The sequence below is a fragment of the Xenopus laevis genome, chromosome 4L (assembly GCF_017654675.1).
Source record: "Xenopus laevis strain J_2021 chromosome 4L, Xenopus_laevis_v10.1, whole genome shotgun sequence".
NCBI lineage: Eukaryota > Metazoa > Chordata > Amphibia > Anura > Pipidae > Xenopus > Xenopus laevis.
Window position 1 is genome coordinate 99,834,187 of NC_054377.1, and position 72,089 is coordinate 99,906,275.

Consider the following 72,089-nt stretch of genomic DNA (forward strand, 5'->3'; position numbering starts at 1 on the left):
TAATATGAATAGGAGAGGCCTAAATATAAAGATGAGTAATAAAAGTAGCAATAACAGTAATTGTGTAGCCTTACAGAGCATTTTGTTTTTAGATGGAGTCAGTTACCCACATTTGAAAGCTGGAAAGAGGCAGTTAAATAAGGCAAATCATTCAAAAACTATAAAAAAAAAAAAAAAAAAAATGAAGACCTAATGAAAAGTTGCTTAGAATAAGCCATTCTATAACATATTGAAAGTTAACTCAAAGGTGAACCACCACTTTAAGGGCAGAAAATTCCTTGCCATTGTGGGTGCTAATAATCACCCTGAGTAAAACACTCAAACCGCATAATTGTCTGAAATTAACATTGTATATATTTTCATGCGATTACATGATATGAGTGTTTTACCTGTGGCTAGTGATGGGCAATTTATTCACCAAGCACGAATTCCCACGATTCGCCCGCTGGCAAATTTTTTCGCCATTTCGCGGGAAATTTGCAGATTTTTTGGCCAAGCAAAACACCCCAAATTCAATGTAAAGCAATGTAAAGCTTTAGACTTCTAAATATATGAAACCTGAAATCCTAAAATGAATCTGAAATCTGAACTAATACTCAAAGAAAAAAAGACTACTGTTTTTAAAGCTTGTGTGAAAAAAAAGAAATTGTATTATATGTGTGTCTGTTATGTTCACGACGGAGTTTTCAAGAGAGAAACAACTTATGTGTAACAGTAACTTACAGATTTTGTTCATTAACCAGAACAGTTTGTTCCACTGGCAGACTGGCCACATAGCTCTTGCTCTCTACTGCAAAGTTTTAGCCCCAACTCAGGTTAGTTAGTCCATTCAGCTGTTTACAACTGCCTTGTTTTTCCCACACAACTCACTCAGACATCATTTTCCCAAAAAGCTCCCCTCTCCTTTCTGATCTGGCTCTATTGTATGTTGTATTCATCACACAATAAACCAGGAATGTAAAATCTATGGTACTGTGAATGGTTCATACCTGGTTTATGTACAGTCATTTGAAAATGTTTGGGAACTCCTCTTGATTCTTTGGAGTTTTTTTTATCATTGGCTGAGCTTTCAAAGTAGCAACTTCCTATTAATATATAACATGCCTTATGGAAACAGTAGTATTTCAGCAGTGACAAAGTTTATTGGATTAACAGAAAATATGCAATATGCATCATAACATAATTAGACAGGGTCATAAACTTGGGCACCCCAACAGAAATATTACATCAATACTTAGTTGAGCCTCCTTTTGCAAATGTAACAGCCTCCTATAGCCTTTAATGAGTGTCTGGATTCTGAATGGTGGTATTTTTGACCATTCGTCCATACAAAATCTCTCCAGTTCAGTTAAATTTGATGGTTGCCAAGCATGGAGGGACTGTGACGGTCATTCCAGAATATTTTACTTCTCTCTCTGCATAAATGCCTTTGTTGATTTCGAAAGTGTGTTTAGGGTCATTGTCTTGTGGGAGTATTCAACCCCTGCGTAACTTCAACTTTGTGAGATTATCCTGAAGAATTTGTTGATATTGGTTTAAATTCATCCGACCAGGCACCAGTCCCTGAACTAGCCACACAGCCCCACAGCATGATGGAACCTCCGCCAAATTTAACAGTAGGTAGCAGGTGTTTCTTGGAAGGGGATTTTCATTTTCTGCCATGCAGAAATAACTCAATTTATGTCTCATCAGTCCAAAGCACTTTGTTCCAAAATGACTGTGGCTTGTCTAAATGAGCTTTTGCATACAACAAGCGACTGTTTGTGGCGTGAGTGCAGAAAGGGCTTCTTTCTCATCACCCTGCCATACAGATGTTCTTTGTGCAAATCGAATGAATTATAGAACGATGTACAGATCCACAAACTGCAGCAAAACGTTCTTGCAGGTCTTTGGAGGTGATCTTTGGGTTGTCTGTAACCATTCTCACAATCCTCCACTTATGACTCTCCTATATTTTTCTTGGCCTGCCAGACCTGGGTTTTACAGCAACTGTGCCTGTGGCTTTCTATTTCCTGATTACATTCCTTACAGTTAAAACTGACAATTTAAACCTCTGAGATAGCTTTTTGTAGCCTTCCCCAAAACCATGATACTGAACAATCTTTGTTTTCAGATCTTTTGAGAGTTGCTTTGAGGATCCCATGCTGTCACTCTTCAGAGGAGAGTCAAACAGAAGCACAACTTGCAATTGGCCACCTTAAATACCTTTTCTCATGACTGGACACACCTGTCTATGAAGTTCAAGGCCAAACAAGCTAATACAACCAATTTGGTGTTGACAGTAATCAGTATTAAGCAGTTACATTCAAATTAGCAAAATTACAGGGGTACCCAAATTATTGCACAACCAGTTTTTCACATTTGATTTAAGTTCATTCAACTGAATCCTGCTTCACTAAAAATCTTTTTTCATAAAACCCCCCAGTACGTTGCTGGGAAATAAAATACATACCACTGTTGTATTTTTTTGTTGAAAGGGGAGTAAGTTATTATGCAGGCTGAGAGGGGTTCCCAAACTTTTTCATATGACTGTAGCTGAAAAATAGAGATAGTTAGACAGTGAAGTACTGTAGCTCTTTGTCTTTGCTGTTGTAGCCATTACTGAGTGCTGATCAGCTCATGATGAAGGCATCACAAGAAGGACGCAGTGAAAGATTTAGGGCCTATTTAAGATTGATCATGCTGTTTGGCACAAGTAATCCGGCGTGAGTTTCCTAACTCACACTGGGTTTTGAGCAATTTCCATAATTTATAGGCTTTCAGAGTGAAGAAAAACTTTGGCAGTTTTTAGATTTGTTTTCGGCACAAAACCCAGCGTGATGTTCCAACATGTTGTGCAAAGTCTCCCTGAAGAGCAGAAGCTGTTCCAGCAGGACCATGTGGAACAACTTTATATTAATAAACATTTTTTGCAATGATATGTTGGACAGGCACACTTGTCCATACAGTGTAAATGCTCCCTAGCCCAACACATTAGAGCCATTGCTGTTTGGCCACATATTGTTTCAAACACTTTGCGCAGAATAGCATTCAGCTACTTTTGTAAGCCTTTCCAGTTTTCGTAGACAAAAACATTTTTGATTTAACAAAATCACATCAAACATCCCACATGGCAACATTTAGCATAAAGCCATATGTGTGACAGCTACTCACTGGCGCTACCAAGCATGTCGGTATGTCGGTTTCTAAATACCTTCACAAACAAAGAATAGGGCTCAGTTGGGAAATCTAGATTAAAATCAGGTAAATATTCTTTATTTTTAATATTCAGTATAATAATTAGGTAATAAAATATATAATAATACTAATTCATTTTATAGGTATTCATGAAATTGGGTTTCCATGGATCGAAATTTTTATTAAGTGCCTTTGTTTCAATACCTCTTTGTTTGAAATAAAGTTTATCTTCAATTGAATTTATATGTGTGTGTACATGTAAGTAAAGCAATGAATTATGAAAAAAAAAAAACGGATTAAAAGTACCTTATGTCATTGGTATTAGGTGGGAGGAGGTTATTTAAAGGGATACTGTCATGGGAAAAATTTTTTCAAAATGAATCAATTAATAGTGCTGCTCCAGCAGAATTCTGCACTGAAATCCATTTCTCAAAAGAGCAAACAGATTTTTTTTATATTCAATTTTGAAATCTGACATGGGGCTAGACATATTGTTTATTTCCCAGCTGCCCCAAGTCATGTGACTTGTGCTCTGATAAACTTCAATCACTCTTTACTGCTGTACTGCAAGTTAAGGTGGCCATACACGGGCCGATAAAAGCTGCCGACAGACCAAGTCGGCAGCTTATTGGCCCGTGTATGGGGGCCCCCCGACAGGCTTCCCCGATCGAGATCTGACTGAAAGTCGGCCAGATCTCGATCGGATGGGATTAAAAATCCCGTCGGATCGCGGCCGCATCTATTCGTTGATGCGGTCCCGCGATCCGACCACCCGTTTGCGAACGCTAGGATCCGATCGTTGGGCCCTAGGGCCCACGATCGGATCAGCCTGATATTGCCCACCTCAAGGTGGGCATATCGGAGGGAGAACCGCTCGTTTGGCGACATCGCCAAACGAGTGGATCTCTCCATGTATGGGGACCTTTAGAGTGATATCACCCCCCTCCCTTTTTCCCCCAGCAGCCAAACAAAAGAACAATGGGAAGGTAACCAGATAACAGCTCCCTAACACAAGATAACAGCTGCCTGGTAGATCTAAGACCAGCAATCAATAGTAAAAACCCATGTCCCACTGAGACACATTCAGTTACATTGAGAAGGAAAAACGGCAGCCTGCCAGAAAGCATTTCTCTCCTAAAGTGCAGGCACAGGTCTCATGACCAGGGGCAGCTGGGAAATTGACAATATGTCTAGCCCCATGTCAGATTTTAAAATTGAATATAAAAAAATTTGCTCTTTTGAGAAATGGATTTCAGTGCAGAATTAACTGATGCGTTTTGAGAAAACCATGTTTTCCGATGACAGGATCCCTTTAAAGGAGTGTGCACATATGTACTAGTACCCGAGTGGGGACCGAAACGTCGGTGTACAAACATGTCTGTTTAATACAAATTTCACTTTTTTTTGAAGTCCCTTGGTTTCTGGTCTTTTTTTCCATATATTAAAACAAATGACCTTGCACCTGGGCCTGCACATGCTCAGTGGAAACAATCATACTTATGAACAGCAGGGGAGCCCCCGTCTTATTTACCAGCCATGCAGAACTCAAGCAGTTTTGTTAATGGCGATCCCTAAACAGCCCAGACCACACTGAGCATGTGCAGGCTCAGGCAAAGAAGTTACAAGATGACAGCCCCCTGTGGCCAACTTTGAAAGCATAAATCATTTGTTTGATTAGCCTTGTGGTGCAGTAAGTTCATGTTTATATTTAGTACACAAAATACAGCATTTCTAGCCTTATTCTATTTTAGTTTCCCTGCTCAGCAGTTAGGGACCATCTGACAATTCCTATCCACAGCAGTAAATGAAGGGAGAATTTCACTGCATACAGTCAGGTTTTTTATAAAAACGGTACTTTTACAGAAAGTAAAAATGGGATTTTATTTTTTTGCCTTTCCTTGTCCTTTAATTCTACTAAATACAATAACATTGAACCTTCAACTGTTGGCCTTCAGTCAGTGACCCTAAAAACCAGATTTGAAGTTACAAGTTGGAAAGAGAAAGCCGGGTACTAGTAACAGTCATAACTCAAATCCCATACAAATTAAATAATGAAGAGCAAGCAAAGGATCTCTTGGCACAGACCCATGTAGAACATGCACTGTATCTTAATATAAAGAAGAGCTTCCCCTTTAATCTGAAATCTGCCTAATGAGGAGAATAAGAGCAATGTAAGGAGAGACATTAGGCCAAATACTGCGTCTCTGTTTCATTTACATGTCGTATAAAATCACAGACGATTGTCCATTTATTACATTCGCTATAACCTCGCATATATCACATCTAATACGAAATTTATCAATTCGCTTCCGTGTGTTGAACGCGTGGCGACCAGTCTTTCAGTATGTTTGCTAGAGATATCGTTTAATATAAAATAGGATTAAGTACGAAAATATTCGACTCCGCCGGGACTCGAACCCGGAACCTTTGAATGTCTCCCTCCGCTAGAAGTCCAATGCGCTATCCATTGCGCCACGGAGCCCACACCTGTTGGATCTCAACTACAAAACTGACATGACTAATCCACATAGAAAGGTACGCAACTCCTGTTATATAAACACTTGCATGCTGTATATTTAGGCAGAGCAGCGGAGAAACTAAGTAGAAATCTAAGCAGCAAAATTCACGATACTCGTCTCATCGCGTAAAATCAGTTGCGCAACTCACTCACGCATGCGTCATAACATCAGAAATCCAGTCTTCCGCCATTCCAAATCGAACAGCGCAGGTGCAGCTCCTGCTAGTTCCACGCAGTCCTTTGTTACGTCAGACGTTCACCCCACTCACGCATACACCGTACTGGTCGCTGCTGCAGAAAATTTAGTGGCGCGCGCACGCTCGTGAAGTTATTACGTGAGTTGCCTGTTAACTGCCGCCTGGTGGTATCGTGTTGTGCAAGAGCTGAATATGTCTGACAATGAATGAACTAAATATGAATAACATAGATATGGCAGGATGCTTGCAGCTATGCGCTACATAGGCATTCACCATATACAGCTGACAAATGGCCACATGGGCTTTATGGCATATATTAGTGTGATAAACGCACATGGCCAAAAGGAGTTCTGCACTTTTAAAGGGGTGGTTCACCTTTGAGATAACTTTTAGTATGTTGTTGCAGTTGGTTTTCATTTTTTATTATTATGGTTTTTGAATTAAGCTTTTTTATTCAGCAGCTCTCCAGTTTGCACTTTCAGCAATCTGGTTGCTAGGGTCCGAATTACCCTAGCAACCGTGAACAGATTTGAATAAGAGACTGGAATATGAACAGGAGAGGGCTAAATCAAAGATGAGTAATAAAAAGTAGCAATAACAACAACACATTTGTAGCCTAAATAAAGGCCAATTGAAAAGTTGCTCAAAATGAGCCATTCTGTAAGATACTAAAAGTTAACTTAAAATTTGAACCACCCTTTAAGAGTAAAGTTTAAAGGAAAATTATACCCCCCCCCAAACAATGTAGGTCTCTATAAAAAGATATTGCATAAACAGCTCATATGTAAAACCCTGCTTCATGTAAATAAACTATTTTCATAATAATATACTTATATAGTAGTATGTGCCATTGGGTAATCATAAATAGAAAATTGCCATTTTAAAAAATAAGGGCCGCCCCCCTGGGATCGTACGATTCACTGTGCGCACAAACATACCAACAAACCATACATGTTAGGTCACATGAGCCAATTAACAGACAGAGATGTGTCTTTTGCTTCAACACTTCTTCCTGTTACAGTTAGGGGCAGATTTATCAAAGGTCGAAGTGAATTTTCAAAATAAAAAATTTCGAAGTAATTTTTGGGTACTTTGACCATCGAATAGGCCAAATTCGACTTTGATTCTAATTGAAAAACCTTCGAAAATTCGACCACTCAAAAATCGAAGTAACTTCGACTTAGACACTTTGCCACCTAAAACCTGCCGAATTGCTGTTTAGCCTATGGGGGACCTCCTAGAACCTATCTGAGGCTGTTGGGCAAGTTTTTAGAAGTCAAAGTTTTTTTTGTGTTTTTTTTTAAAAATCCTTCTAATCGTTTGATCATACAATTTTACTTCGATACGATTTTACTTAGATCGTAATCTAATTAACTACCGTGCAAGGATCAAACTTGGAGTAACTTCAGTTTCCTTGTTTGCTCTGGTTAGCTCAAGAAAAGAAAAACAACCTTTTCCTGATTAAAACAATAGGCAAAAAGTGTGTTCTCCAGCCCTATTTATTGAACTCCAGTTGAACAAGGGGGTTTTCGAAGAAACACTAACACCAAAAAATGAAAGTTTCCTAAAGTATTGAAAAATAATGTACTTTTTTGCTGCACTGGTAAAACTGGTGTGTTTGTTTCAGAAAAACAACTATAGTTTATATAAACAAGCTGCTGAGTAGCCATGGGGGCAGCCATTCAAAGCTGAAAAATTAGAAAAGGCACAGGTTACACAGCAGATAAGCCTTTGTAGTATACAATGGGATTCTTTGGAATCTATCTGTTACCTACTATGTGTTCTGTGCTTGAATGGCTGCCCCCATGGCTACACAGCAGCTTGTTTATATAAACTATAGTTGTTTTTTCTGAAGCAAACACATCAGTTTTACCAGTGCAGCACAACAGTACATTATATTTAAATTACTTTAGGAGACTTTAATTTTTTGGTGTTACTGTGCCTTTAAATAACCAGCAACATCAAAAAGTGAAAATAGTTTCTTTTACATTACATTTACACATTTGTTTACATTTAAAATGTGTTTTTTTCTTAAGCTATAACAAATAAATTATTTTGTGTAAGAATTAAAACCATTGTATTCTCCAGATTTTACCTGTTATTTAAATTCTGCCTTTAAGCCTAATTCCAACATGAATGGCTGCCCCCATGGCTACACCACATCCTTTCTATATAAATTACAATAGAGTTTCTAAAGCAAATGTTTCTTTAGTTTGCATATATGTGGTCCTAGACTGCCATAAGGGATGCCTGAGGGGGTGCCTTTCTGGGGGGTGATTAGTTAAAAACATACAGCTCATGGCACCTGATCTGAGAACATGGCAAGTGGCAGTAGGAGTGCTTTACAGCTGCTGTGTAGTTATTTCCCATGCTACAGTAGCTCTCAAGTTGAGGAGTAAGCTCAGAAAACAGAAGCTGAAATCTTTAGCAGTTCAGCATGACGTTAACTGGTGTGTACAGAGAACAATACTCTTCTGTATATTTGTATTTATACAAACAGGAGAGAGCTTTCATATCTAACTTTCACACAATGGCAAATTATTGTATTGTATTGTGTGTTGTATTCTTATTGTGCATTCACAGCATATTCACTAATAGGTTTTATTACTTACACTGGTGCAAACTATAAAAATCTCAGTTGTTTTTCCACTGGTGGATGTTTTGGCTAGACAGATTTCAGGTTCACAAAAGCTGTATTGAATTCTTGCAAAGCAGAAATAGTTTTCCTAAAATCACATTGCAAATATTATTTTACATTCCCCCCCAAATGTAAAATTGTAATTGTGAATATGGGTGTCCATATATCTACCATTACACTTAGGGGGCAGATTTATCAAGGATCGAATAGGAAATTCAAATTTTTTTTTTTGGTCAAAACTCACAAATTCGAATTGAGAATAATTCATACTCTATTTGAATTCGAGATTTATCAAACCTTTACCCTGGGAATTATTCAATTTCGACTATTCGCCACCTAAAACCTGCCAAATTCATGTATAAGTCAACGGGAGAGGTCCAGTGACCAATTGAAAGATGTTAATAGCCTTCCTGATATTCAAGTTTTTTTTTTTTGGAGAAAAAAACTCAATTCGAGTTTTCGAGTTGGTAAAATTAGTTCGAATTTTAGACGTTCAACCTCCCAATTGAATTTCGGGTATATTCAAATTTATTAGAGTAAAAAAAAAATTCACATGAATTCGAAATTCGACCTTTGATAAATGGGTCTCTTAATAATATTTGTGTTGTTATATATGTATTTAAATATGAAATTCCCCCAGCACATCCTATATAATATAGTTGAAGTGTCTCTGCGTCCAGTCCCTGTGTCCGTGGGATTGCGCTACTGCGCATGTGCCCCACGGACCATCTGACTACATATGTTCAAGCACCCGTTAATTTAACGGGCTTAATGTCTAGTTTTACAATAAAATTTAGACAAGTAGTGGATATGTACAGAAAGACAGGTCCAGTGCTCAGTTAGTGATACACTGAACTCTGCTAACCAGGGTTCAACCAAATCCTCTTTTCTTGATTCAGCTGAATACTAAACCCAAACTGAACCCAACTCAAGGCCAAAAAGCTATGGGTAGAAAATTGCTGGTGTTTGGGGCAAATTTTTCACAAATTGTAGGGTTCAGATTCAGCTATGGCTGAATCCTGCTGAAAAATGCTTGGGTTGGCGCAACCAGGGATGCAGCAAATCCCTAATTTAAATGCGACTTTATAATACCTCTCCACTTGGTAAAGTTTCTTCCTAACTGCATCACTATTGTTGTGTCCTTGGCACATGTCCCTACACAAGTCTGATTGTGGACTACCTTAAAGGGTGAAGTAGATAGTAAAGGCTGTGTGATCATATCACACAGGAAGCTAATATGGATAGTTCTATGTCCTTTCTCCCCTCCACATCCATAATCTTTCTAGTGGAGCTAGAAAGTGGCTATATAGGGGCAAATTTATAAAAATGTGAGTTTAGAGCTTAATAAATAAAAACTCACCCATGTTCTGTTCATTCCTATGGGATTTTTAGCATTGCATTTATCAATGGGTGAAAGTTAGAACTAATTTCACAAATTTACATTTCTAAGGTAGATAATTATATTATCTGTATACAACCTCCAACCCTTCATCCTTTGTTGTGACTGTTTTGTTAACAGAAATCTCTTATTTGGGTAATCTAATTATGTACCATCCAAGGACAGAATTCAGCATAATCCAACAGAATTCAGCCAAGCCCTATGTATAAGAAGGTATAATGCCCTGTTAAATCTACACTTTTGTCCCATTAGTGCAGGGGTCCCCAACCCTTTTTACCTGTGAGCCACATTCAAATGTAAAAAAAGTTGGGAAGCATGAAAAGTCCCTTGGGGTGCCAAATAAGGGCTGTGATTGGCTATTTGGTAGCCCCTATGTGGACTCGCAGCCTACAAAAGGCTCTACTTGAAAAATATGTGTCCACAAATGATCTGTGCAAGCTGGCTGTTTAGCCTTGACCTTTATATCCAATTCAGTCAGCATCATACTTACATAGTTAAATAAACAGTAACACCAAAAACTGAAAGTGTATCAAAGTAATTAAGATATAATGTACTATTGCTCTGCACTGGTAAAACTGGTTTGTTTGCTTCAGAAAGACTACTATAGTTAATATAAACAAGCTGCTGTGTAGTCACGTGGGGCTCATTGAAACTGGATCCTGAATAATGTACATTGATATCCAGTGCAATTTTTACCATTGTGCAGCCTAGAAACCCTAATGATCTTGTCGTTGGTTCAGATGTCAGACTTTTTAATATCAGAGATCTTCCCTTTTTGGCTTTTCACATCTTGTCTCCTGTCCCCTGATCGCATTCTTCCAATCTTTAAAATTGTTTGTGCATGGTGTCTTCCAGATATCAAAGAACATTTTTGCAGATATCTACAGGGCCCCCCTGAAAACTGGTCACCAGGGTAGGCAGCTCTGATGTGGGCATGGAAGTGCTTTAACAGCAGTGTTCTGGAGAATATCACCTTAGACATTGGATGTGCCAGAAACAAGTCATCTCACTTCCCTGAAGGTGGCCCTTGAAGAAACACCATGAAATTATACCATATTTTTATTCTTTATGTAGTGCCATCATATCAGTCCCCATGCCAATGGAGCTTACAATCTATGGTCTCATTCATGCACATTATTGTCAAATAAAGTGTAAAATATTGTCAATTTACCCTTTATGTTTTTTTAAGAAACAGAGTAAAGTCTGCGGCTTTTTATAGACTTCACCATTAAGTACAGGTGTATCTCAGCTTTGTTTATTGTTAATTAAGTATCGTTTTTGTTGGAAGCCATTATGTTTAGTTAAGTAGCACCTGTTTTTATAAGCTATAGCTGGCTGGTGTTTATTCCGCTCTTCACTCTACATTCACTCATGGGCGTTTTCAGTAATGCCTGAGCATGCCAGGCGCAAAGTTAAGCCATAGGAGAAGTTTAAAAGCAACAAACCTTTGCACTCAAAGCCTCTCAAAAGTCTGCATTTAAAGCTCTACTTTCTACTGAACGTATAAAATAAGTGTACCTCAGATGTGTGAAGCTTCGGCACTCGGATCGCTGCATTTTCCGGGCAACTTTGGAAAACGAAGAGCTCAGAGTGCCATCTCACCTGCAATTAAGATTCTAGCCGGCGGGAAGGCTTTTCGGGGAGATTAGTCACACGAAGAAGAGGCAATTTGTCACCGGACGACTAAATCTCCCCGAATCTAAAGCCCCCTATAGACGCGACAATTATTCTTGCCGAACGACCGATTTTAGGGAAGCCCGACCAATCCTTCGAAATTATCGTGCAGTTAGTGGTACATCTCACGATTTTTTGGCCGACATCTGTCGGGAAATTGATCGGCCAGGTCAAAAAATCTTTGTCGGTCCCAGTGCAATCTATCTATGTTTGCAGGGTCAAGCAGGCAGCTCCCCTTTGTTTTCCTGGCAAATTGGTCTTTTTAGTTGATGGTAAATTTGTAGGATCGTACGATCTTTCTGAGAAGATCGTGGTCTCACGATCAGCATCTGATCTTTTAAAAATCTCAACATCTATGGCCAGCTTTAGTTTGTGCCCTTACTCTAAAAGGTCAGCTAATCATTCTCTAGATAACACTGCCTCTGTTATGAGGCAATATTCTCTGCAGATAAAGTAACTCATTTATTCTAAATGTGTTAAGATTTCAGTGTTAAAGGAGAAGGAAAGTCTAAAATAAAATAATGCTGTAATTATTGGCCATAAGATGTATATACTTTTACCAGCAGGCATTTCTTCATTCAGTTTCTCATTATTTCTTGAGCTGTAATCCTTTTTCATATAAATGGCAAGCTGCACAGAAACGGATATCTTTGCTGCAGTCCATAAATCCCTCAAATCAGGGCACACGCATGCGACATTAGTCTCAGCAGTGCCCTGCACATGCGCACTATGACCTCCTGGCTTCCCTTTGAACAGACGACGTTCGGGTCACGTGATCCAATAGTTTGTTCGTTTGTCATCCCTAACGTCTTTGCCGCCACCTGCATTTACAAACCTGTCAATATGACTGATGTTCCCTGCTGTCGGGTAAGAATGGGAAAGCTTTGAAGCTCCTGCGCTTGCTGGTTTTGATTTACAGTTTGCAGCAAGCGGAGAAGCAGAGGAGTGAAACGATCGTTGTAGAACATATTGTGCTTATTCAAAAAATGTGCACTGTTCTAAGCAATATGAATGTGACGGAAATGGGTCCCTGTTTATGCTGACTCTGTAGATACATACACGCGCTTATTTGGTTATGTCATAGGGTCAAGAAGAGGTGCATGCGCACTAGTGGTGAAGCGCAGGGAGGAAGTGATGTGGTGATTTGAAAATGGCGGCGCCAAAGCTTATACTATGCAAAATCTTTGGAATGCAAGTGCACAAATACAGTAATACCATTGCACTTTTCAATGCAGCGTTTCAGGAGGGGGGGTAATGCTGAAGAGAAAGAGGGAGGTTGTTTTTTTTAACTTTCCTTCTCCTTTAAAGTGCAAAACTGGGCATTTTTGTGCCGAAAGCTATGAACTACGCAGTGCAATTATCAGGGCTGGAATAAGGGGTAGGCAGAAGAGGCAGCTGCTGGGGAACTACACAAAATTATCTTCTGCCTACCCCTAGTCCATGTTCTCACCCCTCAGTTGTACTCCCCTTCTTTCCTGCTGTCACCCATAGGTGACGACAAATTTTTTTAAATCGAATTTTCACTTCGACCTTTGATAAATCTACACTTAAGTGTCAGGAGCAATGTTCCCTCTAAGCTGTGCACTCGTGTGAGCACACAAATTGTGGTGTGCAAATAAAAAATTTTGTGTGAAAATATGTTTTAAATTTTTTCGGACCAAAATGAACATATGTAAAGTCTGGGACTTTGTGAATATTAGACTATAATATTAAATTATAATTGATTACATTCAAAGCCACCATTGAGGAGGGCAGGCAGTGTTAGCCAAGGGACCCTCGAGAGCTGACCTCCAAGATACCACCCCCGCCAAGCACTCCTCTCTGTTACCAGCCAAACTTTCCCCCACCACCGATGCCATCCTCTGAGCATACATCTACTGCCTTACAGACCTGAGGTGGCAGGGTCCACTGGGATTTCTCCCGGTACCCTGGTCGGCCAGTCCAATACTCAGAGCAGGCAGAACCCTTTTCATTGTGCTCTAAGTACATTTATACAGTTATCTGTGTGTAAAGAGCCCTGTGTGCAGAAAGTGGAGATTCCCCATTAATGGGTGCTTAAATGAGCTAATGTGGAATGCCTTTATAATTACCAGATTACCACAATAATTACCACAATACCATGCCCAGATTTAGGGGTTTGTTAGCATCCAGTGGGGAATTCCCATGTAATACCCAGCACAAAACAAGCACTGTGAGCATAATAGCCAGAGTACAATGCAGATAAAGACATTCAAATTCATGGATAAAGCTGAGAGTCATTGTACAGTGGGAAATAGAAGTAGAATTCCCAGACCACAAATCATAGCTTTTAAACAATGCTGGAACTGCAGTTCATAGCAGTCTGGTGGGGTGAGAAGATAACATCCCTCAGCACCAGTGGGATGGAGCAAAAAAACAATGCAGCCCTATTCCATTCTCCTAGCTAAGTGGGCATGAAAACTGTTGCTAGGTACCCAAGCAACATGTATACACAACCAGATCTAGACTGGGAGTCAAAATAGGCCCTGGCATTCCAAGTACACAGAGGCCCAAACAGCCTCCCACGAGCCCACTTAATAGTGACATTCTGTGGCATCTTACAGTTGCCAGAATTAAACTTCAGAAATGATACAGAACCAAATCTGTACCCTAATCTACTTGCTCAAATATGAGCAAATCTCATAGAAATTGGACCATTGTCCATTTAGAGTAACTGCAGTAAGAACCACTTAGCCTTGGAGTGCCCCCAATAACCACTTTTTTGAGTATTTCTGTACTTTGGTAAATTATTCTGCAGGAAAAATGGGCAAACGTCCATGTGGTTTCAGTACCCCACACTTAATTGTGGCCTTTAAAAATGGGCATTTGGCTGATCTCTCTCCTATAAAAGACACAAGTGGTGGAGAATTAAGCCTGGGAGACTAATGTTTGGTGCTGGCAATCTTTCTCCCATGATCAAGCCTGTGACTGAGACCAGTGCCTTGGAGACATTTCCAAGAAATCCATCCATGTAGAGAGGTGCCAGCCTGGCATGTGATATGGTGGCTTGGCATTTTTTTGAGTATAACTTTTGTAACTAAAATCCCATGTTTTTGAAGATATGTGCGCTTGCACAGATACTAAAACACTAATGAACAGAACAGTAAATTTGCATTGATCAGTCAACCCCTTTTTGTATGATGTAGTTAATTTAAGACAGATTAGATGCACTTATATTTTACTTAGCCTTGGAGTGCTTCAACAATCCCCTACCATTTTTTTCTTCTCTTCAGTCTTTTTCCTCTATCCTCTTCCTTTCTCCTCCTACTGCATTTATTATGTGGTTCCACAGCCATCATCTATAGGTTGAAACATCTAATGCACAAATAAAATAAGGAATAAAAAGAAAATAAATTTGGCCATTATTATATTCATTGAATACAGCATAGGTTAATGGTGTCCAGTTCTTATCAGTGATGAATTTGTCTGACAAATGAAAAAGAAGAAGAAACAAAAAGCACCTACATTACAGGAGAAGTTGGTACAAAGTATATACATTAAAAAAAAGAACTGTCTGGTCACCCAAAGAGATAAAATATTGGGCAACTTACTTTGAGAGCAGGGGATGCCATTATAAGGAAATGTATATTGCAACTGGCAATATTTATACGCACCTCATGCAATAATAAGGAGTGGTTTATGCACTGTACAGTGCAGGTGTGGTTTGAGAAAGATTTGATAAGGAACGCAAATTCTAGAGCGCCCAGGTGATCTTTTGAGAAAGACTACAAAAAGCATAGTGGCACATTACTATCGTGAATGAGGTGAAGGTAGTTTATCCAGTTTTCTGTTTTGGGGATCACAGCAGGTTAATACCAATAAGAGTCTAAAGGGCAAATTTACTTACCTTCAAGTTAGGATATGTAGGGGGAAGGAGGGTACCCCCAAAAAAATTACGATCTTTTTCAGCCTATCACCCTTAAAAAAGTAAAAGACGCCAGCATTTTTTGGGATTTGGAAAAAAATTTAACTTTTTTTGAAGCAAGCCCTATCTACTCTATTGCACTTCGCCTGGTCTGAGGTGGCGAATGCAAGTCTGGTGCAAGTAGGGTTGCCACCTGGCCAGTATTTTACCGGCCTGGCCGGTAAAAATGATGGTTGAGCCAAATGTTATTAATAGGGAAAAAAGATAAATATATAGGAAGGCCGGTATTTTTTTCCAGAAAAGGTGGCAACCCTAGGTGCAAGAGGTAACATTCAGTTAAATGCGCAAGTTAGTGAATTAGCATAGTTACGTCCCTTCGCCATAGCGCAACTTCGCCTGGCGTAAGGGTGCGAAGTAGCGCTAGAGTAGGTCCACTTCGCTAGCGAATTTACGCCAGCGTTAGCCACTTCGACTTTTAGTAAATTTGCCCCTAAGAGAGGAGTTAGGACCCCTTAATAGAATATTATTACAAAGTGAGATGTAGTGGGTTTCTTCAGAGGCACAGATCTTCCTTGCTATAGGGCTGTGGTTGCTTTGAGCTGGTAGAGAACCCCAAACCATAATGTGTAACATTTCTACCCTAATTCTATTACAAAGCTTTAGTTCTCCTTTAAGGTATTAAGGGGTGGCATTGTAAAATAATGTTTGGTTGTTTTTTTTACCAAATGATTCTGACACAATTCCTCAACCTCCTAGAGATTCAATATCACTGGAAGGTGGCCATACCAGTTGTTCAATTGAAAAAAGGCACACAAGACTGGGGGGTATATCCTGAAAGTGTAATGTTTCATGTCTGACGAAGGGGCGTGCCCTGAAACGTTACACTTCAATAAACATGCAGGTTTTACACCGCTTGCATGGATTCCTTTTTTCAATTGAAATTGGAGGGTGCCGTTCCCTCATACCGTGCACCGGACCAGCTTTGTTTAAGAGGCCAGGGTGTGCTGGAGGGTTACTTATTGGAAATACCACTTAGCCTGTGGGCTGATCAGCCAGATAACTGTAGATACAACTGTATTGTACATGTCTGGAAGATCAGAGGTTTATCATCTAACTTTCATTGATTGGGGTTAAGAATATTTTGGAACCAGTAAGTATTGTCTAGTTACAGACAATAGTTAAGTCAGTAGCTCACATTAGCAGTTTTCTGTATTTACTATCATCCCAAAATTCCTTGAAAAAAAAAAATAATAAAATATATATATATATATATATATATATATATACAGCAAAAAGGGTCCGCACTCTCAGGTCTTAAAAATGTAAAAAAGTTTTATTGTTAATGCCAGACTAACGTTTCGGCCTCCTCCGAGGCCTTTCTCAAAGTGTCTAGTAGATTACATGAATGCCTTAAATACAAGAGTTGGCGGGAACATAGACAAATTGGAACTGACGTGTTGTTGCATCATTGAAACGTAGCAGCCATACAAATGCCTGCGTATAAATGTGTTAAAAATACCTAGTACATACACAAAAAGTATTTATACATAATTTCAACTTTTTACACAATAAAACCAAAGTATTGCTAAAAGCACAAACTAAAGTAACAGTTGCTAATATTCATTTCCTTATCTCAGAAAAAACAATGTTGCAAAAATGTTACACAAGATGCGTCAAAAATTGAGTTAAGGTGACAGGCCTGCTCTGAAGTTCTGTCCATCTGTTATAATGATCTATATATCAAATATGTGTCAAGTATAAAAACTACCTCTCAATTAACGGTAAGTGGCAACCTGTAGAATATCGTATGTTCCCCGAATTCAACTAAGAGGGCCCCTGCTACTATTCCTATCCTCAGAATGTTAAATCCAAGCTCAGCCGCTGAGGGAGGGGTGTTCAAATGTAATATCGCCCCCCTGTGTGGCTCGCCATAGTGTGTTAGTACATACCCCCGTTATGGATCCGTGACATCTCCACTACGCTGACACACTCATTCTGAATCACTAAGTGTATGTGTCCCTTGAGCCCGTAAACCTATAATATATGTGAATATTAAAGAAATCCAAACCATGTATACTAACCCATAGATAAATAAATAAATAAAACAATACTCCCTCGGTTACCCATAATTCAGTATTATTTGTAGTGTTAACCACCCGGTTTCCCAAACCACTATATCCCACTTGCATAAGTGCTTAGTAAGAAATCTCCCCAAGTAGTCATAATCGATAAGTGTATAAGTATAGACCCCACGAAGTAACACAAAATTAGATATAAACCACGTGACTTAAAAAATATAAAAAAATATAGAAAATACAAAAAAATCAAAAAGTATTCAAAAAATATAAATAATGTAATCTTAGGTCGATATATAAAATATATAGCATCTTAAGTGTTCAAAAAAGTCAGTATCATGCCACACTTCGATTGTAATCACACCATACTTCAATTGTTAATCGTCTCCCAGCTCAGGCTGGCCAAATTTCACTGAATGTTCAAAAGTATCAGGCCAATTCTATCGACAGCAGGTGTTAGTGGAGAGGTTATAGAACATATCGGGCGTGTGCATTTCAGAGTCCCATATACACCATCTCTTGGATAAATAGTTAGGGACATCACATACCGGCCCCTGCATGCCTGTGTTCATAATAAGCACCACAGAAAGTTTTACCTTCACTGCAAGACAAATACTCGTATCACCGTCCATCCTGTTCGATCTCCCATTCGTACACACAGTGCAGTGATATGATGCAGATACAGGGCAAACCGCGGGAAGTTTAAAATATATTTTCCATGTCAATCCTATATTCGCCGTAGTTGGAGGGCGCTCACCCCAACCAAATATAAGTGTTGGTGTCTGGTGAGTCCGCACAGACATTAGGGACACGGAAGGCAACCGCAGGAGTGACCGCGCGAAGTGCATGAACATTCAAACACCGGAACTGTTACTTGTAATTTTAGCCGCGCACCCGTGATACTTCTGATACATTAACAATTTAACTGATTGAATGTTTTTTCAAGATTGGCATCGTAAGATATACTGTTGGCTGACGCAGTGGACACATCCCCCAGAGGCCCATAATGGTCTGGAGTGGAGACCGCTAACCTGCAACCTAGAAGGATGGCTGCGGTTTTGGCGTTCGTATTAGACTCCATCTGCTCACTACCCTCAACAAATAAGGAATGATAGATGGAGCGGCTCAGCATGGCAACCATAAGGATATATCTAGCCAATAAAGACAGCTACATACGAAGGTGTTCCCTGTGATAGCGGAGGAGACTGGTGTCCGAAGAGGCCGGCCGCATGTGAGTTTGGCGCTCCAAGCCGGCAGTGTTCCGGTGTTTGAATGTTCATGCACTTCGCGCGGTCACTCCTGCGGTTGCCTTCCGTGTCCCTAATGTCTGTGCGGACTCACCAGACACCAACACTTATATTTGGTTGGGGTGAGCGCCCTCCAACTACGGCGAATATAGGATTGACATGGAAAATATATTTTAAACTTCCCGCGGTTTGCCCTGTATCTGCATCATATCACTGCACTGTGTGTACGAATGGGAGATCGAACAGGATGGACGGTGATACGAGTATTTGTCTTGCAGTGAAGGTAAAACTTTCTGTGGTGCTTATTATGAACACAGGCATGCAGGGGCCGGTATGTGATGTCCCTAACTATTTATCCAAGAGATGGTGTATATGGGACTCTGAAATGCACACGCCCGATATGTTCTATAACCTCTCCACTAACACCTGCTGTCGATAGAATTGGCCTGATACTTTTGAACATTCAGTGAAATTTGGCCAGCCTGAGCTGGGAGACGATTAACAATTGAAGTATGGTGTGATTACAATCGAAGTGTGGCATGATACTGACTTTTTTGAACACTTAAGATGCTATATATTTTATATATCGACCTAAGATTACATTATTTATATTTTTTGAATACTTTTTGATTTTTTTGTATTTTCTATATTTTTTTATATTTTTTAAGTCACGTGGTTTATATCTAATTTTGTGTTACTTCGTGGGGTCTATACTTATACACTTATCGATTATGACTACTTGGGGAGATTTCTTACTAAGCACTTATGCAAGTGGGATATAGTGGTTTGGGAAACCGGGTGGTTAACACTACAAATAATACTGAATTATGGGTAACCGAGGGAGTATTGTTTTATTTATTTATTTATCTATGGGCTAGTATACACGGTTTGGATTTCTTTAATATTCACATATATTATAGGTTTACGGGCTCAAGGGACATATACACTTAGTGATTCAGAATGAGTGTGTCAGCGTAGTGGAGATGTCACGGATCCATAACGGGGGTATGTACTAACACACTATGGCGAGCCACACAGGGGGGCGATATTACATTTGAACACCCCTCCCTCAGCGGCTGAGCTTGGATTTAACATTCTGAGGATAGGAATAGTAGCAGGGGCCCTCTTAGTTGAATTCGGGGAACATACGATATTCTACAGGTTGCCACTTACCGTTAATTGAGAGGTAGTTTTTATACTTGACACATATTTGATATATAGATCATTATAACAGATGGACAGAACTTCAGAGCAGGCCTGTCACCTTAACTCAATTTTTGACGCATCTTGTGTAACATTTTTGCAACATTGTTTTTTCTGAGATAAGGAAATGAATATTAGCAACTGTTACTTTAGTTTGTGCTTTTAGCAATACTTTGGTTTTATTGTGTAAAAAGTTGAAATTATGTATAAATACTTTTTGTGTATGTACTAGGTATTTTTAACACATTTATACGCAGGCATTTGTATGGCTGCTACGTTTCAATGATGCAACAACACGTCAGTTCCAATTTGTCTATGTTCCCGCCAACTCTTGTATTTAAGGCATTCATGTAATCTACTAGACACTTTGAGAAAGGCCTCGGAGGAGGCCGAAACGTTAGTCTGGCATTAACAATAAAACTTTTTTACATTTTTAAGACCTGAGAGTGCGGACCCTTTTTGCTGTTTGTACATTGAAATTTTGGACACTGCACCCAGGCAATTTAAACCATTTATCGAGAGTGCTGGCTTTTCCGTTGACTATATATATATATATATATATATATATATATATATATATATATATATATATATATATATATATATATATATATATATATATATATAAAAAGCGACACTCACGGGATCATTTAGATTGCAGGCAAACTGTGTTTATTCCAGAGTGCCTTTGGAACAGGTATATATATATATATATATATATATAGTCCAAATACTGGTGCACTCAAAACAATCGTTAATGCCTAGGTGCTGGTTATAACAGAACATGTATACAGCAACAAAAAACCGCACACACAGGCCTTTTCAACAAAAAACCGCACACACAGGCCTTTTCAAAGGTGCAAAATCCAAAAATGATGTTTATTCCAACGTTTCGGCTATTCACTTAAGCCTGATGACGGCTTAAGTGAATAGCCGAAACGTTGGAATAAACATCATTTTTGGATTTTGCACCTTTGAAAAGGCCTGTGTGTGCGGTTTTTTGTTGCTGTATATATATATATATATATATATATATATATATATATATATATATATATATATATATATATATATCCTGAAAGTGTGTATATATATATATATATATATATATATATATATATATATATATATATATATATATATATATATATATATATATAGGTCTCATTACTTTTTACATTATCATATTTATAATTGCTGTGGATATGAGATTTTCTATTGGCGTTTCCTGCTAATTAAAAAAATAGGTTATTGGACTTTTGTTGTCTGTATGTACTGTAATTGTAATACTAAGATCAAGTACTAAAGTAACTCAGACTGATGTTTTTTTATCAGAACTACTTTGCTCTACAAAATATTAAACTGTTTTAGGAACAAATACAAACTTTAGATTTTGATGACTGTTTCACTTTAAGCATATACTTCTAGGTGGCTGAGTCCGAGGCCATGAGAGAACTTCCAATGTATACGTCATGGAATCTGTTTTCAGATGCTCTATAGAGACTGATTTCACCCACAGGCACTGTATCTGTTTTGCTGACTCACTGTGACCAGTGTTTTATCTAACTGGCTGGCAGTGTGCAGAGAATATACATAGCTTGCACAGTGGCTTAATATCAGTCCAACTAAGTGCTACCCAACGTATTCTAAGCAATTATCCAATTAACCACTCATAAAATGATTGGGGGCTGGATTATAATAAATAATACACGTGTGTTATATAAACAAGTATGTTGGGCCCAGTGACAGGCTCGGGACCATACATAAAAAAACACATTGTTCGTATCAGTACTCTGTGTTTCACAAACTGACTTCTTCTTTCCTATCATTGATGCATATGTTTCTCTGTTGGAATAACTTTTATTTGAATGTTTTATCTGTAGTTGCACGGAACCACAAAGAGCAGCAATGTCACTCCATCTTATGCAAACACAATTATGGATACCTATAAACATCAATATTTATATGCTGATACAGCTATCCCTGAACACTGGCTTAGTGTGGTGACATTGCATTGATTATGTGCTCACATTGTAGTGGGGTAACAAAAGAGAGCTATTGAACCAAAAGCCTGCTATTAGCATGGTAGAACTCTAAAACTGACAATATCTCAAAAAATTTTTATGTGATCGTTAAAGTGTTTACAAGACCCATCTAAGAATGTTTACAGGAATACATTTTTTGGGGTTAGATCCCCTTAAACAGGGATTATGACTTAATTTTTTCCATGTAGTTCTGAATAGGTATATAATGCTTTGTAGGTGTATGATATTGAGTGTATACCATTGTCTATGTTTGATTTTTTTTTTTCACAGATGAATGTAAATACCTTGCTATCTGGATGCTGGCAGGACCGTCATAAGAAATCACGGGCTCCATACAACAAAATTACCCCAGCCCCCAAGACCCACCCCAGATCCCGCCCACTTCATACCACAGTTAAAAGACCACACAGACATCAGCGCTAAAAACGGTAAACCTCCCCCCAACACAAGTTATAAAAAGCCATTGATGGTCAGGTTCCTCTTATAAGTTAAAAAAAATAAATAATAAAAAATTGGTGGTCAGGGCACCTCTACAAGTTAAAAAAATAATTGGTGACCAGGGCCCCCCTATAAGTTAAAAAAAAACATTGGCGCCAGGCCCCCCCATAAAAGGTTTTTAAAAAAAAAAAAAAACTTTGGCGCCAGGGCCCCCCTTACAAGTTTAAAAGAAACATTCGGACCCCAGAGAATATTTTTTTTAAAAAACACTGATGGCAGGGGCCTATAGAGTATTAAAATAATACATTGGTGGCCAGGGGTTTAATAAAATAAAAAAAACACACATTTGTGTTCAGTAGAACTGAACTTGTGGCTTCAGGACTTCAAGTTCGGCTCCTTTCATGACTTTGGGTCTTTTCACAGCTTCAGGGCTTAAATTTTGGCTCCTTTTGTGACCTTGGGTCTTTTCGCAGCTTCCCAACTTCAAGTTCGGCTTTTTTCATGACTTCGGGTCTTTTTGGGACTTCAACTTCGGCGGTTTGGGATTTCGGCTTTTCAGCAGTTCGGGACTACAGAAGATGCGGCACGGCTTTGACGCTGTCAAGGAGGTCCTGGCTATTTCAAAAAGTGCAGCACAGCCAGGCCCCCCCTTTAGGCCCAGGCCCCCCCTGATGGAGGACCTGGATGCTGGACATAGTGTATCCTTTCAGGTACTTCCTACACTGCATTTCACATGTGCTTTCATTAATCATTGTGAGCTTTGGTGCAGCCCAAAATGATTTTTTCCAGATTGGCTGCTATATTGATTCAACAAGATTTTTGCCACCCCTGGTAACCAGTGGGGCGCTGCAGCCTGAGGTGAGTCTCTCAACTCGCCTAATTGGTGCAGCGCCCCTGACTGGAACCTATGCAATTCCAGCTTAGACACAATTATGCTGGAATTGTGGGGGGAAATGCTGTATTCTGGCCAAAAAAGATGGCAAATTGAGTCTAAAATTGCACTTTGCAAACTGCACTTGTGTTTGTAAATAAGTGTTATAATGAACTTTAGTCAACCTATGCCTAAAACTTGTAATATTTCAAATAATATGTCTGCCTAACTAGTTTTTATACCACAGAATTTATTTCATGAAATGTATTTAGATCAGGCCAAGGCCGGGACTCGCAATTTGTGGGTTCTTCAAGTACCAGAGGGGCTGTTGTAAGATGCCATAGAAAGTCACTATTTAGTAGGCTGGCAGGGAGATTTTCTGTGTACTTGAAATGCCAGGGCCTAATTTGAAGCCCAGTTTGGACCTGATCAGGCCTGTAACAGAGCGCAAATTTTAGGGATATCTTTGCACCCTTGCATTACAGCACATTTTTATCAATCATTTATGGTGGGTAGACCTGGGCAACACTGTCAGGCTTTAGATGCTCACTAAATGAGCAGTAACTGAAGCAGGTTAAAAGAAGACTGTGCATGTTTTTACCTTCTAAACCATTTAGGCAGATTTATGAATGATCAAACACAGGAATCCAAAAGAATCCCAAGCAGTTTTATCCATTTTTTAATTTATCAATTCTTTTCTATCAGAAAAATTTTCTTGACATTCATAAAATTAACAAATTGACACATTTATCAAATCTAATACCAGTGTCAGTTTGTGAATGCTTTAAAGGGAAATAGCACACATCCTTTATAGAATTTCCTTTTCCTAACCTGACTGTGTATCACATGCGGAGAGAGAATTTAGGCAATTATTTTCCCCACAGGATTGATTCATTTCAGTGCACGAAATTACATTTTTAAATAGTAAACTATCATTAACTAGTGGTACACAGAGGTACTGCTCATACAGAAATGACAGTTAATACATTGTCCCCTTTGTCTTACAGTACACCAGAAAAACAGAAACGTTTTCATTTGCTTTTTTAAAAAAATCTTTTCTTTTTTCTATATTGTTTCCCATAAGCAGCTCATTAGACAAGCTTTCTGAAGCTTTTGGCTGTTTGTTTTGGATCTGTCATTTGCTACATTGGTTAATATATTCTTTGTCAGTATCAAGGGAATATCAACAACTAAAATATTAATGCACCATTTAACCAGTTTGGAGGTTCTGTGAGAAACATAAATGAAAATAAAATATTAAACTTAAAGGGATTGTTCATCTTTCAGATTTTTTTTATTATTTAAGGTTTTTGAGTAATTTAGCAGTTCTTCAATTTGCATTTTAAGCAATCTGGTAGCTAAGGTCCAAATTATCCTAGCAACCATGCATTGATTTGAATAAGAGACTAGAATATGAATATGAGTGGGCCTGAATAGAAAGATGAGTAATAAAAATTAGCAATAACAATTACTGTGTAGCCTTACAGAGCATTTGCTTTTTAGATGGGGCCAGTGACGCCCATTTGAAAGCTGCAAATAAATAATGAAGACCAATTGAAAATTTGCTTAGAACTGGCCATTCTATAACATACTAAAAGTTTCCTTAAAGGTGAACCACCCCTTTAAATATTAAAAAAACATATTAAAAATAAAAAATAGAGCAACTGAAAAAAATAATTATTTCTGATGTACTGTTTTAAACTTACTGAACTGAAATTGATTTTTTTGAAAGTAGAAATAACCCTTTCCCCTAAGGAAACCCCTTCATCTAGAGCTGAGGGAAAACCCAGACAATGCTGTGTGACCCAGCATGGGGGGCAGAGTAAATACCCTACACTGAGTTGAAATCTGTGGAAGGCACATGTGCTTATGTGCTGTGTGAACCAGAGCTAAAAAAACATAATATGTTTAACACAAACCCCATGAGAATGCATATAAAATAGTAATGGCTCTAAAAATATCTAAGAATGCAGATTCTGGTCTGACTAGTTTATGTGGGCAGATTATGCTACTACATACTTTTGCTCAGAATATGTACTTAACATTATGAAATCATGTACTTCCAACATAGGTGAAAAAACTAAATTCATATATATTTAGATAAGTATCTTTATATATCATTATACCTTATATTCTAATATTGTCTATATATTGTATATTATAAGCTCACGTAACTGACCGCAGCACAGAGGGTGGGAATCAGCAGAAAAGAAGATGGGGAGCTACTGGGGCATCTTCCGAGGGACAGAGCTTCCCTGCTAAAGGGCAATGATTGCCTTGGGCAATCACAAAACATCTAGTTTAACATGTTAGACTAGATGCAGGGTCAATTTATTAAAGGGGTTGTTCACTTTCCAGCACATTTTTTAGTTCAGTTGGTTTTAGTTCACTTGAAATAACGACTTTTTTCCATTTACTTTCTTCTATTTGTTTTTCTAATATTTCATTTCATCACTAAGGAGCTGCTTTAGACTCTATAAGCTATAGATAGATAAGTTGAGAAATTTCTTATCTTTAACCCTGCTAAGCAGAATGCAATAGATAGATTAAATGCAATGTAATTAATACAATAGTTGCTGCTATGTATTAACAAATGTAGCAAATTGTAACAGTTCAGAATCTGTGTTTGGATTACTGAGCTGCCAGACTGAAACGCCAGATACAGGAACATTAAACTTTTACAAAAAAATAAATAGCTGGCCACCTAAAATCTGGTGGACTATTTATTTTTTGGAAAAAAATAAAGTCCAAATATATAGATAGAAATCTTTAAGACTTGAGCTGTTCAAGAAGTTCAACTCCCAGCCATCCTTCTAGATTCACTCTCAGTTGCAAAGGGCAGGGGAGATGTAGATTCTGTGAGGTGTTGCTTCAGACCAAGTTACATGATGTGTCATGTTCAGTATGGATGATGTGGCTAAATCGTATAACAAAGCCTGTTTCTGGGGGATGCAATTAAGAGCAATTCCGTTTCATGAGGAAATACATAGTCATTGTGCATGTGGGTAAGAAAACAGATACTGGTCCGACCAGTTTATCTGGGTTTTTCCTCACTGACCATAATTCAACATAAGCATTTCTAATAGAGTTTACTGGTGTCACATTGCTGCGCAGTTTAGGTCAGAGAGTTTAATATTACAACAGAATGTTTTTGTTCATGGTTTTGACCTTGGGTGTTGTCCAACCTCCATATTTCAATATCCCCAGTCTGGTAATGGCGTTTTGTTGCCATCTTAGACATGGGTAGATACAAGCCTGCTCTAAGGTGTGTCTTTGATAAAGGTTATAATGACTATGTGCTTATGTTAAAGCTCTTGGTTAGGGTTTCTATTTCGAGCCCACTACCTGTTGTTGAATTAAACATACCTCTGAAATCCGTTAGTTTGTATGGTACTGAGAGACAGAGTTAACTTCATGTGGAATATGCCTGGTCTAGGACATAACTGGGAAAACACATTATTGTGGTGTTTACACCCAAAGCGTCAGCTGAAAAGGCAAAGCACTGAACAATGTGCAGTACATATAAACACCTGAAAGCAAATGTCATCATTCTATATAATGAGAACTGCTCATGAGGGAACAGGGAAAGAGAGAGAAAATGTGCCCTAGGGCAGTTCATTTTTTTTATTTCATTAACAAAGTCATGAGGTCCACTGATTTGGAGGATGCAATATCCACTTAGATTGTAAGCTCTACACAGCCTGTAACATCCTCCCTCCTATGGCTGTTAACATATGAACCAGTAACATGAAAAAGTGATCTTTTTTTACATTTTAATTTTGCATCAGTTCATTGAGCACCTACAAATAAACAATTTCTTCACAAAGAAATGTCCTACTTTATATGAGAATGTTTTTATTCTACAATCCTGTAAAGACTGGGTGTAAGACTACTGTGAAAAACGTGTCTTATTGCCCTGTTTCAACTTGGCTTTTGCACATGGCTTTTTTATATAAACGATTTTAGTATTTCTGAAGCAGCCACACATTTTTACCAGTGCAGGTTTACAGTACATTATATTAATGAAATATTTGTTTAATTTTATGGTGTTATTTTCTATTTCTTGCAATCTCTGTTCCCCTATCAGAACAGAGATGTTTACTAACTCGATGTCTTTTGGCTAATAATGATCCACGTCATGATTTCTTAAGCTAACTTCTCTTCAACCTGAATAGTCTAAAATATAGCCAGAGTTGGTCATTAATGTAATCACATTGGGCTAATTGAGGTCTCAATATTAATTCATTTGCAAAATGTTCAGTGTCAGTGCTGCATGAATACTGAGAAAAAGGCACACTGGCACACAAGTTGTAAATGCAGGTGAAAACCTTGCTAAGGTTTATTACCGGAAGTGCAATGTTTCGGGGCAAGCCCCTTTGTCAAGCTTGCCCCGAAACGTTGCACTTCCGGTAATAAACCTTTAGCAAGGGTTTCACCTGCATTTACAACTTGTGTGCCAGTGTGCCTTTTTCTCAGTATCTATTTTGAGGTTGCCGGTTACCTCTATCACTGAGCACCAAGTGGACTTGGATTTATCTGTTAAGACAGGTGTGCGAGAGCAATCACCAATTAGTGTTGCATGAATGGCACTATATAAATAGAGAGATACAGTCATACATATACTATTCCTGCACTCATGGTATAACCACACTTAGAGAAGGGAAGGTGAAACTCCTTTTGTCATGTACTAAACCCCCCCCCCATAGTCCGAAAAAAAGGTAAAGCAATTAAGTGCACCGCCCATTACAATATGTGCTGCTGTATATACACAGAGCATTCTTGTCTCAGCTGTTCCTGGATCTAAGCCTTTCCCAGTCTCTCTGGGATTCTCAAAGCTGCATCTCTCTCTAAAGAACAGGGCGGCAGACCAGGTATGTCATGATATTTGCCATTGTAACCCACTGTAGGAATTGGGGTGTATAGTGTAGATATTATATGCTGGTGGTACATAAGGTGTGTAAGGTTTTTTTTGGTTTTGAAAAAGTGTAAAATGTTCTTGCTATAACAAGGTATTTGTATTCCTAATGTGCTCTACTGTGACAGGTATAATAAGTCTGGATCCTGGCAATAGTGGTTAAACAGGATACTTCTACGTTGGGTGCTACTGCAAGGATTCAGCTTTCCCTTGTTTTTATATGTGCAGAGCTTTTTGCTTTTGCCTCTCATAGTGCAAGTCATTTCATTTATACTATAACTGCGAATTATATCTAAAGCCATGTGGTATTGGAATGGTTTGCATTTCTTTGTCCCTTGTGCAATGCATTTTGTCCTCAACATTACACATTTGTTTCAGAGCTGCTCAGTGGATAAATGCTATCTATCTATCTATCTATCTATCTATCTATCTATCTATCTATCTATCTATCTATCTATCTATCTAAATCTATATAGATGGATTTACTTTGTTCCCCTAGCCACAGCATAAACTGATCTAACTCACTTCTTTAGATTTGTACTCATGGGAGTGAATACAGTGAATGTAGAGAAAAAAGTGTTGTTGTCTCATCCCAAGGGTACAGAACTTTAGAATAGGCTGCTATTATGATCCATTATGTATATAGCATATATTAGCATATATTCTGCAGCGCTTTAAAGCAATAATACATCATTCACATCAGTCCCTGCCCGAGTATAGCTTAGGTCCCTATCACATTCAGCCACTATGGACAATTTCATCAGGATTCAATTAACCTGCCCTGACTGTAAGGGCAGAGACACGCTGTCAGATTCGGGGAGATTTGTCGCCCGGCCACTAATCTCCTCTTCTTCGAGGGTGACTAATCTCCCCGAACATCCTTCCCGCCGGCTAGAATGAAAATAGCTGGCAGGATGGCAATCGGAGAGCTTCGTTTTCCGAAGTCGCCCCAAGTTTCCTCATGAGGCAACTTCAGGTGACTTTGGAAAATAAAGTGCTCAGAGTGCCATCCCACCAACAATTTTCATTCTAACCAACGGGAAGGCACTTCGGGGAGATTAGTTGTCCCGAAGAAGAGGAGATTTGTTGCCGTGCGACTAATCTCCCCGAATCTGACTGCATCTCTACCCTAAGATTGTGCCGTGGCTGGAATCAATCAATTACCCACAATAGTGCAAGATTGCAACACTAACCACTGTGCCACTGTGCTTGGGGATCAATTAACACTTGCATTGCCGTTCAGGAGAATGCATGAAAATGCACCTCATGTCAAACTCAATATTTAAGAAAATAACACTGCATCCTTTTTGCTTTAGGCATATAACCAATCTGGTCAGTTTCATGTATTTTCAGTAACAGGCCAGATTGGTTCATACGAAGACCACTTTTAATTGCAGCTATGCAAAGTCCCTAGATTAAGCAGTCTTCAAAAGTAATTCATGGTATAGGTTGAATTAACTAGCAAGATGTAAACGGTTATATTATAAGACAGTTTGCACTTGGTCTGCATTTTCTATTTTTTTAGGTTTTTGAATTATTAAAATTTTGTGTTCATCAGCTCTCCAGTTTGGAATTTTAGCAGCTCTCTCCATTGCCAGTGTCCAATTTACCATAGCAACCACTGAAAAGTTGCTATGAATAGACTACTCTGTAACTTACTAAAAGTTAAATTAAAGGTGAACTGATCAGGTAGGATCATAACACAAATACAGAGTTGGCTAAATATAACTGCCAAGCCATCACTCTACAGCTTGATCCCTAAAAATTATGGTGGTTGCATTAACCATTATATTTAGGATACGTAGTAATTAGATATTGCAATGATCCACTGCTGACCTTAAAAATAATAAAGTATAGATTGTACTAGATATAATACATTTTTGCAGTTAACCGTCTGCTGATCAGCTAAACAGATAATGACACAGACACTCAAGCAGTGGTAAATGCTGATGCCACGTTAATATAAATAAGAACCCAGATGGTACATCCCCAAATTTGACTTTTCCTAGAATTCATACGAATTTTACTTTTCCTCGAATTGATACCTATAGCGACGTTTCAAGCTTTTCCAGCCCTTTATCAAGCTTGATAAAGGGCTGGAAAAGCTCGAAACGTCGCTTAGCTTGAGGCACGAATAAAGCTACAATTTTTTCACCATTATCGGAGTGCTGTTGAAATAATTTCTTGTACACAAATCAGATCTGGGCAGACAGAGTCACAGACGGCACCCACCGCTACAAAAAGTGGTGAGAGTGTTTGTTTAGCACTACTTTGTGTTTGTTGATTATATGTTGGGGTGCCTCACAGGCAAACTAAGTTGTTTAATTCCCCGATTTTATGTGTTCCCAGTATTTATGCCTTTTTTTACTATACAGGTATGGGATCTATTATGGAGAAAGCTCTGAATTAGAGCCATCTCCCATAGACTCAATTTTATCCTAATAATCCAAATTTTAAAAAATAATTAATTTTTCTCTGTAATAATAAAAAAGTATCTTGTACTTGATCCAAACTAATATATAATTAAAGAGTTTGTTCACCTTTGAGTTAACTTTTAGTATGATGTAGAGAGTGATATTCTGAGATAGTTTGCGATTGGTTTTCATTTTTTATTATTTGTGGTTTTTTAGTTATTTCGCTTTTTATTCAGTGGTTCGCCGGTTTGCCATTTCAGCAATTTGGTTGCTAGAGTCCCAATTACCCTAGCAACCATGATTTGATTTAAATAAGAGACTGGAAAATGAATAGGAGAGGCCCGAAGAGAAAGATGAGTAATAAAAAGTAACAATAACAATAATATATACCATTTGAAAGTTGGAAGGAGTCAGAAGAAATAGAAGGCAAAAACTATAAAAAAGAAAAAATGAAGAAGTTGAAAAGTTGCTCAGAATTAGCCATTAGCCATTCTATAACACACTAAGGGGCCCATTTATTAAGGGTCAAAGTGAATTTCCGAGGTACTTCGACCATCAAATAGGCCACTTTGACTTTGATTCAAAGTAAAAACACTTCACAAATTCGACCATTCGAAAATTGAAGTACTGTCTCTTTAAAAAAAAACTTCGAATTCGACACTTTGCCACCTTAAACCTGCCGAATTGCTATGTTAGCCTATGGGGACCTCCTAGAACCCATAGCCAACATTTGGCTAAGTTTTTAGAAGTCGAAAACTGGGCAGCAAACTGGAAAATGAGGTTCAATGTTGATTAATGCAAGGTTATGCACTTTGGCAAAAATAATATAAATGCAAGTTATACACTAAATGGCAGTGTGTTGGGAGTTTCCTTAAATGAAAAGGATCTAGGGGTCTTTGTAGATAACACGTTGTCTAATTCTGGGCAGTGTCATTCTGTGGCTACTAAAGCAAATAAAGTTCTGTCTTGCATAAAAAAGGGCATTAACTCAAGGGATGAAAACATAATTATGCCTCTTTATAGGTCCCTGGTAAGGCCTCATCTGGAGTATGCAGTGCAGTTTTGGACTCCAGTCCTTAAGAGGGATATAAATGAGCTGGAGAGAGTGCAGAGACGTGCAACTAAATTGGTTAGAGGGATGGAAGACTTAAATTATGAGGGTAGACTGTCAAGGTTGGGGTTGTTTTCTCTGGAAAAAAGGTGCTTGCGAGGGGACATGATTACACTTTACAAGTACATTAGAGGACATTATAGACAAATAGCAGGGGACCTTTTTACCCATAAAGTGGATCACCGTACCAGAGGCCACCCCTTTAGACTAGAAGAAAAGAACTTTCATTTGAAGCAACGTAGGGGGTTCTTCACAGTCAGGACAGTGAGGTTGTGGAATGCACTGCCGGGTGATGCTGTGATGGCTGATTCAGTTAATGCCTTTAAGAATGGCTTGGATGATTTTTTGGACAGACATAATATTAAAGGCTATTGTGATACTAAACTCTATAGTTAATATAGGTATGGGTATATAGAATTTTAATTAAAAGTAGGGAGGGGTGTGTGTATGGATGCTGGGTTTTCATTTGGAGGGGTTGAACTTGATGGACTTTGTCTTTTTTCAACCCAATTTAACTATGTAACTAACTAACTAACTATGAAGTAAAATCGTTTGATCAATCGTTTAATTCAAAGTACGATCGGAGTATGATCGAAGTACGATCGTACGATCTTAAAAAATCCTTCAACTTCGAATGCTGGACTACCCTATTCAATGGTCGAATTTCGAAGATTTTTTCACTTCGAAATTCGACCCTTGATAAATCTGCCCCTAAAAATTGATTTTAAGGTGAATCATCTCTTTAATCCTTATTGGAAGCAAAACCAGCCTATTGGATTTATTTAATGTTTACATGATTTTCTAGTGGATGTATGGTGTGAAGATCTAAATTATGGAAACATCTGTTATCCGGAAAACCCCAGGTCCCGAGCATTCTGGATAAAAGGTCCTTTTAGGTCACAGGCGCCAATAGCATCCACATACCCCAGAGTCTTTTGTTGCTGGAACAGTACAAGAGAGGTCACGTGCACACTCAGGCCCTTCAGTGCTGGTTCCGCTTGGTGCTTAAAAGCCTTAGGGAGACAGCACCCCCAAATTATCAAGTAGTAAAAGCAAAACTGGCTAGCACACACAGCGAGTTAAACCGGGGTCATATCACCTGACGAAGGGGGAACGCCCCCGAAACGTTTTACTCATTCTGTTGGCCACTGGCCCTGTTGCATAACCCACCAAAGGTCTATGTTCATAAGCCCTTCAGCATTGCAGCTCTGTGTTTTTTGCCTTTAAATAGGCGAGAGATTAAAATACAATCTTGCAATCCCAATAACCACTGATGCACCCCATTTACAAGGGGTAAGGTGCAAAGCACAAAAACACAGATGCATAGCCCTATGTTTTATACACTTGGCACGCAGCTCCCATGGAATTTGCATCTTGCGTTTCTGCCTGTACTTGCCAGTATTTTATACAAGAGGGGCAGGTGGTGTATGGTCCATGCGTTACCCCTGGTACTCAACTAGCTCTCTGGCATTCGGAACATGTAAATGAGGGACACAAGGTGAAAGCAAACCCTATACTTACTGCTTGCTTATGGTAATCTTTATGTACAGGGCTCCCTTGCACCTGCCAGTACTGCTCTTTACTCTCTGCTATTGATTTATGATCCAGCGCAATGTGCCAATGTGCCAATGGCATTGTTGAAGGGTTGGGCACAAGCGCTATGTACTGTACATGGGGTGTATGCTATGAATGTGTGGCTCTTAGGGCTGCTGCACTTGTACCTAGTTTTTCATATATGACAAATTTTTAGTTTGAATAAACAGGATATTTGAAAATGTAACATTCACTTTCTATTATTAATGTCATTCTCAGACACTTTTTTAAAAGATATGTTTTATCTGTTTTCAAAACACAAAATGGACAATATCAGTACAATATTGCGTCATTGTACATGTGCATTAAGAAGTGATAGCGTCAATCTTATCGTTCCAGAATGTAAGTCCATGATCATTACCGAAATAAATATAGTGTGATGAAAGTCTACCAGAAACTATAATTTACTTCAATTGTGGTCTTAAATCACAATAAGGAGAGAAGAAATTATCAAGTTTGCTCTGTCAGTTTAGGTAAAGGTATGGCCTTGTTTTTTTGGTTGTCTAGACAGGGAGACAGTGGGGAGGGATGAGCCCATCCATGTAGGATGATATTCCTTTTGGTGTAAAAAGGAAGGGAGCGGTATCTAATTCTAGCGTAGTTTGTTGGTATGGGGCAGTCCATTATTCCAAGAAAACAAAGGTGTCTGTGGGAAGTCAAGGTTGCCAGCTAGATATTTATAATTTGGCTCAGTATTTGTTAATAGGGGATGATAAAATCATATTTCGTGCAGCATCAGAGGTAGAGATTGTTGGCTCTCCCACTCATGGAATATAGTCTTGTTGGGATTTATGTATTTTTTAATATTATATATTAAATCAGTTCATCCTTAGTGGAGACTAGAAAATTATAACAATTGCCTGTGGCTTAATCCCAGTCAGAAATATTAATGTCAGCAGTTTGGGCAGCTTAAAAGGTTTGGGGTCAGCTGCTTGCAGAAGACTGTGCAGATGTGAGACCAGTTTGGTAGATTTAGGAGAATGTAAGGCCAGTTCCATGGGGGGAGATAAAGTGTGGAAGAGAAGGTAGAGAATTGTGCTTTGGAGGCATGTCAGAGCTGGAGATTCAATGGAGAGACAGTTGTTGGGTTTTGCATTTCTGTAAATGTTTAGACACGCTTGATTCATTTATAGCACTATTAATGTTGTATTGTAACATTAGGATTAGACTGTCTCCTGTATACTTGATAATAGCGCAGGCCTGGACTGGCAATCTGTGGGTTCTGGCAAATGCCAGAGGGGCAGTATTTTGTGGGCTGGTGGGGGCTGGTTGGGCCTCTGTGTACCTGAAATGCCAGGGCCTATTTTGACTCTCAGTCCAGACCTGTAACAGCTAGTTTGATCTGCTTCAACACCTCACAATCTCATGTTTTGGAAATTACAGAGGAATGTTTTTCTGTCATTAAAGTTTTGAAATATAGACATCTTAAACAACTAACTAGCATCTAAGATAAATTTTAATTAGAGACCCTCCCTTCTGTGGCTGCAGAAAAGAAGCTGAGAGCAGTATGCTCTGCTGCACAGGCTACCTCTACTGAATGTAACAATACTATCCTATGTATTACAAGTTTAGACAGGCAGAAGACAGTTTGACAAGCAATAGATTACAGCAGCACAAAACTATTTGTAAAATTGTATGGTGCTTTAAATAAATCCACAATTAAGAAGCTCAGGTCATGCAATGTAAGAATCAGGAGAGAAAGAACGTAAGGTGATATTACAGTCTCCCTGCTGTACACAATGACTTTCACAACACACAAGGTTCACAAAAGAAATGAAGATGAGGGTTCTAATGGTTACCGATTTTTCAGTGTAAATAGCGGCTTTTATCAGGCTGTTAAACTATAAGCATTTAAAAACAGAACGGGTCCCCTTTCATAGTGTAGTATTCTTATATTGAACCTACAGTTTTGTGGACAGAGATATGTCCATCACATGGGGGAGAAACCTAAGCTAGGGTATTCTGAATGACCAGTCTGTTAAAGTTTCCTCACAGATGGCTCCTCCACTAAATTGACAAATAAGTATGTATCCACTCTGATATTAAGTGCAATCACTAATTAATAGTATGAGTATATAATTTATAAAATATTGATATACAATTTCCAGTGCTTTTCTGGAGTCTTTTGTTCCGGCTTCTTCAGGGAAAACATTTTGATCAATTTGTATACTTTTACTACTCTTTCAGAGTGGATTTATATACTTAATTCTCATTTCAACTGAGAATCCATCTGTGGGAAAACAACAATGGACTAGCAGTTCTAGAAAACGCTATCTGAGGTTTCTCCCCATGTAATTTTGTCCACAAAACTGTAATCAATTGAATCCTGTAATTATAAGAATGCATGCATATTATGCTATGAGAGATGACACCCAAATATCTGGTTGCTGTGGTTTAGTTTGCCTTAGCAACCATACAGTGGTTTGAATGACAAACTGTAAGATGAAAAGGAGAGGGCCGGATTAGAAAGATAAGTAATAAAGCGAACAAAACTGTTGCTCCTCAGAGCACTAGTTTTTTAACTGCTGGGTCAGTGACCCCCATTTTAAAGTCGAAAAGTGACAGAAGAAGAAGGCAAATAATTGAAAAACTGAAAATTAGCTAAAAATTGCATTTTCAATGAAATAACGACTCCAGTTCAGTCCTGCCTTATGTTCCTATTCATTGAGAGACGTATAAAGTTGTCCCTAATTGTTGACATTCTCTTCTATTCGTCTTTCTGTTTAGGTGGAAATGGAAGCCCGATTTCTGATTCTGTTCTCTGGGTATTTTGTATCTGTGTTTAGTTACCCCTATGGACAAATAAGCGCTTCCTGTGATACGATGCTTCCACAGCACAAGGGTAATCGCCCCCAGGCAACAGCATCTCCCTTCTTCATCACAGTGTCTAAAACTTCATTTAACAGTGGAGATAGTATAACAGGTATAGTATACATCTAGTGTACATTTAAAGCATTCACATTTTGCAATCATATTGGGAGGTATTTTTATTAGAATATAATGTGAACCATGTAATGTTATCTATGTTTTTACCCCAAGAGCTGCCTCTGATGCCAGGGACAATAGCTCCTAGTGTGCATACCCCTGTCTGTGTAAATCACTGCTTATTAAAACTGCATGACAATTCTGATCATTATTAATGATGTGCTTATGTCTCCTTCAGTAAAAATACAGTCCAGCTCAGACTACACTTTCAAAGGATTCATCCTAGAGGCTCTGTCTGTAGGGGGAGACACAATAACTGGAGCTTTCACCACAACTGGAAACACTCAGGGACTTTCCTGTAGTGGAGGACCAGTAAGTTCCTAATAAGAAAACTATAAAATATATTTAGACACAGAAAGGAGCAATTAAGATTAGAGTTCACCACAAAAATTCTCACCCACTTTCTGGTGATTTCTATGGGATTTTTAGAAGCATATTTATCAAATGGGGAAGTCAAGTCGGGAGTTTTTCTGTGATGAGCTCTAATCTCAATTTTATTGACATGTTTAACTTTTGTCTATTATAAATTATCTGTGGCTCAGTTTGCCTTAAAGGAACAGTAACACCAAAAAACTAAAGTGGCTTAAAGGATGTTGCTCTGCATATGTAAAACTAGTGTGTTTGCACTAGTGTGTCTGCTTAAAAAACACAACTATAGTTTATATAGACAAGTTGCTGTGTAGCAATGGGGACAGGCATTCATACACAGGATATACAGTAGTTTACAGATACGTTTTTGCAGAATCCAATTGAATGCTACAGAGCTTATCTGTAATCTGCTGTGTATCCTGTACCTTATCTCCTTTTTCAGCTATGAATGGCTGCCCCCAATGACTAACCAGCAACTTGTTTATAAAAACTATAGTAGAGTTTCTGAAGCAAACACACCAGTTGTACCAGAGCAGCACAACTGTACAGTATATTTTCATTACTTTAAAACACTTTCATTTTTTGGTGTTACTATTCCTTTAATCTAACAACTAATCTGATATTTTCTTTCTTGTTAGAGCAAAGCCTAGGTGTTGTGGAGAGGTAGAGAACTTTAGAAATTGTTCCTTCTATCTCCTTTTTTCTTGCATCCCAATATTATATTCATCTTCTCTCAGCTTGTTTATATGTATCTAATGTCCTTCCAGCCACTTGTTTTTTTTACCTGCATTTATGAGCCATACCCTCCTGCTTACCAATGGGTCATATTCTCCTACTTTAAACCTCTCCACTCTTGGCATATTCTCCTCTTTCCTAAAATTCCAAGTGCCATGTTCACCTCTGTCTCTGTGGCCTATTCCATCTCTAGCCTATGTCCTACTTGCCCCTACCTTACCCATGAGTGCCACATTCTTTCTGTTGTTCTCCCCCCCCCTCACCCAATCACCTTTGGAGATCCTCTTGTAGTCTGGCAGGCCAGTCTGACCCTGGGAACAAACACCCACACTGGTAGTCAAACTGGCCAATTCAAGTCACCAAACAGATGGACCATTTTATACAAATGGAATCTGCACATGTAAATAGCCACTGGCGTTTGCATTATGTGAACCAGTTGAACCAGGCAGACCTTAGCCAGTCTGGTGACTGGTCTAACATCGGCCACTTTGGCTGAATATATCTTTTCATGCTAAAGCAGTCAGTTCAACTAGTAGGTCACATAGGTCAATGTTAATGGGTGTAAACATTTTGATTCTCTCTTTCTGCAATCATCTTAAACCTTTACTGTCTAGAATAGTAAAAGCAAACATCTTATTAGTTGCTATTACTACTAGAATGTTTTAAAGGAGAACTAAAACCATAGCTAAATAAGTAGGCTAGAAATGTTGTACATTATATTTTGGACTTCTGTACCAGCCCAAGGCAACCACAACCCTTTAGCAGTAAAGTTATGTGCCTCTGAAGATGCCCCAGTAGCTCCCCATCTCTTTTTCTGCTGATTCACTGCACATGCTCTGTGTCAGTTACTGAACTTTGGCACAGACTCAATATACTGCATATAGAGAATAGAAAAGTCACGATATAAGGCTGATTAGTACTTAATACAGATAATTACTACAGTGCAACTAGCATCAGCCTTGTAGCATCAGCTTATTTTACAGACAAACCTCATTTTCTGCTTGTAAATTTGTAAGCTTAGCTTCTCAACAGCTGCTCAGAGCCCACTGAACATGTGAGTGTCGCAGACACTTTTCCGCAGACACTTTTGAAGTCCTGGATCATTGCTGCTATTGACAAGCTGAAACTTTAGGCTGGTACAATAAGTTCAGTATGTAAAATATGGCATGTTAAACCATATTCATTTTTAGGGTTTAGTACATTAGCCCAATATTTAGTGATTAACCCACTTCTGTTTACTTTTTGTGCAGAACTCAGCAGTCAGTCACTCAGACCCCAATCCAAAAACATCTATTACCACTTCCTGGACAGCCCCTTCTGGAGTAGGACCTGTGCGCTTCAGGTAAATCTAATTTGGTCTTTACTTGAGGCTGATTGAGTTATGGATCATGGTTCACTCACTTTCCTTTTTTTGAATTATGGAGCAAACAACTGCGACTTGGTTTAGCAACAGCCATTTAGTTGGTTGGTAATATATATATATATATATATATATATATATATATATATATATATATATATATATATATATATATATATATATATACAAATAAACAGGTTGATACTTACCTATATAGATTGGGAACATAAAGTCTTCTTAAGAAAAACAATGAAACATTCCATTTGGGAGGTGTTCTATTTCCAACTTCTACCTTTGAAAAAACAACAAGTAATCTGCCAGTCCTAGACTGGCAATCTATAGATTCTGGCAAATTGCCTGATATGGGTTCCCATAGCCAGCCACTATTTATTCGGCCTGTGGGGGCTGTTTGGACCTCTGTGTGCCAGGGACTATTTTAAATCTCAGTTCAAACCTCCATTACTATTTAAAGCTGTTGGAGGATCTGATAAATATAAGGATTTCTATGTAGCATAAACCAATTTGAAACGTTTTATTAGATAAAATATATTATGAGCATAATATTGTCTGCAGCACTGGCTGTGGCTGTTTCCCCACACTGCTTTGTTTATGATCATTTTAGCATATATCTGACCAAGTGACTACTTATACAGAGGCAACTAACTGCACAATGCCAACTAGCCTTTTTTCATCCATTAAGTCATAGGTATTAGAGAGACTGCCCTTGTCTCAAAGTCTGATGATACTAGTTACATGTACTCTATATGAAGCTAGTAAATGGATAAGACTGGATACAGAAAAAGGGGCAAAAAATGTGATCAGAATTAACAGATATTAAATTGTTCCTCATGGAATAAATGGTTCCTCATCATTGTAAAGTTTACAAATGTGTTTTGCAAGGTGCTCTGTGAGCCACACTTCTAATACTATAGAGCAGTGCTGTCCAACTGGTGTCCGCAGCCCTCCATTGAAGTCTGGTTGCTTTGATTGCTTACCTTTGTGTAAACTTCAAAAGGTATCAGAACTGATATTAACTGTCTTTAATTGTTCACACCTCATATTCAGGCTGTAAATGCCCTTCACTTTTGTAATCCCATGTATTGCTCACACCTTTAAAACCCTGTATTGTTCACACCTGCAAGGACCTCCATTGTTCACACAGACTCTCAGTGCCCACATTGTTCGCCTGTTCACACCTCATACAGACTGTAGGAGAAGGACTAGCAATGTGTCACTGTATATAGTACAGTATGTACTGTTCATTTTAAAGTGGTCTTGATAGGTCTCCTACCCTTCTCTGCCACCTATGCCTGCTCTACCCACCTATGTGTGCCATACTCTGCCTGTGCTATTCTGCCTGTGTGTCATACTATGCCTGTCCTACTCTGCCTCTGTGTGTCATACGCTGCCTGTCCTACTCTGCCTGTGTGTGCCATACTCTGCCTGTGTGTCATGCTCTTTCTGTCCTACTCTGCCTGTGCATGCCATACTCTGCCTGCTCTACTCTGCTTGTGTATGCCATACTCTGCCTGTCCTATACAGCCCATGTGCCATACTCTATCTGTCCTATGCTGCTTGCGTGTGCTATTAGCATTTATTTGCATTTGAAAATACTTGTTAGGGGTCCCCAAGGTGTTTAATCCACAGGGGAGAAGGAGGCATATGGATTTAAGGCTATGTCTTAATATCACTTAATAAACTTTTTTCACATGAGTAATGAGTGATATCCCTGCAGTGAGCACCAACCATTTAGTTTTTTTGTGTGCTATCACCATTAATGAGGGTATCGTCATAACACTTTATGTGATAACATGGGTGTGGGTTAAAAGAGAGGAGTGGTTTAAAAGGGGTAGTGGCCTACATCTGCTTCCATTATCAGCCCTCCACCACGCAGACCAGAAAAATTCCAGCCCTCAGTACCACAGAAGTTGGACAGCACTGCTATAGAAAGTTAACTATTGGGGTGGGGAAGCAAATAGCCTGAATATTATCTAAAAGAGCAATAGGTTGACAATGGAATATTTAACAACCTTTAGCAGCCATGGTGTGAAATGCAGTCTACTGCTGTCTTGCAGTGAGAAGTAATCACATTGATTTCCAATGACTTTCAGAGTAACAAGTGCGGATACTCCCATGTGCCCTTTGTCTTAGTGACCCATCTGATTCTGCCTAAACTAAATTAAATTAATTGCTTGTCTCCTGGTTCATATGAAATTTCTCAATTAACACCGGGACTCCTTGTCTTTTCAGAGCAACAGTTTTACATGATTTTGTCACTTTCTGGAGTGAAGTGGAGAGTGGTACACTTATGCCAGTAAGTCTGTATCTGTACTCTTTGTCTTCTACCACTGCACATAGAGTACCTACTTAGAAGTCCAGTTCAATTAATTACTTGATGTGATTAGAGACGCTTTTTTTTCCTAGAAATTGTCACCCCATCATATGTGATTTTCCTCTGTATATCCTTTTCTGCTCATATACCTTAGCTCTTCTGATTTTTTTTATTCTGGCCCCCCTTTTTGTCAAACTTTTAGTGGTCTCCTAATGTCATAACAAAGTTACAGATATATAAAATATGGTCACTCTCATATAATTCTTGTGAAATCTGAAATATTGTAAACAAGCATTCACCAGTAGATTTTATTTTCTTACTATTTTAATATGTTTGATGCACAGGTAGTCTCTGATATATTGTGTATGTAGGACTGCTAATCATTTTAAGTTTTTCATTTATAAAAGCATGTATCCAGATGTATATGTATCCAGAAGTAAGATATGCAGGTATAGGATCAGTTATCCAGAACACTTGGGACCTGGAGTTTTCCAGATAAGGGATTTTTTATGTAATTTGGATCACCAGTTGCTAAAAATACTTTTAAACCCAAAATAAATAAATAAACCCAATAGGATTGTTTTGCCACCAATATGGATTCATGCAAGTGAGGATAAAGTACAAGGCACTTTACAACAGAGAAAAAAGAAAATAGTTTTGAAACACTAGTATTGTTTGCTTTAAATGGAGTCAATGGCAGATGGTCTTCCTTCTGGATAACCAGTATCTTGATAAGGGATTCCATGCTTGTATCCAGATGAAACGGATGATGATTAAATAGAAATTGCCTCCTAACAGCAAAGCAGCAACCTAAACGACTACCTTAATTTGCCCATAGCTTGCACAGAGGCATTCAATAAATATATATAGATAGCATGGGTACTCCTCACTACTAAATCAAGCAAGAAAAAAGGTTGGCTTTAGTATCACTTTAATATGACTCATTGGGTTTATAAACAGAAAGTTATAACTGGTAACTATTTTCTTCTAGTTACAGATTTCTAACACCACTTGTGGGACTGCCAAGTTCTGCTTCAGTGACCCAGCAAACTGCAGCCCTAACAGCAGTAACTGTCTGTTCATGTCCGCAGTACCGTCCAGTAGTGGATATGTGTTTGAAATGAGTGGATCCACCTCAGGATATATAGCCATTGGATTTTCTGATGATCAGAAAATGGTGAGTTGAGGAGAAATACAAGTAATTGATTCTATATAAATACTGGTGCATTTTACACATTTGCCGTATGATAGTAAATAAATCCTCGTTGAAATCTGCGGCCTGGTCAAATGACTGAAAAGAAAATGTGCAAAACTGATGTAATTTATCTTTGTGATATTAACCCATAGCAACCCTTATTTATCTTCTGTTCAACTACAACATGACTAATGAAAGTAAGTCCAGTTTATGCCTTTTATGTGAATGTATTGCTTTACCTGTGACACAACAAGAAGAGACTGCTCACAGATATATTCCAAGCAAATGGCAGCTCTTGAATATTTGTACAGTGTAAGATTTCAAATTTCCCCTTTATTAACGGACACTACTAATTATTTCTCATTGCTTTAGAAATGTTTTCACCATAATACATACCATGATGCTTAATGCCAAGCATTCTGTTTCCCAGGGAAGTGATGATTATTACATTTGTGCCAAAAATTCATCTGAAAATGTCCTGATTCAAAGAGCTTACTCCACTGGGCCTGTTACTCCTCAATCCAGGAACGCAGTAAGTACCTCAAGATCCATCAAGGGTGTTTTAAAATAATAATTTCAGCATGTCCTGCCCTAATTAACCTTTGTCAGGAGCCCCTACTAGGTTCAATGCCCTTCACCTCTTGGCTCATGTTTCTCCTTCTCACTATGGTTCGCTCATATTTAGGGTCAAAAGCATCCTCTGTAGCAGAACTGCACTGTCAAACCTAAAAAATTGGACCCAAATATAAAAAACAATTTCCATTTTTAGTGCAGGATACAAAATCACATGTTGTTGATGAACATTTATTTTAGGGATATGTATGAATTGTGTCTGTGTGCTGAATTTGCTGACATAAAATGATGTTGCAGATAATACACACTTTTGATTTTCTAATGTGAAATAAAAGTTGGTGTGAGAAATAATAGGAGAGAGAGAGTGAAGCAAGGAGACATAAAGAAAAAGCAACAAGAGATGGAAGGTCCTGGGAAATTGCACTAAAACTTTTGTGGGTATACAATACTACAATGAGAAGTTGGCTTAAATACACTAAGGGGGTTATTCATCAAAGGTTGAATGTTAGAGTCTTTTATACCTCGGATTAAGTCACAACTCGAATGGTTCCTTATTTAAGAAGAAAACTCAAATGGAAAAAACTTGATTCTGTGATTTCGAGTAGCGAAACCCAGAAACTGGAGTGAATTGAGTTTTCGTAAAAAAAAAAACTCAAATTGATCACGTTTTCTGTCAAAACCCTCCGAAAAAAAATCGATCATCATGCAGAGTATTAACATCTTCGAATGGTTCAAGGGACCTCTGCCATTGAATCGTACTAGACCTTGACAGGTTTTAGATGGGTTATTTTCAAATTCTAGCTACTTCCAGGGTTGGGGTATAATAAATCTCCAAAAAAATGCAAGTTTTTTTGTAACCTGAAAATGGGAGTTTTGACCAGAAAATTAACTTCTAAAACTCGAATTTTCATGGAAAACACTACACGAACCTTCATAAATAACCCCCTACGGGATGAAAGGCAGAAACTTTAACAATACACTGAAGTGTATACGATACAGAGGTAAAGGTGAGGTAAACAGATGAACCAGAGAAAGCAGTATACTGAGGCATAGGAGGACATGAGTGTAGGGAATTATCTCAATGGAAGGGTGTTAGAAGATTCCCCAGCAGGCCTGGACTGGCAATATAGATTCTGGCAAATGTCAGAGGGGCTGCTATAAGATAAGATGCTACAGTCACTTGTTATTGGGCCTTTGTCGAGAGGTTTGGGCCTCTGGTTCTTTAAATGCCAGGGCTATATTTAGTGATTGATGAATTTGACCCATCTCGCTTCGCCCAAAATTTGTGAAACAGTGAAAATTCAGTGAATGCTGAAAGTCCATGGGCGGCAAAAAAATTTTGAAGCACATCAAATTGCGCTTCCAATTTTTGATGCACTGCATATATTTTCACACAGTAGAGTCTATGGCGTAATAAATTTGCTCATCACTACCTATCTGATGATATCCATGGGACTGCTGACTTTTCAGGACATTGTCTTATTTGTTGTTATTCCTACTTTAATCCTACAATTTAAATCTGACTGATTAGTTTCAGATCGTTGTATTAAAACAAATGATTGCTCTACGACCGTTCAACGTCCAAAATAAAATCTGAACATCTATGACCATCTTAAGTCAAGGATAGATATTTTCTTTTTTACACACCTGACTATTCCATTTCCAGTTTGTATGTCGGACAGGGATAATTCTCGGCAGTTCCAGCCTGAGACAAAAGACTAAATCCTGAATGAAACCCCCAACAAATTCCTCCTGACTCAATGGTCACCCTCTACCCTTATATCCCAGCTTGTAGATTGGTATCATATTTGCTGCCCCTGGTAATGTGCTGCGTAATGTGAGGCAACATTCTCTTGCATCTCTGTGTCCTGCTCTGTTTATTCGCGTTTAGCTTCTTCAGAACCAGTTTAACACTACAAGAGATTAAGTTTACTTATAGCACCAAGTACAAAAGGTTTATAAAATCTGCTGTGGCAATTGGTAACCCTGAGCGATCTTTATATATTTTCTTCTTTCTAGAGCTTGTCAGGATCCCCTGTCTCATCATACATTAATGGAGTATTGAATTGCATCTTCAGTTCTGGGGCCAGTATCTCCACATCTCCATCTCGAGCAAGTGCATCTTCCGCTTACTTCATTTTCCTTGCTACCGGCCCCACCCAGGCAAATGGTAGGTGAGACTTTACAAGCCACAAATAAGGCCCTTCCTTATACCCTACAGTGTGTGTTATCCATATGTTAAAGATCATTTTACAGGCTAAGTCATATGAAGCACACGGGCACATTATATTCCTTTTTCCATTTCCCAATACAGGTATGGGATATGATATCGGAAACCCGTTATCCAGAAAGTTCAAAATTACGACAATGCTATCTCCCATAAACTCCATTTTAGTCAAATATTTTATATTTTTAAAAATAATGTCCTTTTACTCAGTAATAACAAAGCAGTATCTTGCACTTGTTCCCAACTAATACAGTATATATAACTAATCCTTTTTGGAGTAAAAAAAAAAAACAATACTGCATTTGGTTTGTTTAATGTTTAAATGATTTTTAGTAAGCTTAATATATGGATATCCATATTATGGAAAGATCCCTTAACCGGATTTAAAATATAGGAAATGCTCTGCAAAGCATAACTTACTGAGTAAAGCAATAAGCTCTTTTTCTAGGATCTTGAATTTGTATATACTCTGCATTCACTATGGACAATGCAGACTCTCATAAATGAAAACATAAAATGTACATTTATGAAAGAATAAGAAAAGTCGCTTCTTCTTACAAACAGAGAATGCTTCCTGTTAGGGGCAGCAATATAATTAGGTCCTAAAGGGCAAATGTATTTTCTGTGAAATTTTTTTAACCCACGTATAATTTAAATCCCAGTAGGTGACCCCCTTTAGAGAACCTAAGTAAATATAGTATAATTTTACATATATTATCTTGAGCTAATATTTTGTGGTATTCTGCAAGAAGGTTACAAGAAGTGTGAGGATAAAAGATACACCTCTGTGCTCTTGGTTTGTGTGTGAACATAGCAGCTTTTACAAGAGTAGGAACTTTAGAATGGCAGTTTGGAATAATTCAGCAAATCATATTAGACAAATGTAGATTTCATCAAAAAATATATGTTTATGAAAATATATTTTAAATATATGGACAGCGTTATGTGATACTTCTTATAGTGACCTGCAGTGTTCAGTGGTAAAGTTTGTTTTTTATTATATGCAAAGGTTTAGGTTTATTCTTAGAAATGAAATATAGATACTTGCAAGTAATATGTACATTTTCAGTATAAACCAGGCATAGTATATTCTTACTTATCTAAATACTTGTCTAAATATAGTAAATGTAAGCTGACTTCAGTGAAACAGCACCCCTAGCAGCCATATTAATCATAAAAATAACTGAGGTCTTTATGTTTTAGGTGTAACCTTGACCTAACATTAGTCATTATAATGTGTTACTGTTCGTTTCTGAGTTTGTTCATTTCTAAAAGTTTGTTTATTTGTACAACATAGCAATCTAAATTGTGGGACTGATAGCAGTCTTTTAATACAGGTCAGATTCAACAGCACATAAAAAATCCACTAATAACAGCCACTAAAATTGATCTCTCAATTTATGGAAGCACCAAAGCAGCCAGTGGATCAAGCTCTCTTGTTCTTGGCCATGGTAAGTAAAGGCATTAAGCAATAACACCGCAAATCAAATACATACTTTTAGGTTATTACTGAAGAGGAACTATTTAGTGTTGCTGTTTGCACAACAAGTGGTGACTTTATAATCTGCTGTAAAAGGAGGTGCTGATTTAAGGTGGCCATACACGATGAGATCCAAAAGAGCAGATTTTTCATCCGATATGCCCACCAACAGCAGGGCGATATTAGGATAATCCAAACGTTTGCCAGAAGAATCAAACTCCCCAATGGATATCTTGTCCAGATATCGATCAAGGAGACCCATCTGAAGCCCCCATACACTGGCAGATATTTGAATCAATCTATAGGACTGATATCGGCAGCTTTAATCTGCCTGTGTATGGCCACCTTTACTCATCTTCTATCTAGATGATGATGTGTGTGTGTTTAATTACTTACTATGTATGTTGCACCACACAGGGCAGTCAGTAATCTGACCACATGAGAAAACAGGAGCAGGTAAACACATATCTACACTGGGATGACACTGCAGCATATGAGTCATTGTCATAATATCCCTTGTTGATAATGAGTAAGCACTTTAATTTTTATTGGCTTTATTTTGACCAGAAATATTTATCAAATAAAACTTCTTCTGTGTTCAAAGATTAAAGACCAAATAATCAGGCTTTTGGAGAAAAGCAGTGATCATTCAGTGTAATAGATAAGAAGCACACATTGTAATACAGTACTAAATAAAAATTGCTGATATTTTGCAATTTAATTTGAACTGAAGGGCATCTATAAAAATCTATCTATAAGCACTTTCCTACCACGTTTACGCAACACACACAAAGGGCAAAGTCACACCTGACTGATCATCTGCTTTTCTCAGCCTGTGTTTTCTTCTCAGGTGGAGAAAAGTGGATCCGCTTTCAACCACATCCCTGTGCATCTGCACTGACAGGCACAACGTCAGCCTGAGTGCAGCTACACAGAGCCGAGCTGAGATCGGCCTGACAATATCTGCCTTTATGTTTTTTGCACCGATCTCCGCTCCATGTAGGTGCACTTATATTTAGATGACTAAAGTCTATTCTATGAGTGACTGCAGGAGCGACTGGGGCATTCTTTTAACATGAAACCAATGCCTGCTATCTCTAATTGTGATATGAGCCTTAAAGGGCAAGTCAACCCCAAACTAAAAATTTTGCTTAATAAAAGAAAACATAATTCTATGCAACATTGCAATATACATTTATTAAAAATGTTCACTGCTTTATTTGTAAAAACAGTTGCTATTTACTTAACGTCTGCTTCTTACTTTTTAAACCATGTTGCAAAAGTCTTAGTTCCCCAGCAAAGTGAGGTCTGTTAATCAGCTGCCTTTTCTTACTTTGTTTCAGCAGCCTTAACCACCAGTGCAGAGGATAGAAAGGGACAGACACTGCTTTCAATAGCAATGTTTGATGCCACTTTTTACACAGCATGTTAACTAGACCCCTAACTGTAGGGAGTAGTGGGAATGTTTGTTGCCAGCTCTGTTTCCGGTGAAAGTAGGGGCAGCATATTTCTTCCTTCCCTCTCTACTGGAAATTAGTTAGGTGGGAGAATCATATTAAATAACTTTCTCTACATTCTATAGTGATGCTAGAAAATACATGATTTTATGATAATTTTATTTAAAAGTACAGGAGGAGTAAACATATATAATTATTATAATTCATAATATAACTGAAAACTAAACAAAACCTTTTAGAAATTATAAAAACCATGGATACATAATGAACATAGCTGAATATAGGTGTTCATTGACTCTCATGAAAAATATGAGGTGAAGGTTCCTTAATTCTGTAATAAAAATTAATTCACCAATATTTCCACATCTCCTTATGCATCCCAGTCTGATTGGTTTGCCTGATTTGAACTATTTGTTTACAGGTGCACTGATGCTCATTGCTTGGATGACTACTGGCACTATAGGAATGCTTATAGCTCGCTATATGAAAAATGCAGCTAAAGAGCAATATGCTGGAAAAGGCCTTTGGTTTCTGGTGAGCCTCATTCAAGTTTATAACCAGTATATAATTTCCCTTATGTTCTCTAACTTCATTTCTTCTAACTTCCTACCCATATCTGCTTTGTACCCCCTGTCTACACATTTCTGTCACATAACAGGAAGGGAGGGTTCTATATATATGTGTATATATATATATATATATATATATATATATATATATATATATATATAAATATAATACCAGATATTTTAAAGGAAATGTAACCCCACAAAACAAATACAGCAGAATCCAGATTTTTTTTTGTGCCTGCAATTTATGCTGTTTTTTAGCAGCCCCCTACAGGTAAGCAGCAGGGCAGCTCCTGCCATTAGGCAAAGTGAGAACCTTACCTCAATCGGCAGTGAGCGGCCAGTTACCAGGGGCAGCAAAAAGCCACCTCTTTAAGACCGACTCTTCATTTTTTAAAACAGAAATTCGACTCCACTAGTGCAGAGAGCGTTGTTGCTGTTTTTATGCCACAGCATAAAACTGTAGATGTAGCTTGGAGAGTTCTTCTAAGCACTAATGCACTTTACATTTAATTTTTTTCAAGATTTCAAGTAGGGATGCACCGAATCCCAGATTCAGTTCAGGCTTTGGCCAGATCGAAGCCTTTTTTCCGACTTTTTTTGCCAAATGCATCAGCTTTTTCCTTCCTTGGCCCAAGAATTTGTGGTTCCATCGAGGGTTCGGATTCAGTTTGGTGTTTGGCTGAATCCATTCCCTAGGATGTAAGGGTTCTGCCAAACCTCTGACTACAGGGTTTGAATCGATGTATCCCTAATTTCAAGATATTATCAATATTTTTAGCTGCTAATATGGAACACCAGTTCCACCTGCTGGCAGGTTTTGCCAATCACCCTTTAGTCATATACATGGAGGAAATTTTTCTAATGTTGGTCTGCTTGGGAAAGACTAGAGAAAGGTCGTCTGACATCAGCTCAACACCAGAAACTTTTCCTCTCTTCTTCTTACATTTTTCTGAGGTGTTTCAGTTCTATTATATTGACAGCTTAAAATGTTGATATCGAGAAATATATAGAAGAACACTCTGAGAAATGATACATTCATTTGTTTTCAGGGTTTACATTTACTTTAAATCTGCACAATGTTTACTGATAATGGCCTACAAGTAACAGCAGCTGGCAGTTCTGGGAGTTTAAATGCAGTAACCGCTGGAAGCCCCAAGCTGAGCATCCCATTCCTTGGCATATGCACAGACTTGTTAGTAGTAAAGGGGAATGTGACATTAGAGAAGCAAGTTTACTGAGATGACAGGTGTTATGTTTTGGGTAGCCGAGGATGAGTAGAGTATAACAGTGCTTTATTAGCAGAGTCATGCAGGCATTACACAATAGTAAGCTTTCACTTTTAAGCTACCAGGAAGTATGCACAGTACGTCTGAGCACAGTGACATCTATAGGCCATTTGTATAAACACGACAACAGGTTTAGCTTCTACTTCAAATCCAAAACAGATGTACTTCAGACTTCTGGAAAATGCTTTAGAAAAAAAACTTCTAGCTAACAATTTTCTAAATAAAATGTTTTTTAGCTTCATGTTTTCCTAATGATCCTGACTGTGATGCTGACAAGTATCGCCTTCATCATGATTTTTTCAGAGGTTGCTGGCTGGAGCTCTGTGAGTATTTCCACTTTATGGGTATGCTTATACTATACTATAAAAGGGGTCCTCCACCCAAAAATGTTTTTACACATAGATAGTAGTATTTGTCTGTCTGTTAACATTCTCTGCAGTCCTGGCTTTGATTACTGAAGCAACATTGCAAGCCAGACAGTTTTTGGGTGCCCAGATTTGGTCAGGCAATTATAGACAAATACCTGACTATCTGGATTTGTATACCAGGACAGGTGGCGATTTTGATATACAATCCTGTGATCCCATTGGATCACAAATGATCAGCATGTTTGCTGCTGAGAACCTGTGGGTGAGATATGAGAATATCTGTAAGTGTAAAGTCTCCAAACTCACAGAAGTGCATTACTATATCCTTGATAATATCTATAATATGTATTTAGTTCATGTTGCTGGTGATAGTGCACTGGATACAGCTAATTGTACTCATATTGTTTGCTCAGGATACTGGTGCCCATCCTGTCCTTGGATGTATCGTGATGATTCTCTCGTTTCTACAACCGTTTGGTGCTTTGCTGCGTCCAGCTCCAAATGATAAAAGGTACAGGGATCCAGAAAGTTGCATTATGCCATTCGGATTTGTTTTTATCAAAATAAGTTGTGTAATTGTAGGAAAAGCACACACTTAGGGCATTATTTACTAAAATCTAAATTAATCTCATACTTTAAATAAAAAAAGCTTGACCAAAATCCCATCCCCGATTTTGCCTTATTTATCAATAAAATAACTGTAATTAATCGGATCTTGCAAAAACCCAACAAAAACGAGCGAAAACCTTAACTGTTTTTTCTGACTTTTTTCTCAAATCGCTTGATTTTTTTCTGGTTTTTGCATGAAAACCCCAAACGTATTGGCTTATCTGGCTAAACCTAGCGCAAAACACAATATCTTCAAATTATATAGTAACATAGTAACATAGTAAGTAAGGTTGAAAAAAGACACACGTCGATCAAGTTCAACCTTTTAGTTTTTTTGGTTTTTTTTATCTGCCAGTTGATCCAGAGGAAGGCAAAAAAAACCCATCTGAAGCCTCTCCAATTTGCCTCAGATGGGGAAAAATTCCTTCCTGACTCCAAAATGGCAATCAGACTAGTCCCTGGATCAACTTGTACTATGAGCTATCTTCCATATCCCTGTATTCCCTCACTTGCTAAAAAGCAATCCAACCCCTTCTTAAAGCTATCTAATGTATCAGCCTGTACAACTGATTCAGGGAGAGAATTCCACATCTTCACATCTCTCACTGTAAAAAAACCCCTTCCGAATATTTAGGCGGAACCTCTTTTCTTCTAATTGGAATGGGTGACCTTGTGTCAGCTGGAAAGACCTACTGGTAAATAAATCATTAGAGAGATTATTATATGATCTCTTTATATATTTATACATAGTTATCATATCTCCTCTTAAGCGCCTCTTCTCCAGCGTGAACATCCCCAATTTGGCCAGTCTTTCCTCATATGGGATATGGACATCTTCCATTGACTCATACATGACCTCAGCTTCGTGGTATAATAAATCTCAAAAATGTTTAGGTTTTTTTTTTCCACAATAAATTCAAATTTTTGCCCCAAAAACCCTGACAAGATAAATTTGAGGTTTAGTAAATAACCCCCTTCGTATAGGAATTCGGAATTGACGATTGTTGAATGGATTACTGGGCAGATCAACTTGGGTGTGAAATTTTTGCATCTCTTTTCCCACTGACATCAATTTACAGGCGTTTCATCTTCAACTGGGCACATGGGCTGAATGCATTGGTCATCAAGGTACTGGCAGGTAAGCAGCAGGAAATATGTGTGTCCTTAATCCAGTGGTCCCCAACCAGTAGCTCGTGAGCAACATGTTGCTCTCCATCCCCTTGCATGTTGCTCCCAGTGGCCTCAAAGCAGGTACTAATTTTTGAGTTCCTAGCTTGGAGGCAAGTTTTGGTTGTATAAAAACCAGATGTACTGCCAAACAAACCCTCAATGTAGGGTGACAATCCACATAGGGACTACTAAATGGCCAATCACACCACTTATTTGGCACCCCAAGAACATTTTTCATGCTAGTGTTGCTCCCCAACTCCTTTTACTTCTGAATGTTGCTCACGGGTTCAAAAGGTTGGGGATCCCTGCATCAGTGGGTATGCAATTGGAATACATATGAGTTGACTTGTTATAGATACTCATTTTGTATCTCTCTCATTGTATGTATTAGCCTATAATGGTTGGGTTTAATGTAAATATCTGAATGGAGTATTGTTTGAAGCTGAAACCTTTTTATTTGTTTGTTAGTGGCTACATTGTTCCTTGGCCTTCAGCTTGTGGATACTTCCTCTAACCAGTGGATGCCAAAGGTGATGGGTGGCTTTTATGGGTGGGAAGTTTTATTCTACATCATTCTTGAAGTCAATGCACGTTGGAATGAAAAAGGTAAGCATTTCCAGAGTCAGGTTCTCAAACTTTCCAGCAAGCTATAAAACCCTATCAGTATTTTTCAGATGTGTTTAATATTTAATCACATAGCAGTGTTGAAATGGGAAAATATTTGCCAGTTTCATGAAAGTGTAACTCTAGTTACTGGCTTTACTACAGAAGACTTCCTGATATTCTCTCAAAGCTTTGTGTTCCTTTGGACTATAGCAGCACTCAGCTTCACACACAATACAGACAATTAATTGTGGAGCACACAAAGATTTTGTTTGAAGACATATCATGTTGTACTTGTTTTGATATGTGCACACCAGTTTTTCAAAAGTGTGCACAAAATAAGTTATTTTTTGCACACATAGCCAAGGAGATATTATTTTGGCATCAGTATTTTTTTTTCACAGCCACAGTCGTATATGCTCCTATATTACTTCTAACTTGATCTTGATCCTCTCTACCTTCCATGTTTCTTACACTGTTCTGTAGTTCTGCCTGACCAGGGCAGTAACCTAAGGAAATTTTTTTACTTTTTTTTTATGTCTTTGAAGAAAACTAATCATTAACTGGTTGCCATGGGTAACTGCCTAGGTGCAAATTGTCCAGTGTGGATAAATGAGCCCTGGGCAAGATGTTGCAGAAATACAGCTCTTTAAAAGCATCCCCCTAAATGCTACTTGCATGATGGAGGTGAAGTGGTTCAGCAGGATCTATAAAGCTGATAGCTGCCAATATCTGCAATGAGCATTAGCTTTGGATACTTCTTAAAAGGCACAATTATTTCTTTTCTGTGCTAAATTGAAAGCTGGCTATACAAATCACTGCAATTTCTGTATTTCTATCCATTTAAAATGTAATAAACTATAAATGACAACATCTGCATTTTTGTGTCTTTCAGCAGTGTATGAGGAAGTGTATAAAAAGGTAACCTCTCTACTATTTTATATACTCTAAAGGTCAAATGCATCAGGGCAAAGAGATGATATTAACCAGCTGCTAGTGCTAGATAAGTTCTGAGCGTAGGGTTCTGATTTTCTTAGCTGCCATATAACTATCCACTTGACATGGCTGCAGATAACTGCTATACATTTTTCAGGGGACCAGAAAAAAAGTGGTGTAAAATCCTGTAAAATATAAAACCAGTTTATGTTTATAAAATATAAAATTAAAAAACACAGAGGAGAAATCACCTGTATACCATCAATCAAAGTGGTTGCTCTAGTTTTTGTTGTTGTTGAATATATATATTTATATATATATATATATATATATATATATATATAGATATAGATATATACCGGTATATATATTTTGCAATATAGTCTTGCAAAACTTTTGGAAGTGCCAATAATAATATAATGGAATAACACTGCATTCCATTTTAATAGTGCTTAGATAAAATATTTCATAAACCAGTTGCACCGGAATAGCCCTACATTTTACATAACACATACAGTATGTGCTGAATAATATTGATTCAGTAATTTACAGTTCTTCACAAATGAACTTGTATTAGCAATTGGGTCTGGGATTGAAGCAGTTGGGCCAAATTCAGTACACGAACCCTGTGCTTGCACAGCATAATGCACCAGTGCCCCCTGGTATATATGCAACTTGGTAGACTCAGTTGGCTGCTCTATGTAACTACATACATTGGGATTCTCTAGCTTCTAAAAATAAATACTAATATTTTCCACATTCCATTTCAGCTGCAGAGTGAGTCAGTTATACTAGTGACCTTCGTCTGCGGGAATCTGGCTTTTCTGATAGCTCTGCTGGTAGGCATCGGACAGTCATGATCTCCTTCTTCTATGAATCAGAATATGCTCACATTCTGACTGCAGTGCAGTTCAGATGAGCAGTTTTGCACCTTTATTCTAAAGTCCTGCATTACAGTAAGAGATTTCTTCTCAGTGCAATTAGCTCTGATACCTAACATATATATGGCTCTATGACTAAACAGAAGATTGGATCAATGCTTGTGTTTAAAAATACATAAGGTGCATCTTCTGGCAGGTTCTTTTCTCAGGTACAGTTTCCCCTGCAAAGAGAGATGTAGATGTATTCTTCTGTATTTAACCTGTCAATTGTTGAAAAAATATTTTATTATGTTTTTTTATCATTTCTAATAAAATTAGATTTTTACTTTTGTCTGTCTTGCATTTATTGCCTTGACTCCCTGTATGGTTCTGTTCCCAGTCCCCAAGACAAAGTTCTGTAATGTGTACGAAAACACTTGGCCTGGTGCATTATATTTTCATGCAGATCCTTATTGACTTTTTAATATCCTTTAATTAACAGAATACACAATACAGCCATATTATTATAGGAGTCAAATTGGCGGGGCATGGGTGTTTACTTACACAGCATTCATTATCCTGATGTACAGTATAAAAAGAGCAGAAGTAAAGTTTGAATTAAAAGTATTTCATATTATGCATCCATACAGTGTCTTTTTAGGAGTAACAAAGTATAGGTGCTATTTAGTCAGGTCGAATAAAGCAGAGGCTCAAGCTCAATTAGGGTTTCCTGTTTACAGTTTGTGCTCAGGGTCGGCTGATGACATAGGGAGCAAATCGATGCTGTAAACAGTCGGAATATGCTAACAAATCTGGAACATCCCAACAGAAAACAGGTACACTGGAACTATATTTGGGGCAGATCAGGGCACAGGAACAGTAACACCAAAAAATTAAAATGTATTAAAGTACTGAAAATATAATGTACTGTTGCACTGCACTGGTACAGTTGATGTGTTTGCTTCAAAAAGACTACAATAGTTTATATAAACAAGCTGCTGTTTAGCAATGGGGGCAGCCAGTCTCTGACAGTTCACAGCTGTCCCTCTGGCATTTGGCAGAATAACCAGATTGCCATTCTGGGCCTGGCTGCTACATAGCCATGGGGGCTGCAATTCATGTTCCAACATATCAGATAACAGATACATTGTCTAGAATACAGTGGATTTCATTCTTTAGTGAAGATAACCAGGTGTCATTCATGGTTCCTAGAGGATGAAAAAAACTTTATATTATATTCAACTGTGCCAGGATATACAGGTATGGGGCCTGTTCTCCAGAATTCCAGACAGGGGCACATCTTTAATATGGATCTCCATACTTTACTAGAAACATTTAAACATTAAATAAAATGCAAATTCATGTAATTCAGAGCTTTATAGATAATGGGTGTCTCGATAAAGGATCCCATACTTGTATTGTTATGCTAGACAAAACTATATAACTCTGGTTTAAATAAAACCTTTTGGCTTCCAGGGAATTATCTTTGACAAATAGGCCAGAGCAAATTCTCTTTTCAGCATGCATCAACCATGGTCAAAAAGGAAGTGAGGATGGAGACTTTAAAGATGTGTGATGAATGTTAGAAGCATGCTCAGAAGTTTTAAGGAATTCGTCACATACACCCCATGGGCCCCACCAAAAAAAGAAAATGTCACCTATTTAGCGGAGCCAGAGTAGAGTATGCAAGGAGAATACAATGAAGATCTTTCTAAAAACCACCCCCATTCCCACCAAATTGTCATATAAGATAACCATCCATTTGTTTAATGTCTCCTGGAAAATGGGAATGCTTTACTTATGTCACCCAAGTGTAGCTCTAGTGCAGTGATCCCCAACCAAAAGCTCATGAGTAACATGTTGCTCTCCAACCGCTTGGATTTGGATGTTGCTCTCAGTGTCCTCAAAGCAGGTGATTATTTTTGAATTCCTGGCTTGGAAGCAAGTTTTAATTGTATAAAAACTAAGTATAGTGCCAAGTAGTGCCTCCTGTAGGCTGCCAGTCCACATAGAGGCTACCAAATAGGCAATCATATCCCTTATTTGGCACCCCAATGGACTTTTTCATGCTTGTATTGCTCCCCAACTCTTTTTACATTTGCATGTGGCTCATGGGTAAAAAAGGTTGGGGAACCCTGCTCTAGTACATGGAACATGTAGAAGCTGTGCCTGGGCTTTGTCTAGTGTTGCATAGACATTACTGTGGTAGATTTGGCACTTTATACAGTCTCTTCTCATTGGATTTTCTCTGAGTAGGTCAGGTAAGTGCGTGTTTCTAAACCGACTGCAGTTGCCTACATTTTCATTCTTTTTATATTTACCTGATTTGTTTGGGCCCTTTCTGTATTTTTTGTGCATTTTTGTAGTTGTGATTATTTATATAAAATAAGGAGGGTATTGTGTATAGATTAGAGTTCATATATTCTTCTCAGGATGTTTTTACTTCTTTGATTATACAGGACATTGGATGATATAGGCAGAAATGCACCATCACTGAGAGGCCACCTACTCCTGTACACCCACCACAGTATAGGTAAGATTAGGCAGGCTGAGTCCTTACTTATAACAACTTTTGGTTTATGCTGCAGAAATGTCACATACTGAAAATAGTCATTTCTTTGGGTACATCAAATGTGTTATGAATACTGAACAGAGCATATTCTGCCATAAACACTGCTATCCACTAGGGGACACCAAAGACTTGCCAAATTGTCACCTGAGAACTTTGAGACCAAACTACACATAAGGGATATATTAGACTAGAAATGGAGTAACCAATGAAGGAGGGTTGCTTCATTGGTGCCACTATGTTATAACAAATAACCATATAATTGACATATCCTACTCCAGCTGTAGATAGATCCACAAATAGTAGTCTGTGTGTCCATATATAATGACACATATGCAGATATCATGGCATCTGCTGGCAGTTGTATTATGAGTTTATATCTGGCTCTTGAGACGTGTTCCAGTTGATCCTGTCCATGCATTGGTTTTGGGTTTGTGAATTCTGTGTACTGGAAGAAAATTATACCTTCAGAAAAATACTTTACTAACATATAATGCATGTTGCATGTATGGGCCCTGTGGGAGGCAGTTGCACCACGCCATACCAGATTCTTTCAATTATCTCACCAGATAAAATCTGTGGTCCAAGTACACCAGCACCAGAGTGCCTATAGCAAGAAACAAGTAGCGATTTTACAAGTGCCCAACTCATTTTGTTGATGTAAAGAAAAAAAAAAATCACCCATTTCTGAGTCTGAGATGGGCCAAAAGACTGAATTGGTGGAGTTGTGGCTATGAGTCTGTGACAAGGGGGACCCAGGAGAGCTACAGAAGTACAGTACCAGAAGAAGGCACATAGCCAGCCAGATTATATTTTATTTTGTCTCATCTACTGCCAAAGGATGACAATATTTTGACACCGACAAACAAGACTTAGAAAATGTTCTGTACAATTGCATCCAATTGATGTGCAAGCACAGGTCCCCAGCGACCACAATGAATCTGGAATTAAAAGAAAAAGCATTGCATTGTGGATACAGCACATGGGGATTGGGTCCAAAAGTGCATTTTGGACACTGTACTTGCAGTCATAAAAACAAATGGACCACAACAGAATCAACACAACCTTTAACTTACCACAAAGAGAGACATTATGGTTTACATTATTCTGAATTAGAAAGCTTTGCTGTGCAGCTCAAGAAATTGTGTGTGGAAAAATATGTGCTTTCTTTGGTCCATCTTGCTGAAGATTTCATGTCCCACCTCATTAATAAACCTGCAGGAATATGAATGATATGCTGGTATGGCATCTAAAGTGATAGGGAATAAAGGGTGGGGAACCAAAGCATGACTGGAATGTTGTGCCCTTCATGAGAGAAACAATGTTTTCTTCTGCAAAAAGAGCTTTGCAAGAATGACACAGTGCCGCTTTGTGTGATTAGCAGTATTTTATATATATGTATATATATTAAAAAAAAATTATATATATATATATATACATATATATATAGAACATATATGCGGCAAAAACAAAAAGACTTTTAACTTACATGAATCTCTATTTGCCACCTATGATGTATTTTCCCCTATCACCCACGCACTACACTGTCAGTGGAAGATGCTTGGCTGCAATATTTTACTTTAATATACTGTCCCATTTTATTTTCTTGCTGTAGAGTTAGTTCAAGCAGCTAAAGAAGAGAGACAAATGGAGTTCAGCGAGCTGTGAGCCTGTAATTTGTCTGTAGCCAGAATTAATTCAGAAGAAGATAGATGCCTTTTCAACAGATAAAGATTCATTTGCCTGGATTTAGGCCACGGTGACAGACCAGAAAAGCATGATCATGGGAATGTGTCTAATTAATCTTCCTCTTCTAGTCAGCTAATTTAAATGGAACTTTTTTTCAAAGATCTATTTTTATACACTAGCAGAGATAATTGTACTGAATTTTGAAGTTATTACTAAAAGTGAAGTTGAGGGTAACAGCAGTGTGCTATTGCTATATTTATTTTGTTATATTGTACTGTGATTCACACAACACAATTCATTCACCATATTTGTATGGGAGGCATTTGCTTGTATGTCATATTGATTAATGGGGAACTATTGCAAAAATTGAAATTTACTATAAGCTTCATCATACTGAAATAAGAAACTTTGTAAATACAATCAATTAATTATTGTTGCATTGTTTCTAAAATAATCAAGTTTATCTTCAGTATCCCTCTCTCAGCATCTGTTTCTCTTCATTCTGTCTTCATGTCAAAGTAAACTATCTCAGCAGTATACGAATATACAGTGAGACGAGACGACGTGGCTCCAGCTAGTACATATCACAAAAAGGCACTTAAAAATACACAATAAATATGTAAACATGAAATGTGCAATATTGGGTGTCAGACAGGGCCGCCATCAGGGGGGGACAGGGGGGACAAGCGTACCGGGCCCGGGCATGAAGGGGGGCCCGGCAGCGCTGCATTTTTTTGAAGATCCGGGCCCCCCTTACGAGCGCCCGAGCCGTACGTCTTGCCTCTTCAGTGCCGAATGCAGAAGTGCCGAAAAGCCGAAGCCGATGCGACGAAAAGACCCGAAGTCACGGAAAAAGCTGAAGTCCCGAAGTCACGAAGCGCCGAAAAGACCCGAAGTCACGAAAACAGCCGAAGCCGAAGTCCTGAAGCGGTGAAAAGACCCGAAGTCACGAAAGGAGGCGAAGTTGAAGTACTGAAGCCATGAGTTCAATTCTACTGAACACCAGTTTGTGTTTTTTTTTTTTTTAAATCCCCTGGCCACCAATGTATTATTTTAATATTCTATAGGCCCCTGCCACCAATCTTTTTTTTAAAACTTTTGTTTTTGGGGCCCCAATTTTTTTTTAACTCGTAAGGGGCCCCTTGCCACCATTGTTTTTTTTTGGGTTTTTTTTTTTAAAAAAAAAATTAATTTTCTTTTTGGTGGCCCCAAATTTTTTTAACTTGTAAGGGGGCCCCTGCCACCAGTTTTTTTTTTTTTTCAAAAAAAAATTATTTTTTTTTTAAATTTTTTTTGGGGCCCCAATTTGTTTTTAACTTGTAAGGGGGCCCCTGCCACCATTTTTTTTTTTTCAAAAAAATTTTTTTCTCCAAATTTTTTTTTTGGGGCCCCAATTTGTTTTTAACTTATAAGGGGGCCCCTGCCGCCAATGTTTTGTTTTTTTTTCAAAAAAAAATTAATTTTTTTTCAAATTTTTTTTGGGGCCCCAATTTGTTTTTAACTTAGAAGGGGGCCCCTGCCACCAATGTTTGTTTATTTTTTATTTTTTTTTACATTTTTTTTGTTGGGGCCCCAAGTTTTTTTTAACAGGGGGCCCCTGCCACCAATGTTTTTTAAAAAAAAAAAAATTTTAATTTTTTTTTTTTTGGGGCCCCAATTTTTTTTATAAGGGGGCCCTAACCATCAATAGCTTTTTACAACTTGTGTGGGGGGGGGGTTACTTTTTTAGCGCTGATGTCTGTGTGGTCTTTTAACTGCGATGTGGGCGGGATATGGGGCGGAGCTTGGTCGTCAGTGTGGGCGGGGCCCAGGGGGCCCCAAAAATTTTGTTGTACGGGGCCCCGTGATTTCTAATGGCGGCCCTGGTGTCAGATATTTATTGACAGTTAGATCCAATATATCTTATAGGGGGCTTTCTTTCCTAGCAGATGAATTAGAGCTCACTCAAATAACTGATTTCAGTATAAACAAAATCCAACAAAATAACTGCCTTTTGCACAAATCCTGCATGTAGAGAGACATGATGTCTCGTGATGTCTCTTCTAGGCAAAGTTGCCCCCCTATAAGATATATTGGATCTAATTGTCAATGAACATCTGACACCCAACTCCTGCATGAAGAGAAACTCCTGCAGAATGAAGAGAAACAGGTAGTGAAGATAAACAAAAAATGGTACAGAATTTTGAATTGAATATATTTAGAAAACGACTTATTTCAGTATGTGGAAGCAGTGTCAGGTTGGCACATTGGGATACCAGGAAAAGTCCCGGTGGGCCCAGGTGTCAGTGGCCCTCATGCTGCATTTGGCCTATTTCATGGCCATTCCCTATTTCAATGAGAACTAAGAGAACTAATAGATGGAATAATAGATGATAGTATTATAGTATGTAAAGAATAGAGACTAGGAAGCATAAGAGGTACAGTCTGCAAAGAAACCAATGAAACATAATGTAAGAGAGATGGCTGTGTCACTTCAATTCTGCAACTGCTATAATAAAAATATCTTCCCCAACACCCATTGGTACTGGAATGAAGCTGAGGTTCTGCTATGTTATCCTAGACATTGCTCTGAGCTTTCCCAGGGCATAATCAGTGAAGTCACAGGTAGCCATACAAATGCTGCTCTCTGTCTCATATAGCAGGTTGTATAAGAAAGACACATTAGGACCATGATGGGTGACTGTATTACCTGTGTGAACTGGCATAATGTGCATTTGGCATGAATTGAGTTTTGCAAATGCATGTTGACTGGTTTGGTTCCATAAGCATGCAGCTCAATACCAGGCAGCTGTGTGGAGGTGCTGTATTACCTATTGCATTGCCATAATGAGCAGATACATAACTGATCCGTGTCTGACATCACTCCTTCCTCTGCAAATTACATTCTCTTTTGATTATATTATATATAACAGGAACCCAAGCCTATATCAATTGTTTGGAAATGGAAAACATGCCTTACTTATAGTGGAAACACGCCGATGCTCTAAGTCTTCTAGTGTCTAGTCCATCTAGGCAAAGCCACAGACTTCAAATCAAACCATTAGGTCAGCACAGCACTCCTGTAACCCCTGTGCCCACAGTCACTGATAATGGATTTTACCCAGCTGCATTGAGTTATAAGTATTCAAATGACATACTTCTTTCCAGAATCCATCAACATGCTGACAATGCTTGGCAACCACACACACAATGAGCTTTTCTCTTTTCTTTTTTTATTAAACATTTAAATCATGTTCATGACAGACTGTTCTACACAAGTAATCTAATATTCGGCTTTGTTTTATGTACCTTTGAAATATAGTAACTGTCAGCCAGATCTGAATCATCTCTGCAAACTTGTCCCAAAACCACCTGCACACTCTCTCAGCCACAAAGCTGCTTCTGCCATTGTACAGCTGTACTCCTTTTGTACTTGCACATCCAGCAGACAAGCAGACCCTTTTGCCCTTGCACTGTACTATACCACTGGAAAAGCCTTTTGTTGCCAGCGAGTTCTGAGAGTTGTAGTTACATCAGCAGATAGAGGTTTGTAGATTGGTTCTGTCTGGCACATGCAAAAAGGTTGCATATACAGTATACTACTGTATAATACTACTGTTTTTCTATAAGGAATTAAGACAATGTCGGTATGAAAAAGGTGAAATGGTGAGAAATAGATAAATGATGCACACAACATGCTTACTGTATATATTTACTGAATGAAATACATTGGACACCATAGGTGTTATACTTGACCCCGAGGGTGAAAGTGCAAGAGCCCTAACTGGAGCAAGAACGCAGCACTTGAATGATGCGCAAAAAGGAACAGGCAGGGTGCAGGGAAGGGAATTCTACATGCCTCCCTCCTCTCACATCAGTCAATACTGGATTCAAAGACTGCGCTGCAGATATCCGCGCTTTGTCATTTGCCGACCGCCTAACACAGCCTGTAAAGTGCAAAAAAATGCTTTGCAAGTGAGGCCTTATATGTGTGATATACGCAAAAGGATAAATGACCTGTATAACATGTTATGATATAACGTATTATATAAAGCATAACTGAATAAACATAAGTATAGTATAGTAAAAGATACATATAGTACAAGCAAAGGAAGCACCTTCCACTGGATATGGTAACCAAAAAACAAAAAAGGGTCAAGATAAAGTAAATCAAACCACAAAAAAGAGAGAGAATGACACATGAAGTTGAAACTTCATGGGTCACTCTCTTTTTTTTTTGTGGTTAGTAAAAGATACAGTAAATTCTATTCTGAATTCCATTGTGCTGCATGAAAAGAACAATTTCTGCATTTTTGTATTTCTGCATTATCCTTGCCTTGGATGAGGCATTTATCATATACAACTATAGGGTAATTTACGATGTGGAAGGCAGGGTGCAATGCACGGGTGCATCCATTTTTTTTTAAATTTTGCACCCTTCCTTACAACCGAAATAATTTGCCACCCTCAAAGTTGTATCTATGAGTGGTAGGGGAAAGGCATTCATCCCCACCCACCCCCTAAATTGCATGTCATTCAGACTGCAGCAGATCCAGTACTTAACACCTGCCCTATGATAGGCGATTAGGGTAGGGCAGGACTGCACCCACTGATGCTGCACTCTTCAGATTTGCGAGGAGCAAATGTGCAAGGAGCAGCCAGGCACTGGTCAGAAGTAGTCACTACATGAAAACTAAGGGACACACTATTGCACCACTTAGTGCTGTTGTACGTTTACCCAGGGTCACATGATCCCTTATAACAATTAGATTAAGTTAAATGGGCTGTTGCTCCTACAAATGCTACTTGTAAAATCGAGATGATGAATTGAAATACACAAGATTAAAGCTCCTCCATTTATAAAGAGTAAAGAGCTCTTTTGGTGAAAATTTTGAAAGCTAAAGTTCAGCCTCATGGGATGGAAATGCCTTGTTTGCCTTAAGCCTTTGGGTAATTTATTAACTGAGGTGGAGATGGAGGACGGTGCAGTGTTAGTAGTGGCCAAATGCTGCACCCATTCTGCAATGTGCTGCTCAACTGGAGCTAACTATATCACATTTGGTGGCAGTCACCTATGTAGCCTTTGTTTTACGGTACATTTTCCATTTAATTAGAACATCCATCTGTTGCTGTCCTTTCTGCCTCTCTGAATTTGTTGTGACCTCAATTTTTATCTCCATTTTACTGCAATATGAAATATGTAATTACTTATTCTAGCAAGCTTTATGCTAGCATTGTGCATTACCCAAGTCTAAGCAAATATAATGGAACATCTGGTCATCAATATGTCAGATGTCAGCAAGAGCATGATATCACTTACTCCATGTTACAATAACTCCTCATGTCTCTCCCACTTTGGGAAAAAGGCTTCAGAGCCTGTATCACTTGGGTAATGCAATATTTCTTGTGTGACATTTTACAGCCGTTATCTGCTTGGGATCCACGTGTGTGGTGAAGCGTGGCTAGACATGGAGCATTAAGCTGCAGCTCCTGGGTACGGTATAATTACCACACACAGGTAATTCAATAAAAGGTGGAATAATTAAACTCTTACTTAAGTACATATTCAAAGAGACATAGTAATAAGTTTTCCTTTTGATGTTATTAGTTTGGAACATATACTTCCCTTTGTCTAAAAGCTGCTAAGATCCTAGCACATTCTCACCATCAAGGTAACTTTAGGTCAATGGGTTTATTTATTAAAGGAACAGTAACATCAAAAAATGAAATTGTTTTAAAGTAATAAAAATATAATGCAGTGTTGCCCTGCACTAGTAAAACTGCTGTGTTTGCTTCAGAAACACTACTATTATTTATATAAATAAGCTGCTGTGTAGCAATGGGGGCAGCTATTCAAAGGAGAAAAGGTTCAAGTTATACATCAGATAAGCTCTGTAGAACATAATTATGTTATCTGTTATCCACTATTTAACCTGTGCCACAGAGCCTTTTTTTAAATTTCTGCCATTGCTCCACAGCAGCTTGTTTATATGAACTATAGTAGTGTTTCTGAAGCAAACAGATCAGATCACGAGGAAACTTCGGGCGACTTCGTAAAACGAAGCCCCGCGTGTGCATTGCCACATGCAATTTTCATTTTAGCCTACGGAGGGCAGGGGGAAGGCAGTTCGGGGAGATTGTTGCCCCGAAGAAGAAGAGATTTGTCGCTGAAGCGACTAATCTCCCTGTATCTGCTTGTGTGGCCAGATCCTTAAAATGAATTTCTTTAAGACCTTTAGGGGCTTATGCAGTAAAATGGTTTGCTATTTGTCTAATAACCCATAGCAGCCAATCAGCAGATAGCATTTACTGATCAGCCCTTTGAAAACAAACATCTGATTGGTTGATATGGGTTATTAGATGTAGGAACACATAAGACTTTTTGTTTCATTACTTTTTTACAGATACTACAATCTGTGGACCAGCCCTAGCAAACTGCATTAGAAATTGTATAGTTTATATCAGGTTATACCAGATTAGTACAAGTTTTTTTTTCCTGTCTGAAAAGTGAGATGGCACTGGGCATGTGTGATCACTTTTGCTCTGGCTGAAATTCATCCATTTAGTCTCAGATCTCTAACTGCCTTTGATCTATCTCCTCGTGGAAAAAGCAATGCCACCTCCAAGTGAACAGAAATAAAATCTCTCTTTCCAAACTTGACTCTTCTCTCTCTTTCACAATTACTAATGATTCTGTGTTCATTAACCCTATTGCGTGATACCTAAAGTCAATCCTTGCCTTGCATTTCTTCTGTAAATACATTAAAAAGGACTTATAGCCTACTTTTTAAAACTCTACATTTGCTCCACAGTGTAAAAAATGCAGCTTTCCCTTATCAACTTACTGCAAATTTTGTACCATTTCCAAGAAAAAAAATGAATTTTCTGACCTAAATAAACTCTGGGCTGTGCTTTTATTACTTTTGTTTCCTAGTAGGAATGCACCGAAACCAGGATTCGGTTCGGGATTCGGCCAGGATTCTGCCTTTTTAAGCAGGATTCAGATTCAGCCGAATCCGTCTGCCTGGCCGAACCGAATCCGAATTTGCATATGTAAGTTAGGGGCGGGGAGGGAAACCACGTGACTTTTTGTCACAAAACAAGGAAGTAAAAATGTTTTCCCCTTTCCACGCCTAATTTGCATATGCAAATTAGGATTCAGTTCGGTATTCGGGTTTCGCAAAGGATTCGGGGGTTCGGCCGAATCCAAAAAAGTGGATTTGGCGCATCCCTATTTCCTAGACAGCTTCTGTAAAAGCCACTGGGTGTCTTCTACTCTCTTGCTCTGGCAGTAAATCGGTTGCCTCCATGTCTATTTCCGTGTCAGACATTGTGCAGTTCCTGCATTCCCTATAGGTGGCTATACTCGGGGCCAATAAATGCTGCTGATTCAGTCCTTCTGGACCGAGTTGCCAGATTGTTGGCCTGTGTGTAGGGCCTACTGACCACTATCTGGCTGAAAATCAGGCAGGTTTAAAAATCTTATCAGAGCAATTGATTTACCATTGTTGTGATCCAATTATTTATCTGGTGATTGGATAAGCCTAATATGGCGCATATCGAGGTGGGCATATTGGGAGTAAGAACCGCTGGAGCAGATCTGTAAATGTATGGCCAGCTGTAGATGTTGGCAAACATTGTCTTGCTCCATGGGTAAGGGACAAAATGTAATAAATCACCCCCCATTCAAAGTCAAATGGGAATAGTCATCAAGCAAAACCATATTTATGTATAGGCACCCCAGGGCCTGTTCCTAGGACGGCAGCTTTTGGGGTGTGGTCCTCAGTTGCCATATAATGAAATACATTTGTAAAGAAAAGAGGAGTGTGGGGCCCATTCAGATTAATATACAAAGACTGAAAAATACAGATTCCCAGCCAGGAACTTTGTTTTCCTATGCAATAATAGAACAATACAACCTCTAACTTTCCCCTGGTATTTATGGGATTACTAAAATAAAATCACAATGCACATTTTATAAGAAAATATTAAAAAGTACTTCCTTTGCCCAGTTGCCCATAAAAACAGGAGGATACAAGAAGGGACCCCTCCACACTATTTTCACTGCATTGCTCAATTCTGCAATGTGGTCCATTTATACCATATGTTATAAGACTTTTTACGTTTTTGAAACTTTTGAGCTTGGCTCAGTTGATCATTAGCTCATAATAAAAAGGAGTCTTCATCACTCTAGGTCAGTGATCCTTTAACCAGTGGCTCATGAGTAACGTTGTTCTCTGACACCTTCCATGTTGCTCTCAGTGGTCGCAATGAAGCTGCTTATTTTTGAATTCCTGGCATCCTAAATCATATATTCTCCTATAAGGCATTTTGGATATGATTATTATTGTAGGAACATTGCTTTGCTTGTAAGATTTTTCCTCTGACATTTGAGCTTACAATTGTGTATTTGTTGTTAAGAATTATTATCTTTTCAGAAGTAGGAGTTTGGCTTTTGTTGGAGTGGCAAGTACTGAATTTCTGTTATTTGCTTATTTTGAAAACGTGGGTACAAGAGTGGCAAAAATGAAGGCACTTTGAAATACTAATTAAAGGGTTAAGAAACACGTGAAATGTAGATGACTGATATGACATTACCTGTGTTTGTCTCAGCAGAAATCACACTGCACAGATTGTTCATTTTCTTTTTTTAAAGCAGCTAAAAATATTACAGGTTATAAACAGACTTCCTCTGGAAACTTGGGTGGTACTGAATTTCCATTGTACATGACATATTTCCATAGATGAATGAGCTGGTCAGATAACCCTCTGTGGCACAATTTCCACAAACCTTACATTAGTTATCTCTGCTGCAGAACATTGGAGAGCATGTAGATCTCTATAACATGGAAAATTAATGACTGGTCTTGTATTTATAATAGCATAAATGATTGGTATGGTACTTGATACACCCTTGTCTAGGAAATGCTGTGTTCATAACTCATTGATTGGTAAAGCTGAGCAGCATTCTCCTTTATCTAATTATCCATTTAAATTCACGAAAACATATTTCATGGAAAGAGAGCAAATATGAGAGAAATAAGAGAGCAATTAATGGCTCTTGTGCAGCATGTTGCTCACCAACTCATTGGATGTTACTTTAATGGCCTCAAAGCAGGTGCTTATTTTTAAATTCCTGGCTTGGAGGCAAGTTTTAGTTGCACATAAACCAGGTGCACTGCCAAACAGAGTCTCCTGTAGGCTGCCAGTCCACACAGGGGCTACCAAATAGTCAATCACAGCCCTGGTTTTGCACCAATCTGGAACATTATTCATGCTTGTGTTGCTCCCCCATTCTTTTGCATCTGAATGTGGCTCACAGGAAAAAAAGGCTGTTTTAAATCATGCCATGCTTCCTTTCCATTCATTTGGGTCCCCTCTAGCGTAGCCAGCCTCACATGGCTGCATGTTCCATGAACCTGAATAACATGCTCCTGTTAAGCTAAAAAAGGTGCTTGAATATCTAAAAGATTTTTAACAGTAAGATCTTTTAATACGCTTAAAGTTATTAATTTCTACCATTTTTGTGAAAATTTTACCAGCAGAGGCTACTGTTTATTATTATTAGTCCATGAATGAAGTCTATTACCTAAAGTACCTGGAATGGCTATTCACATTGATAATATCAAGATATTGTAACTAAAGCTGGCCATACACTATTACATCTGCTTGTTTGGTGACCTTGAGTTGGAAAATATTGGGCTGATCATAATTGCTGCTATGCCAGTAGTTGGATTGAGGACCACATCAACTGTCAGATGTGGACCTCAATCTGATGAGGAAATTAAAGCTTAACCACCTTAAAGGTGGCCTTACATGTAACTATTATGACCCTTTGTTTGTTTTCATAACAAACGTTAAGAGCTGAATCGTCACATATACAGGTAGAAACAATAGAAATCTGCCTCTATCTGATGATTCAGCAGTAAACCCTGGCTGATTTCTGGGCACCTCCAAGGCACCAATCAAAATTTTCCTTCTTGGCCGATTGACGAGCTGACTGATATCCAAGTCTTTTGCTGATAATAGTCGGCTTGTCTCCATACACCGAAAATCGTACGATATTATCTGCAAACATCTTATTGGTTGCTAGGGGTTACTGTGCCTGGACAAACTTAAGGTGGCCATACACGGAGGGATCCGCTCGTTTGGTGATATCTCTCTCCGATATGCCCACCATGAGGTGGGCAATATCGGGCTGATCCGATCGTGGGCCCTAGGGCCCAACGATCGGATCCTAACGAATGGGAACAGGGGTCAGATCGCGGGACCACATCAACAAACAGATTTTTTGTCCCATCCGATCGATATCTGGCCGACTTTCGGCCAGATCTGGGAAGCCCATCAGGGGGCCCCATACACGGGCCAATAAGTTGCCCACTTGGTCTGTCAGCAGCTTTTATCGGCCCATGTATGGCCACCTTTAGTGTCTTTAATTACATATGAGAGATAGTTTATAATGTCCCTTTAATAGATAATGTACAGTGTACAATATATCTAGTACTGTATAGTTGCCCTTTAACTAGGTGTTGCACAACCACTTCCTGTTTGCATTGTATTTATACCCCACAGTTGTCTAATATGACACTGCATTGGATTCTTCAGGATACTCCTGCAAGGGGTGATACTGGCACATATGATAATAAAAGCTGTTGCAGTCCAGAGGGGTAATGTATCCCCCACCTATACTTTCTAATATAAAGGTAATTAAAAGCAATTAAACTGAAGATGTTATTGCCAAGTGAATCAGGCTACAGGTGAAAACATGAAAACCAAATTAATTAAGTTGTTTTTGGGGGGTAAATGGTTGGCTTGCTGTCTTATTAACTTCAAACCAACATTTTGCTGTCTGATTAGACTTTGCTGTCTGAGAAAAATAAAACTATGATTAAGTGCAATACAATGTTTCTGCACAGAGCTTTTGCCCACACAGTAATCACTGGTTTTTATCTTGCTGAGAAAACATTTGAGTTCATCAAGACCATCAGTCCGGCTTATACATAATAGAAGGGTCTGGCATTTCATAGAGTGAGCATAGTACGCCATCACGAAAGATTCTTTATTCCTATATTATTCTGTGCAGAGTACTTATTACATGGGATTAATAACAGTGGAAACTGTTTTCAAACACTGTAATAACTTGGCCTCTTATATTTACATAATAATTGAAGCTTTTCTCTATTCTAACATCTAAAAAGTGTTATATAAAAATAGAGACCTTACAAGGCTTTGTAAGTTAGCCCACTCCCCTGTGTTTGCATTAAATAACGTAATACACTCTTGGCAAAGCAAATAAACTGAATTTAGAGAAGAATCACATTGTTCAAAAAGCTAATACCACAAGGGGCTGATTCTGTGGTATTTTTTTCACAGGCAGAGTATCATCTCCGCTGCTTGAATCAGCCTTCTCTTTTGACTGCATCTGGAGCCTCTGTGTCAGCCTGGGTGTCCTAACACTGATTGATTTTTTTTCATTTAAATACATACTTGAGCATTAGAGCATAAAAATCTGCTCTGTGTGTCTGAACCCAGCCCATAGCCCAAAAATTAGCTTTAAAGTTATGGTAGAATAGGACCATCTATATCTGACTTAGCAATAATTTATGTTCATGCCTTGGGTTAAAGCAATCATAAAAGATTGTAGGAAAAAGCAATCAATGACCTTCCCCTTAAAACAAACAAGTTTTCACTTTCATGAGGGAATATATTCCATTACGGTTGCTTTTGTTACACACAGTTACAAGATCGTCTGTCTTTAAAATTCTGTTGTGACTAAAACAGACAGATTTCTGTTTAAAGCTACCTGAATGTCACTGCATTTCTACGTTATTGCTAAGGCTAACATTTGAATGAATTCCCACAATATGTATGTTTGTATACCTTTATTTAAAAGAACTACGATAGACAGCACTGTACAGTATTATATAACCCTATTTTGGCTTAAACAGGCTAAATAAACTAGTCAGGTAGGGCATGGATTACATTGTCCCTCAAGTCAGACATGGCTGCACAGGGACATGACCACATGCCAGCCACTAAGACTATGGACACACATACGTTAAAACACGGTCCACGCTTCGGTTTTTAAAAAAGCCGACCGGTTTCAAGTCAAGGCACTTCTGCTAGCGTATTTACACAATGGTCAGCTTTTTTAAAAACCACGGCGTGAACCTTTGTGGTTAATCATACATGTGTCCATAACAGAGATCATCAAAAGAGGCTGGCACAGGCCGAACCACACCAGATTAGAGAAGCAGATTGTAAAAGTTAAAAATTTACATTTTATTTTCCATAAATAAAAGCACTTGTTCCTCTGCTTCTCTACCTGGTGTGGTACAGCCTGTCAGGGCTGGATTTCCGTGCCTGGCGCCCCAGCTCCTAGCCCCTGCCTCTTTTACGCGTGCCTTGATACCAGTGCGATCATGCGCAAGCGCATGTTGCTGCTCGCTGTGGAGCTGCGGCTTCCCAGTGCTAAACGAGAATGCGGCTGGGTGGCGTGCTGCCCCTCAAAATTTGCCGTGCTAGGCCCGGGCCTTTGTGGCCTCGCCACAAATCCAGGCCTGCAGCCTGTTCCAGTCTCTTTTGATGTATCATCGTATTTGCTCCCTCTGGCATTAGGAGGCAGTACATCTAGTTTTATGTCACCAAAACATGCCTCCAAGCCAGGAATTCAAAAATAAGCACCTGATTTGAAGCCACTGGTTGGGGACCACACTAACACTAAGGCAATTTGTATTTGTGTTTTAACTTGAATGGTCACTAACTAGACAGTGGTCTGCATGAAGATGAATCAGAAAGGCCTAAAGCGAAAGATATGCAAGACAAGCACCTTTCATTAGCTAGAATACATTTATGCTGATGGAAAAACAATCCAGTGCTTTAGGGCTATGGTACGGGGGGGGGGGGTATTTATTGCCTGCAGGATATCTGTGCTACCAGAAAAATGCCTTTCCCCTTACTAACATGGTGAGGGTGTATGATAAAGCACTTTACATAAGATGATCCAGTGTAATCGCTGAAAAATGGAGAAGGTATTTTCAAATGATGCCAAATCACTGCATGTAAACTGTTTACCATGGCTGGGCAATCCACAGGATAGTAAAACAAAGACATTTTCAGGAGATATGTCGCCTGCAGTAGCACAGTTTTCTGGGTGACAAGTCTCTGAGTGTCTCTGCCCTTTGGGCAATGGCACAGGGGGTTTTGTCGTCCGAGGTAAAAAAGTTGCGGTAGATGCAGTGCAGTGGCATCAGCCCACAATCTTGCTAGAATTCTAGGGGGAAAATGCATTGTGGGGAAAAACATGGAGTATAGTGGCACAGTTGTACATTCTTTTA

At 38.5% G+C, this 72,089-nt stretch overlaps 1 protein-coding gene, 1 long non-coding RNA gene and 1 other non-coding gene across 5 annotated transcripts; 2 read left to right on the plus strand and 1 right to left on the minus strand.

Moving 5' to 3' along the window:
* Positions 1-5,453: 5,453 nt before the first annotated feature.
* LOC121403071 lies at positions 5,454-11,095 on the plus strand. The gene is made up of 2 exons (XR_005967026.1): positions 5,454-6,030; positions 10,785-11,095. It is a non-coding gene; the product is annotated as an uncharacterized LOC121403071 (long non-coding RNA).
* Positions 5,575-5,659, minus strand: trnar-ucu. The gene is given in 2 exon segments: positions 5,575-5,610; positions 5,623-5,659. It is a non-coding gene; the product is annotated as a tRNA-Arg (tRNA).
* Positions 11,096-12,316: 1,221 nt separating the features above from the next.
* LOC108714379 (putative ferric-chelate reductase 1) lies at positions 12,317-54,865 on the plus strand. Of its 3 annotated transcripts, XM_018258555.2 has the most exons (17): positions 22,338-22,484; positions 22,968-23,204; positions 36,126-36,321; positions 36,562-36,695; positions 38,738-38,829; positions 41,098-41,161; positions 42,171-42,356; positions 42,805-42,906; positions 44,967-45,117; positions 46,512-46,625; positions 48,533-48,645; positions 50,206-50,292; positions 50,751-50,848; positions 52,026-52,084; positions 52,585-52,722; positions 53,615-53,640; positions 54,426-54,865. In XM_018258555.2, exons 2-17 carry the CDS (start codon positions 23,073-23,075, stop codon positions 54,513-54,515), a joined length of 1,782 nt encoding a protein of 593 aa, XP_018114044.1. In that variant the 5' UTR covers positions 22,338-22,484; positions 22,968-23,072; the 3' UTR covers positions 54,516-54,865. The 3 variants fall into 3 exon arrangements, with proteins under 3 accessions (XP_041446468.1, XP_018114044.1, XP_018114045.1); XM_041590534.1 differs by lacking the exons at positions 22,338-22,484; positions 22,968-23,204 and adding an exon at positions 12,317-12,470; XM_018258556.2 differs by lacking the exons at positions 22,338-22,484; positions 22,968-23,204 and adding an exon at positions 28,080-28,236.
* The last annotated feature ends 17,224 nt before the right edge of the window (positions 54,866-72,089 follow it).

What these genes read in the sequence shown, in the direction of transcription:
- LOC108714379 (XM_041590534.1), top strand. Translation starts at nt 12,324, where the DNA reads ATGCGCACTATGACCTCCTGGCTTCCCTTTGAACAGACGACGTTCGGG. An exon ending in CAGTGGAGATAGTATAACAG is followed by an intron (nt 36,322 to 36,561) that starts GTATAGTATACA and finishes TGTCTCCTTCAG; the next exon opens with TAAAAATACAGTCCAGCTCA. An exon ending in CCAGCTCCAAATGATAAAAG is followed by an intron (nt 50,849 to 52,025) that starts GTACAGGGATCC and finishes ATCAATTTACAG; the next exon opens with GCGTTTCATCTTCAACTGGG.